The following is a 72,089-nucleotide window of genomic DNA, read 5'->3' as shown; positions in this document are numbered from 1 at the left end:
ATCTGGAGGACCCAATTGTCCGAGGTGATGAGGTGCCAACAGTGGGAAAAGAGTGCGAGACGACCCGCAGGGGGCAGGGGAGGAAGAAAAGAAGATAGTATTGGAGGACTTAACAGATCAAATCTTGTTCGTCCATGTCCGCCTCTGCCACAAACTCTCTGGAACCCTCTGGAAGCGGGAAACGGAGTCCGAAATATATCAGCAGGGGGGAGCATGTCACTAACGGTGGTTCAGGATGTGGATCCACGCTGCAGTACAAGGAAAGGCGCCCCAAAGCGGTGACGACGAGCAGTACAGGAATAACCAGATGGTACTAGGAGCTGGCAATCGGATAGTCGGGGTCACAAGCAGAGGTCAGGACAGGCAGCAAACAAAGGATAGCCGGGGTCACGAGCAGAGGTCGGGGCAGGCAGCAGACAACGGATAGTCGGGGTCACGAGCAGAGGTCAGGGCAGGCAGCAAACAACGGATGGTCAGGTTCAAGCAAAGTTCAGGCAACGAAAAGGCAAATAAGATTCTGGAACGCTAGTGAAGGCAATAAAGGCACTATCACAGGCAAGGGGTACATGCAGACTGAAGGTTTAAATAGTCCTCTAGCTCAGGATCCTCCTACCCCCTAAATTAGGGGGAGGAGGAAAAGAGATAAGTACCCCTTTAAGACGCGGCATAAATATTCATGAGATAGCTCTCATGTTGCTGAGACGCGCGTCCCGTCTAACCTTAGATCACCACACGGGGGCGTGCGTCTAACGGCCGGACGGACCACAACGCGTCTTCCAGCGAACAGAACGAGCAGGGGGCTGAACGCGCGGGCTGCGTCTCGGCTCCCCTGCTCGCAGCAACGCTGGAACCGCTGGAACTGCTCTGTGCATTAGAGCCAGAAGATGTATCAGCCATGATGGATTGTTCAAATGTAATATAGGGGCAAGAATAAATATTAATTAATAATTATAATTATAATTAATTATATAAATTCCCTAATCTGAAAGCAGAGGTTAAAAGTATGAGGCTCACTCACAGAGGAGAAGGATTTAAGGAAGTAATGGCACAGATTAATCTCGGGGCTCACCTGGAATTGAGATGTGTAGCTACCACAAACTCTAAAACACCAGAGTAAACGCGGGAAAGAAAACGTATTTATATAAAAGGCAACATGTCCCCATCAAGATGGCCGCCACAAGTTCCGAAAATGAGCAAAGGAACAAGCTAGGCAGCAAATACCAATTTGATGGGAAAGCTACTGCTCTCCCAACCCAAAACGCTAAGACAAAAAACGGAAAAACAACATTTAAAACCTGTAAAAAACTAAGGACATCCAAGATGGCCGCCGAAAAATTGTGAGATTAAAGATGGCCTTGAGATCCAAGATGGCGACCGGAGATGGAGAAAAATGTCTGTTAAAGAACACAGTGACAGAGGTGAGAGCCCTGGACAGAAGCAGGGAAGACAGAGGAATAAACTATGAATGTAAACTAAGGGGGAAAAATGCTATAGGGGAGGGAGAAAGCTCTAAACGAAAAACACATACTTAGGCAACAGATGTATATATAAATAATAATAATTTTAATAATAAAATACTAGTGGCATGAAAAAAAGTGTGTAGCAAATATCTCAGTAGTCAAAAGAGCACGAAAAAAAATCAAATCACCCAGTAGACAAATATGAGAAATCTGACTGACTTGCGTGAGGAGCAGCAAAGGAAGAGGAGGCAGTCTTGCTGAATGGGACTTACATATGCCAAGGCTGTCTCTGATTGGTTGTTAATTGTTTACATTGTTTTTTCGCCTTTGGTGCTGTGAGGTCTAAGTAAAGGAAGATATGCAAAATATTAGCCTCCTGTCATGCTATAAAATTTAGATTATCTCTGCACCAATGGCTAGAGTAATCCCCAATTTTATGGCAAGACAGGAGGCTTCATATTTGCAATTTTAAAGCTACCCCAACAGGACAGAAGCAACATGGGCCTAAGAATGGTAATAAAACGTGCAAAAGGTCGATTCCCTGGACTAATCCATAGTGGAAAGAAGATCCGAGAGGGAACCGCCCAAGTCAAGGGCCGCTGAGGCCGCATCGCCTTGAATCAGATGGGCCCCAAAAGACCCATCTACACCGGCCAAACGAAGGATCCATTTGATCCATCTAGCCACAGTAGGGAGTGAAACCAGCAGAAAATTAAACAAAAACATGGGTAACAAACAAAGGACCCGGCGACGATGAGCTCTCAGGAATGTAGGGGTAAGACACCAAAGAAGATATAGTTCTATGAGAAATAGAAACCACCATGCCGTCGAGCTAAAGCAAGAGAGTCAGCTTTGCTGAAAGCTGACAAAGAGACAAGGAGTCATTATCCGTCCGTGACTCCACGAAACAAAAAATGAAGGAGACATCCCAGAAAAATGAACGCCTCGAAGAATTCCTAGAGATCCAAATGCCCGCATTAGGCTGCAGATGGTCGGATCCTTCCCGATACCTGAAACAGGGACATGAGCAGCGGAAATGGCCGAACGGGCCATGTTAATAGTGGCCCTCGCCAAAAAAAAAAATAAAAAAAAAATCTCCAGCCCTGAAATCCTTCCACATTGAGGTCTGAGCCTTGTTCAAGGATGTGAAGATATTTACGTGCTGGTTCAGTTCTTATCCCCAAACAAGAGGCCTTTGGCATCTGGCCCCAACCCTTTTGGCGCCGGTTCTGACAGTTTGACAATGGCCCGGTAGGGATCGGTCTGGGTAGCTTGTGCCATAGCCTCATCAGGTCCAGCACTTTGTCCTGTGCAGAGCACAGATCCTGCTCCAAGCCTGTTTGAGGATCTTTTCCGGACCTGTTCATGTAGGATCGAACTCCGGGGTATTTGCCACCTTGTCGGCACTCAGCACCTCAGAACCGCCCTCTCTAGAGGCCCCTTTTTTCAAAGGCCCCTTTCCCTTAGCTGAAACATCTGCCTCCGTCCACTGACATTTCCGCAGGCGTGATGTGACTCTTCAGAGTGCGAAGACTCAAGCCACGGTGACCCCACGCGGGGTGGAGCCGTCTGGACAAGGGCCAAGCGGACCAGGGCCGCAGGGAGAGACTCCAGTAGTGCAGACTTCAGCCATGCCTGGAGGGCAGCGGGCATAGGTAGGGAGGTGTCAGACATGTGAAAGTGACCTAGGATAGAAAACTCCCAAAGCAGTTTAAATAAATCTACAGCTGAGACAGGCTGTGTAAAAACGTATAGTTTAAAATTATTTTTTGTGTAACTTAAACCTGCTAAGAGGACTCATAACTCCAGCAGACAGCCAGAGAAAAAAAAAGGGGGGGGGGGGAAATCACACTGAGGACAGGCAGAGGGGGTCACCCTCAAGGATCAGGCACAGTGAAACGGAGACAAACCGCTTTTCAATAAGATAAATAAAATAAAATACTAGCGATTTAAAAGAAGGGGACAAAAGAACTTTTAAACCGCTAGTATTTTATTTTATTTATCTTATTGAAAATTAGATTTCTAATAAATGTATGCTCTACTAACACAGTATTAGAGTATTTGTTTTAGAGCATATATTCCTCCTACATTTTACATCATCGCTTTTTTGCATGGATTGAAGTCCTGGAGCACGCAGACATCACCTGGAAACGCTTGGGTGTTGCTCCCCTCCCGCATGCTCGGTTGCACATTGTGAATGTGCATGGGATCCTGTGAGTTTAACCATTTATAACCAGGGCCGGCCCAAGACAAAATGCCGTCTGGGGCGAAGTTTAAAATGCCGCCCCCCCTCCATTATCTACCCTTCCTCTCCCTCCGTCCCTGCCGCCCCCCCCCATTATCTACCCTTCCTCCCTATTATCTACCCTTACTCTCCCTCCCTATTATCTACCCTACACCCCCCTTGTACTTACCTTTCAGCAGTCCTGCGGCGAGTCTCCCTGTTCGATCTCGGTGCCAGCTTGTAATGCTGAGCACCGGAAATGAAATCATCTTCCGACGCTCAGCATTACAAGCTGGCACCGAGATCGAACAGGGAGACTCGCCGCAGAGGAGGGAGAGAGGTGCGCCGAGTGGGTACTGACAACTTGGTAAGCGAAAACCACTCGGCGTCCCTCTCTCTCTTCAGCTTTAATAATAAAAAAAAGGGCTTCAGCAGTTGCCCCACTCGTCGGCTCCATTGTCGGGCCGGCCCTGTTTATAACATTTATACACAATACATGATTTACTACACTATTTGTACTTTTTCATTGCATTTTTAGACACGGCAAGAAAAAGAACTTGAGAAACGCACAAAACACTTTGTGAGTGCACTAAACATTGATTTTTTAGCATGATTATAGTGACATTCTACACTATGTTTTTTTTCCGTTTTTTCCCTATTTTTTGTCTTACACGAGCGCCCCCTAGTGGCCGTATATTTGTTTCTTACAACATTTGGAGAGTGTTGATTTCGGGGTGCAGCTGTAAGCAAAATATACAGGGAACGTATTTAAATTAATCTTATTTAATCTGTCTCCAATTTCACTTATTTGATACGCTACCCTTAGGCTAGGTTTCCACTTGTTTTTTTTTGCTAAAAACGCCCATAATAACGCCAATAGCGCCTCCTGGAGTTTTTTTAGTGAAAAAACGCTGCAGCCAGATGTTAGCTGTTCTTCAATAGGAAATCGCAGAATGCCATATCCACTTGGCGTTTTTCTGTTTGGCGTTTTTTCAGTCCTCTTTGGCGTTTTTCTGCTTTTTTGGGCTCTGTGGCAGTTTTTCAAAATCGCAGCATGTTGACACTCTGGCGTTTTTTGCAAGGAAATCTTGGCGTTTTTCTCCAATTTCCACAGAAAGGCTAAAACGCCAGAAAAAACTCCAGAAAAAAACGCCAAAACGCAGGAAAATGCAGTGGCAGTTTTCTTGGCGTTTTTCATCAAGAAAAAAAACACAGGACAAAAACCCAAGTGGAAACCTAGCCTTACGAAAAAATTACTGCAGTTTTTCTGAAGTAATACTGCAGTTTTGGACATGAAAAAACTGCAATACTGCACTTTTAGGCTAGGTTTCCACTTGTTTTTTTTTTTGCTAAAAACGCCCATAAAAACGCCAATAGCGCCACCTGGCCTTTTTTTAGTGAAAAAACGCTGCAGCCAGATGTTAGCTGTTCTTCAATAGGAAATTGCACAATGCCATATCCACTTGGCGTTTTTCTGTTTGGCGTTTTTTCAGTCCTCTTTGGCGTTTTTCTGCTTTTTTGGGCTCTGTGGCAGTTTTTCAAAATCGCAGCATGTTGACACTCTGGCGTTTTTTGCAAGGAAATCTTGGCGTTTTTCTCCAATAGTAGTCTATGGGAGAGAAAAAACGCCATGAAAAAGCCATGTGGGTTTATTGCCTTGGCGTTTTTTTATGGTGTTTTTTCCACAGTTACAATGCAGAGGATGGACCCAGTATCTGTGTGTCCTACGAGAAATAGGCTGGAAACAAACAGTTTCACACAAAACAAAGTTCATATTGAATTCTACACCATTTGGAACAAACATGCCATTACAAACAAACATACGCGACGCATCAACTGGATCCTGCGTGCCAAAAGCAACAGCAAACAATTTGCACCATCATTTGGGGCCAATCTTCCTAGAGGAGCAGACATTCGGAATAAAGCATGCCTTACAAACCACAGAAAAGTGACAAAAGGGTCCGCCGGGGCGTTTAAGTAGAACTCTACCAAGTAAATGACTTCAGGGGAGCAGATACTTGCCATTTATCCTAATCCCTTTTTTAGCTGGGTGAAACTTCTAACTTGTAAAGGCTGGAAAAACTGCCTAAGGTCAAAAAAAGCAATTTCCACAGAAAGGCTAAAACGCCAGAAAAAACTCCAGAAAAAAACCGCCAAAACGCAGGAAAATGCAGTGGCAGTTTTCTTGGCGTTTTTCATCAAGAAAAAAAACGCAGGACAAAAACCCAAGTGGAAACCTAGCCTTACTGCAGTATTACTGCACATTTAGGAAGAACGGTGGTTACTGATGGTGCTGCAAACATGGTGAAAGCGGCTAGAGATGGGGACTTTGTGGGTTTGTGTTGCGCAGCACATATACTGCACCTGGTGGTAAGTGCAGCTATTTTAATTGACTGGTATTGTAGGCTTTCAAAACTGATTGAAAAGTGCTGTAAGATCAATGGCCACTGTCACTGCAGCGAGGAGCAGGAGAAGGCAGGCCTAGCTCACCACTGTCTTTGTGAGGATGTAGTCACCCACTGTAACTCCAGCCAGAGGACTGCCACTTTGAGCCAGATCATCTACTTATTTACCTACCACAAAAAGAGGTCTTTTCACATTTGGACCAGAAAGGTGTAGTCTGGCTAGGCCACTCTTTAGTGACCCAGCAGTTGCTTTCATGCCCACCCACCAGTGTTCAAAGCTAGATGGTTTTCTCTGTGACAGGCAACACACTTAACCCCCAGGGAACACAGCTTTCCCCACACCTTGTTAAAAGTCAATTTTCCAAATGAGGCTACCCAGCACTCAATATTGAAACTAGAGAGTGAGGTCTAGCGCTGCTGCTCTGTCTCCTTCCTTTCTCTGAGTTTTCATTTTTTGTGTATGCACCTATCATCTGCAAGTACCTGCCTGCCCACCCAGGCCCAGTGCTCTACTACTGCTGCTTCTCCTCCTCTTTGACAGTCCTTACTCTGGGGGAACCTTTTGTCCGGGCCGAATGGCCGGGAAACGAAACAAATGTGACAACTAAACCTTTTAATATAAAGTGATTTTGCTTGCCGTGCGCAAGCCTAGTCTATACCATGTAGCTGGATTTGTCTATACTCTGAGGGATCAATTTAGAAAAATTCAATCCCATATGCCATGTGGCTGGATGTGTCTCTTTGCCAATGCCTGCCTATTACCCTACTGCTGCTTGTCCTTCCCTTGGTTCGAGGGATCAATTCAGAAAAATGGTCCAATTTGGGGGGAAATTCAGTGGCATACTATATGGCTGGATGAGTCTTTCCCATCTTTGCCCTACTGCTGTTTCTATTGTCCTATCAAATTCTTTACTCTGATGGATACATTTCAATAATTGGTGTAAATCAGTCCCATAGCATACTGCTGGATTTGTGTGCCCACTGCAGCTGGTGGCTCTGCAATGCAAAATCTAATCTTTATCTCATGCTATGTCCTAACATACTGCTGCTTGAAGTAGTAAACTGTCAGCCAGCTCAAGCTCCCTTTTATTTCCAGTGCGTCAAAAAAGGTATGTTCACAATTCTGTGCTATTCTGGCACAATAAATATATATATATATATAACCCTTCCTCTGGACTTTGTACATATGCTGGGTGCTTATTTTACATTTTAATGGTGCCGTAACTAAGCTTAGACTCAACAAACACCTGCCTTCAAGTTTCTCAACATGTTTCAACCATCTAATTAATCTCACTAAACGTATCTATCTTGAATCATTTAAGTTTCCATTAGCGTTCTTTGTAGTATTTTTAACAGTCATAGTATACATACTACAACTGAAAACCTTTAAGTGATTAAATCGCTAACCATGCATCTTTCTCACTGGTCCAATTAACATTTAGACTGGTCAAATTTGAGCCCAATGTTTTGTTTTGTTTTTTAAAAGGAAACTCTAGCCATCGTAGACAATTTAATGCATATGGTAGCTTAGCGTTCTCTTTAAATTACTGTTTTTTTGCAAATTTATGGAAGGATACATCAGAATACCCCTATACACTTACACTATTTCACCAATCCCCGGAAATTTAGTCCAAAAAACATCTCCTGTTTGTTATCATACACATGCGCTATACTCACCACCAGCCATCTCCAGATTGGGCTCATGTGAGAGTTCAAGGGGGTCGAATGAGATCATTGCAATTAAAGGTAGTGTTTACTTCAGGCAGCCAAAATTTGCAATGCATACGAACCACATACATTGCGGTACATTGCAGAGCAGCTTTTCCTAAAGGCTTTTTCTGCAGGTAAAAAAATAAAAATGAATGTGCTTACAAAGTACTTTAATATGCATCTTTGTTGGTGATCATGCATGGCACTGCAATCTATCCCTTTAACTATTTTGCTAATTGCAAATAAGTCAATTGATTACAAGCATTTCTAGGTGTGAAATAAGTTACAAGCTGTTGTATACATTTTACATAATATAACAGGTCCATGCCATTTTATTTTTATTTAGCTGAAACATGCTGTTAATATGTAATATTTTATCCTTTTGCTTTATTTGCTATTGCCAGTGATAAGATTTCACAAGCCTACCTTCAAACCTACTAGTTAAACTAGTTACACATAAAACATGTAAGTCAAAGTTCAAAGTTCTATACATGACGGCTAAAATTTTTCTCTTTTCGTAAGGTAATATCTGTACCTTTCTAGAGGTGTAGCAATGCCTGCTGTTGAATTTATTGCCGGCTGGATTTCAGGTGAGCTTACACTGCCCATTAAAGCTAAAAAAAAAGTAAAATCAACTATTTGAATTGTGCCTGGGCTTTAACAACTGGCTTTGTTGATCCAAAAACCTAGACATTATTTAACAGAGCATGAAACACAGTCTTTGTGTTACATAAATGTTAAAAGATATTTGTAATTTCATGAAACATACATGTTTTAATGATGTTTGTAATTGCAATTTATATATCCTATCTTTTGAGGAAATTATGTTTCTCTGCATAAAATTAAACACCTTCCTAGCTGGCTGCACATTTCACAGCTTATTAAATATTGGCATCATATTTTACTAGTAAAAATGTTTAATAAATGATATCATTAAAAAAATACACAAAATACCGTATTTGCTCGATTATAAGACGACCCTGATTATAAGACGACCCCCCAAAATCTGAATATTAATTTATGAAAAAAAGAAAAAGCCTGAATATACGACAACCCTATAGGAAAAAAGTTTTACCAGTAAATGTTAATTCATGTAAACTATGTGAAAAATAGTTTGTTAATAAAAGCTATGATTGAGAAAAATATTTTGTTTTTGTTTTTATTTCCTTTTTTCAACCTGCCCCCCCCAGTTATGCACATCTGCCCCCAGGCTTGCCACTCTGCCCCAGAAATGCCTTATACCCTCTAAATGCCACTGTGCCCCAGTTAAAAGGGGGGTTAAAAGGCATTTCACAGAGCACTCTGCCTCCAGAAATGCCTTATGCCCCCCCCCATTTAACACTCCCTCCCCCTCCCTCCTCCAAACTTACCGGTGCTTCTGAGTCCCTGGTGCTTAGTCCGAGCAGCGTGTAGAGCTCTACGCGCTTGAGCGGAGGTTGTCTACGTGAATCGCGTAGAGCTCCACACACTACCCGGACTAAGCACCGGGGACTCAGAAGCACTCTATGCGCTTGAGCGGTATGTTGGGGGGGGGTAACACAGGAGGATCCAGGTCCCCTGCATCTGAGTCCCCGGTGCTTAGTCCGGGCAGCGAATCGCGTAGAGCTCTACACGCTGCCCGGACTAAGCACCGGGGACTCAGAAGCACCGGTAAATTGCGGGGGGGCATAACACAGGAGGAAGATCCAGGTCCCCTGCATCGCTGCGGGGGATCTGGATCTTAGTCTCATAGTCTGACTTATTTGAGGTCTGATTATAAGACGACCCCGATTTTTGCTCTGGAAAAAACCTTGTCTTATAATCGGGCAAATACGGTATATAATTTATAATCACTATGGTTACCCAGTCCAATGTTATATAAATAATAAATCATCAACCAGTGAACCAAAAAAAGGCGAAGCCTAAAAGTAGACAAAGTTATTATAGCGCACAACATATTGGGTCAATAAACTCTCAACACCTAGGGGATGAATTAAGGTTTTAATCGGTGCTGCCCAGGTGCAGCGAAAAAATAGGACTGGAGCTCTCCCGGTTTGGCAGGACTATTAAGTACCTCTCAACATTAAAACGAGTGAGGATGCTGGCTTTATTAAGCCCAAATAATAACTGATGAATTTGATGTGCTGTTAAATGTTGCAATCTTGCCAAACCCAGGAGAGCTCCAGTCTTTTTTTTCCTGCTGTTGAAGCATGGAGGTTTATGGACAGTGATGCTCCCTGGGGAAGTATAAAGTGTGTGCATAAAAGGATTATTGTATGACGTAGAGCCCTGCGCAGGACTGCTTTTTTAATCCGCCCACTCCTGCAACATTTGTGGCCAATCCCGCTTGCTCCCGCCACATTTGTGGCCAATCAAGCCCACCTCCTTACCTGAACTGCAGGTTCTCGCGCAGTCCCACAAGGCTGCCCTCGAGTTGCTCCCTCACAGCGTCTCTTCTCTTGCTCTGCCCAGGAACAAGGCGGAGTCACGGGAAGTGACGTCACATCACATGACTCCATTTTGTTCCGGGGCGGAGCAAGAGAAGAGACGCTGTGAGGGAGCAGCGAGAAGGCAGCCTTGCGGAACTGCGCGGGATTACCGGGACCCGCAGGTACAGTGACCCGCCTCCCAATGCAGTCCTCTAGTATGACGCTTGTCTACTTGTGATTCCTTTTCTTCTCCAAGTTGTCCGGAGGCCTCGTGTTCTAGGGGCCCTGCCACGGCTGGTGCTACCTATAGGCTAGGTAGGCACTGGCCTACAGCGCAGATCTACTGGGGGCGCGCTATCCCAAAAGAAGCCTCCCTATCGTCTCCCTGTGCCTTCTTCCTTCATCCAGTGTGAACCAGGCCTCCTGGTGGACAGCCACGCTTTTGGCATGAAAAATAAATTTAGCAGTTACTTCTAATACAGGCATTGTTTAAAAAATAGATAAATTTTTATCACTTACAGTGGCCTTCCTCAAACTGTTCCCATAAGGTTGGAAGCATAGCACTGTTCAAAATGACTTGATATGTTCCCTTCAGCATACTAAAACAATTTGGACAATGCTATGCATCCTGCTTTGTGGGAACAGTTTGAGGAGTTCTATTCTAGCATGACTGTGCCCCTGTGCTGTTTATCAGTAAATATGGTGAAGAAATTATTTTGAACTAGCCGGCTATGGGGGCTCTACAAGCCCGGAAATGATCAGTGCGCCTGAGAGGGAGCTTGTTGAGGAACCCTGGTTTTATTACTAATTTTTAGGACTGAGATTTATCCAGCCGTGGCTATGGAACTCAGGCCCGTCCACCGCATGGACTAATCCAGGGAAAGTTTCCGACACTGGGGCTCATTGTTCCAGAAGTTGGATCACGACGCTTTTTGTAGCATAACATCCTCGGTGTCGCGCTTATCTGTTCAGCCGGGCTCCCGCGACGTCCCGTCTCTTCTCTCCCTCGAAGTGCAGCTCGCACGTCCTCTCCGTGCACTTTTGTGCGCTCGGCATGTACACGGAGGGGCGTGCCGGCGAAGGGGCACGCCACCTCCCAGTGATGGCTCTGATCGAGCCGCCGTGGTATGTCTGCGGCGATCGGGTGGTTTTCACCACACCACCGCAACACGCTCGTGGCACTTGACCATTACCACTTCTGCCCGTGTGGTGCCCCTCTGCGTAATGGAGGTAGCACAGGCAGAGCATGTTTTGTTGTTGGCGCTGTTGCCATCGCTGTGGTCACCCAAGCTTTCATAGACTCTGGAGCATCTGGTGTGTTTCTTGACAAACGCTGGGCCCTACAACACGGCTTGCCACTCCATCCCAAAGGGACTCCTTCTGTTGTGACCACTGTTGACGGCAACTTATTGGGTCCGGAAGTGGTCACCCAAGAGACTAAACCCCTCACGATGTTCATTGGGGCATCACTTCACGCTCCCTTGATACTGGGTTACACCTGGCTGCAGTTACACAACCCACGAATCGATTGGGACAAGGGCGAGATACTAGCATGGAGTACCACTTGTCACCGCTCATGTTCGATACCCTGTAAATAAGTGAATCTCGTTTTGGAGATTACACCAACCGACCCCAGGCTCCTGGTGCCTAAACACTACTGGGAGTTCTTAGACGTGTCCTCCAAAAAACAAGCGGAACGCCTGCCTTCACTGCCTCTCAATGTCCACCTCCTGGACGCCTATACGTGTCACAACGTCTCCGTTCCCCTGTCCTCCACTGGGGTCACAATACTCCGATGGCAGGTCACCCCGGTTCTCGCAAAACAGTCTTATACAGAAAACGTTGTGGTGGCCATACTTATCAAGTGACGTCAAAGCCTACGTAGCCGCCTGTCCTCGCCTGTTTAGCGGCCGATAAAGGTTGTGCTCCGTCACCTTGATACAGGGTCGGTGACCTGGTTTGGATATCCTCAAGACACATTGCGCTTCTCCTACCCTGTAGGTCCCTGGGTCCCCGATTCCTTGTTCCCTTCCGCATTCTCAAACGGGTCAATTAGGTCACTGTGTCCCTGGCATGTGTCCCTCCTAAAGCCCTATGTCACTAACCGATGTGCCGTGTCCCTTCGGCCTCCGGCTCCTGTCCTTGTCCATTGCCCTGTTATCTAGTGCTCGTGCAATGAGTCATTATTGTACTCTGGGTGTGTGTGTTCTTCGTTAGTGGTTCCTGTACCTACGCTGCTTAATTTTCTGTTTACCAGACCTCGGCTATTGTTCCTGACTTTGCTGCCTACCCCGACCTTTGCTTTGTTTCCTGATTCTGACCCTACGCTGCCCGCCCCGACCTCGGCTTGTTTAGTTCTCGTGCCTCTGCCTCAGGTCCTGATTTGTCCTATTGCTTCGGATTACGTGCTGTCCATCTGCTTGTACGCCACCGCTCTTGCTTAGTGGGTCCATCATCCTGTGGTGCCTAGGCTTGCATAACACTCAGACCCTGAGCTCTCTACTGGTATCCCGGAATTGATGTTGCTCCCTCGGGATCACCACTAAATAGGGACTCTTTGTTGGGTGGGCATTGCTGGCCATAGAACTGTATGGAGGCGCCGGGTAATTGATGGGATTATACTCCTAATCCCATTATGTTTTGTGTATAAATATCTGTGCTGTCTAGAACTGAGTTCTGTTTGTACCCTACACTAAATCTCCACTAGTGCTTGGGTGAAGATGAAGGGTTAATCCCTTGAGCAATTGAGCTTTCAGCGGCAAGGAAGATCTCTACGGCGGAGCTACTCAGTTAGAGTACGGGTCTTCGCCACATTCTCTAACCTATCTATATTGTTCTGGAGATACAGTCTCCAAGACTGTACACAATTGAGGTCTCAGCAGTGCTCTGTACAAAGTCGTGAGCACTTCCCTCTTTCTACTGCCAATACTTCTCCCTATACAACCAAGCATTCTGCTAGTATTTCCTGCTGCACTATTGCATTCTATGAATATTCACCCGTTCCTGAGTTTGTTTTGAGCAAATATTTGTGTACGTTATTTGTGTTCTCCTGGTTTTCTAGCAGGGGTTAATACGAGGTTAACAAACACATTGCAGCAGCAGCAGCTTTGGCGCCATGATTTAAAGGTCCAAGTGTGCAACTCTATTGGTCGCCGGCAGGGGGCTCATCTGGCATCAACTAATGAAGTGCATCCTATTCAGTTGAGATGTAATCCCAATATTGTGCTCTGAGGCAAGATTATGGATTGCCCTCTGCTGCTCCAAAATCCTCTCCAGCATATCTAAAGTGGAGTTCCACCGCATACTCACATCTTGTTGTAGTGTAAAGGAAGACCTGCCCTCTCTTGCTCTTCCCTATGGTGGAAGTGCCCAGCGATCTTTCTGCAGCATGACACAACTACTGCTGCTAAATTACTTCCTCCTTCTGATATTGCTGCCTTGACTATAAAATGGATGATGTGCACAGCGCACACCAACAATATGACCATCTCGCAGCGCTTTCACCATGTTTGCACCTCCGTCAGTTACCACAAACCCAACTTCAACATTGCCATCCAAAGGCAAAACATTTTCCTTATTGTATGCAGAATATTTTTGGAAGTGTGCTTTTGGACAGTGCACTTTTGGTTGCTGCTTCTACTGCTCTGGGTGGATGAGGACTAGTTCTGCGAACACTGGGAGATGACCCACTCTCCATCTCTAGACTCTCTACGCTGCTACTAACAGTGGTTGTTCTTCTTATTGGCACTGTTACAGTACTGGTGGTGGTGGCACTGGTAACTGTGCCAGTGCAAACAGGAGTACTGACCATAGAAATGCTAGTGGGACCGCTTATTTTTTGGCAGGTTTTGCTGTAGGTGGTGATAATGATAGTAGCGGAGAAGGTGGAGGCTCAGGGGAAAATTGTGCACTAGTCATTCGTACACTGCTCCCTGAGGAATCTGATTCCTGACCACTCATCTCCTCTATTCTCTCCTCCACTTTCTCTGGCTCAAGTTCTTCATTAGCCAGATCAAATGGAATCCCTGCTAGGCTGGAGCTAAGACTGATTTCATGACTACTACTAGTAGTAGTACTAGCAGGAAGAACAGAGCCTAACTCTGTACTTGGCCTCTCAGTCTCACGCTCCTCTGGTACCTTGCTAGATGGAGTAGCTATATGTGTAGCCCTCTCTCTAACTGTCCTTACAAAAATATTGTAAGGACTTGGTGGCTTGCTAGAGGTAGTACTAGGAGGAAATAGTGTGGCGGTACCGGTGGGAACAGCAGGCGCAGCACTAGTGGTGGTAGAGGTGGTGGTTTTGGGAGGCGGATTTTCTACAAAAAGCCTCTGTGAGAAACAACGAGTTTGCTTTGGATTGGGAACACCACTCTCTTGTTGATAAATTTGCTCTGCTTCGTACCTTGCATGCTGCTCGTGGATGAGGAAAATGCTGCTGGGGGCAAAAGGCACTTCTTTTTACACACTGGGCTAGTAGTAGTACTAGTTGTGCTACCCTTAAACTTTGAACGTGCTTCTGGTGCTTTAGGCTTTCTGTAAAAAAACATAGAGCTGGTGGGCCTAGCAGCACTACTACTGCCTGCTATTGGTGCCTTTCCTTTACTTGATGACATAGATCCTTCAAGCACTGATTCCCCAAATGATAACCGAGAGCTTGGCCTACTTGTCCGACTAGACTTACGCAAAGGCTGCATCGTAGAAGAACTGGTGGTGGTGGTGGTGGCGGTGGTAGATGGAGCCTGCCCCTCCTTTTCTTAGACACAAAAGGAAGATCCATTTGAAATTTTACGTTGTGTGTGTAGTGTTGTGTATAAAACTAGGGGGACAGGGAAAATAGCTTTATAAAGAAAAATAGGATTAAAAAAAAAAAGGAAAAAATGGAAACAAAAATTAGAGGAAGTATCTCTTCAGTGCTACTGCTGAAAAACTATGCACAGCTGCACTGTGTTGTTGTGTACAGTCTGCCAAAGTGCTCAAGTTATTTAAAAATTGGTTAACTAAAGCCACAAAATGGTGTTATTAAAGTTTAACTATAATACACCAACTAGTAAAAGTACTAGCAGTATTTACAGTTTAAATGCGCCTACTACTATGCTAAAGCTATATTTCCTTCCTATTCTAAGTCTACCTCTAGGCAAGGGCAGACGCTCTCAAGCCCACTAAGCTAAAGGGAGGTTATATCAGTATATTATATAAATTATTAATTAATATTATTAATTTATATAATATTAATAGATTATAAATTATAATTAATTATTATATTATGGGGTTAAACAACTTTTACTTTAAATCAGATACAGAAGCAGACAGATATAGTTGTACTGCTTCTGCTAAATCTACAAAAATTTGCTAAATTATTTTCTTTTTTACTAGTACTACAGCTACCTTGAAGCTTTGCTTACTACAGTTGTCGTCACACAGTCAATCTTTCTTGAAGAGAAATTAGAAAATAAAATTTAACAGCAAAACAGCTTCACTGCTTGCTGAACAAAAAACACACAGCACTTATGCGGCTGGACTCACTAGCCCAACAAGTTCACTTCACTAATAGACTGAGGTGACCAAAACACTTAGGGGTTTTTAATAAAATTAAAAATGAGAAAATAATATTTAGCAAAACAGTTACCGTCACTGCTGAACAAAAAAACACACAGAACTTATGTGGCTGCACTCACTAGCCCAACACGTTCACTTCACTGATGGACTGAGGTAAGCAAAACAAATTACATTAAAAATAATTAAAATTAATAGTTATAAAATTAAGAAGAAAAATGTAATTTGTCTTTTGCTGTTGCTAACACAAAGCACTAAGCATCTAAAGCACTGCAGCACCAGTACTAGTAAGATTAGCTTAACTTTAAAATTAAAATGTATTAACTAAATTATTGACTAAGTAAGTAATTAATTATTAGGGATTTCTTATATTAATATAATTATGAATACAATTAATTATCAACTTCTATCTTAAGCTTAAGGGTAGCAGTGGACTGGTTAATCTACCTGACAGAATGTCTCAAGCAAAATAAGCTAATATAGCTAATTTAGCTAGCTAAAATGATATTATTATAATAATATTATTATTATTATTAAATATTAATGATTTTATTTTACACACTAGTAGTCGTCTACACTAGTATACTATATGACAATATTATTATATATTATAGCAGTAGTACTATTAAATATATAAATTAGATTATTTAATTAATAATTCAAACAATTTATTTTAAATAACTAAATTATTTTAAAAACTAAGTGAAGACAGGGCAGGCAGTAGGCACGGCCAGCCCAGGGCAAGGGCACCCCAGTGCCAGTGAGGCACTGTGGTGTGCAGCAAACTGTCAACTCAACAGCACTACACAATTGACCCAGAAGCACTGGGAAAAAACCTACTTCAGTAAGAGCACACTGAGGATTACCAGTCTCACACAGAACAATCTCTTTCTGTAACGCTCGGATGCAGCACAGTAGTGCTGCAAAAGCAGTCACAGCGAAAATGAGTAAGTTCAAATGCAAGCTGTGTGTGCTCTTATATAGACTGTTTCCTATTTAAGAAAAAGCAGCACAGACATTGGACGAGCCCTCAGAATGATGTCACAAGAGTGAGCTGATTGGATAAATGAAGATCAGCTCACTCAATCTGTGTCCTCCTCTTCTTTGAAAAATTGGTGGGCGGGCCACGAAGACGAACACGAAGAAATGAAGATTCTCTGCGTTTTGTGCGTCTACGTTTTGCCGCCGCCACCGTCGTTTCTTCGTTTTTTGGTTTGAACGACGAAAACGCACTGTTCATGTTTGTTTTCATGTTTGCCCCAAAACTAATGGACAAGTCTAGTGAATACCACTATGTAAAGTGCAATTGGTTGGCATTCTGAACCCATTCTAATTTAAACATGAAACTGTATTTACAAAGTCATTGAATTGAACCATTATTTTTGGATACAAATAAATTATTTGTTTTGTATATATTTGTTATATGTTGACTGTTGAAATTTACTAATTTGACCAAATATTATGTTGGCCTGCCCCTACTTTGCATATAAATGTTAACAGGGGATACATAAATGTTCTTTTGTCTCAATATGAACATGTGGACTATTATTCTAACCTCCTTTTTTCTTTTATTTATCAGGAGCTCTTGGTCTTGTGATTGGACACCCTATAGACACGGTTAAGGTGCAGTCTGAGATTCATTAGATGAGTAAATACGCCATGAAAATTATTAATTCTTTCTGAATATAAAATAGAAGAAATGTAATTTAATTGTGCAACAACAGTTATTCACCCCAATGCACTGATAACCAAATACTATCACATGATAGACATTGTTTATGACATTGAGTTTTGAGTAGAATCTGTTGGGGAATCGCTATTAATGTACTGAAGTTTTTAACTTGTTCAAGTGCAAAACATTTTGCCGAAGCAAATGACAGTGTTCTATGTGGTGATATGTGCATTTTAAAGGACTGTGTTGCTTTAATAGGCAGGGGATTCCCTGAGTAGGAGGGGTTTTATGTGAGCACATGTTGATGTTAGTTGAGCAAAGCTGTTCATCTGAAGTGAGTGTCAGCATTAATTATTCTGCAAGAACCATAGAAAACACAACACTCTATAAATTCATTACTTTAAGATGATTACATTTGCCCAAAACCCAGACACTGATTCTGTCACAACTTTTAGAATAGCACAAGGTATTTTATTTAAACTGATATAAGCCTCTGTGTAAGACTCTACTCCTTCTTATTGGATCGTTGTTCCATTTATCTACCTCTGGATAAAGTAAAACATTGCAAAAATTTCACTAACCCCTTGATGACAGTTGATGTGCCAGGCATGTCATGGAAATGCACCACATTAATGACAATTAGTGACATCATGGGGTTAAACAACCTTAGAAAGTGATCAATGATGCCAAAAAAATGTTGTGGTCCACTGAGATCGCTCTCTGTAGCAATCACATTCGCCATATTGAATATGGTGGCACCCATCTGCAGTAATGAGTAATCACTAATGACCCCTAAGCTCAGCTGGTGTGCTGAAATGCCTCGATATTGAATGAAAAAGTAAAGAGTAAGTAAAGCGTTCCTAGAGCATCTGCAATCAACCAATCCAGGTCAATGGAGCCCAGCTTTCTAATCACTACGTGATTGTAAAATATAAAAAAAATATAAAAATAAAATATGAAAAAATAATGCTCCAGTGATACCACCATGACAGCATATTTGGAACTATCCAGTTTCAAGGGTGTGTGCGTTTGCTTACTCTCATTGCATTCACCCATAGCAGAAGGTTGCAAGATCACACCTTTCCATGGCTTTAATGCAAGATCATGGAAGGGGATGGGCAGGTCTAGAAAGGGGGCAGGGCACCAATTGCACCATGGCTGCCTCGATTAGAAGATTTTGGGTCAATGCCTGTAGTATCTTTGTATGTTTTATTGGTAATTGTACATATAGCCCCGTTGTACATGACTACAGAATATGATGGTGCTATGTAGATGTGCCATCTACAGGGCTGTGGTAGGAACTGGCAGATGGAAGAATTCAGATGAAATCAGGCTGCTCAAGGTCATGCACGGAGTGAGACAAGTGCACAGTATAGTAGGATAACCCAAAAGAATAGTCAACGTTCAGCCTGAAGGTCGAATTCTAGAATTCAGTACCAAAGGGGGCAAGACAGAATCATAATCTGGTTGCAATGTCAGAGGTTGCAGCACTCTTTTCTTTCTCAATCAACATATAAGCTTTGCAAACTAGTCTATTGTCTAGATGTAAGGTGGATTGATAGTAACTATGGCTTGTTTTATTTTTGCTTCTGCTTAATATTTCAGGAAATGTAACATAAATGCAACACCAATTCACTCTATTTTGTCCTTCTTTGATTAAAGCCATTATGTTATCTCATGCTTCTGTTTTTTGCATTTTGAATAAGAATCTTATGCACTGAAACATAGAAACATAAAAAGTGACTGCAGATAAGAACCATTCAGCCCATCCATTCTGCCCAACCACTGAATATTTTCCCTAGTCCCTGACCTTATCTTATATCTTTCTTAACCTTATCCTTATCCCATGCTTGCTTAAATGCCTTCACTGTATTAACATCTACCACTTCTGCTGAAGGCTACTCCATGCATCCACTACCCTTTCAGTAAAGTACTATTTCCTGATTTTACTTTTAAACATTTGCCCCTCTAGCTTAAGACTATGTCATTTTGTTGTGGTAGTATTTCACTGGCCACTGAGAGACTTAAGTAAAGTTGCATTAGCCCACAGGGCCCCAGAGGCAGGGGGCAATTGTCTTCATACAGGGGCGGTTGATGTATGAGTTAGAGTGTATCTGTAAATATGTGTTTGAGCACGAATGTCTATGCGTAAGTGTGTATGTGAGCATGAATATGTATGTGTCAGTGTGTGTTAGCATGAATGTATAAGTGTGTATTAGTGTAACTATGTGTCCCATTGACTGTGCATATGTTAGCCTGAGTGTACAAGTGTGAATATTTGTGTACCAGTGTTACTGGGGGGTGACGAGGCCAATTGGCATTACCTGTCCCCCAGCTTAGAAGGTACCAGGCCTCCCCTGCTTAGGTATACATACCTATTTATTGTAAAAAAAAATAAATATATATATATATATATATTTACTGTTTAGTTTATTATGCATCCATGTTAGATATGTCAGATAAACAAAGCTTCTGTCCCTTGTGTTAGGTAGATCCTGTCTGTAAACCTGGCAGTACAGGTTAATAGTTATGTTACTATAATGATGTTTTTACAAAAGAGACAATAACAATTAACTTTTTTTGCAGGTACGTCTGCAGACACAGTCCAGATACCATGGAATTCTGGACTGTATCCTTAAAACATACAGGAAGGAAACGGTTAGGACATTTTTCTCTCAATATTGTTTGAAATTCAGTTATTGCAGATATAACTTTTACAAATGATGTGAGCTAGTACACCCCATAGAAATATAGTTATAGTTAGTATATTTTATAATATTTAACTACATGATATAGGTGCACCAATGAGATTAAAAGGCAAGTATTAACTGGATATCTACATTTTGGTGGAATATATGAACATTTTAGGGTAGCTGAAGTATTTATAGACTTTAAATAGTGTAAGAGAATAGCAACCCGCTACTAGACGTGTCCATTCGTATTCTTACAAATTGGGGATTACTCTAGCCTTGGTGTAGAGATAATCTAATTTTTTTTAAAGACACGGGGTTAATATTTGCATAACTTCTTTACTCCAAACCTCCAGCAGCAAAGAAACAGTTAACATGTAATAAGAAAACAACCAATCAGGAAACAGGAAAAAGTCCATAAATAGCACTCCAAACATTCCCTCTTCCTTCTTCTTGACTGCTTAGACCCAAGCCACCACAACCAAGCATGCCTCAAGACCACATCCCCACCCAAAGATAAAACGACACAGCTTTTGTGGGTAAGGGCATTGGCCACAGCTTTATTAAAGCATCATGAACCAGCACATTGTAACCATAAACATAACCATCCTGCCAGCTGTCGTGTTACCGACAGGCAGATACCCCAAATATTACCAAGAGCTCTCGTTCTGGGTACCATCAGCCTCTGCAGAACTTGTCTCCTCAAGTCTTCTCTATACACCAGATATTCCAAGGAAAGGTGCTGGCCATGACTTCCCGCCTACTCAGGCTTGCCTGAGCTATGGCTGCGCCCCCACCAAAACCAGCGCCTTTTCAATTCCAGACTGCAAACCCAGATTTAAATGCACCCCGTCGGCTCGAACCAGATCCCTGTTATCACCCTCCAGGTCGCGATGCCGTATAACCACGCCACCCATGGAGGTAACAAAGCGAGACACAGCAGCATTCAATTTCCTGCGACACTTCTCCAAGGCTCTAGCGCCCAACCCCTGAGCCCACACAGGTCGAGGAATAACTTCCGACCAGACTACAATGACATTGTGAAAAAGGGCAAAACAACGAGAAAGATCCCCCTTAATTCGGTAAATTAGATCGATGGTACTAACAGTACCCAAATCGTTGCCACCCGCATGTATGATTAAGATAATAGAAGACAGAACAAACCTACACAACTCCGGAAACATCTGAGCCCAACGAAGGCCACGAATACCCCGCCAACGAATTCTGGCCTTGACGTACGGAAAACCCAAGTTCCTGCCATATACCCGCTCCTCAACCCGATGAGCCACCCAGTAGATAAAGGAGTGACCGATTATCCAGGCGAGCCTAGGAGACAAACCTGAAAAACAATCAAAGTAACTGCGGGCAAATATATAAACGAAACCTCCTGGATCCCCAACGACCCAAGCGCTGAATGTCAGACGCCGGTAGCCCGGCCCAAGCAGCTTCAGTGGCGGCTCCAATCCGGAACGAATGAGGAGAGAAATAACGGGGACACACTCCACACCGAATTAAGCAGGAACGAAAAACCGTGGAAAACTGAAACTTAGTCAAGGATGAACCAGACAAATGAATTAGAAAGGAGACCCATCCCACCGGATGTGAAACAGAAAAAGAATGAATGAGACGAACAGGGCACCAGTCCAAGCCCGTAGCACGAATACTGACCATAGCACCTCTGCCCACCTGATCTTGGAACGCCTAATAAATACCGGAACTAACCTAGGCTGTAAAACAACATCCTGAACCGCGAGAGGGGAAACGGAGCCAGCCCTATGAAGCCACAACCTCACCAACCCGCAATGCTCCGTAAAAAGATAAAGAAAAAGCCACCCGGAACAACAACGTTTCATAACCATTACAACAGATGTGAGGAGGAACAGCCAAAATCCGATGCAACAGGGCAAAGGAAACCGGATGCCTCTTATCAAGAAACACATGTCTTTTCCAACCTCGTAAAATCTTAGAAATAACAAACTTGGAACCCAGTTCCTGCCAGCCCAACAATCTGAACAGAAATTACAAGGCTGACATGTTCCTCTCAGCTGTTGAACCAGAGGTCCCACAAGCCCTTAAGCCCGATAAATACAACAACGTTACCCGAGTCCAGCAATCCTCCGACTCAACAGCCACGCTGTCCAAACCTGAATGTAGGCTCTCCACGTATTCGATGCGGAAAGGGGAGACCCGTGACTGCAGCTTCCGGCGCGGCCTCCCTGAAGCACTGAAACTGAAGGCGAGACAATGCATCAGCAATGACATTTGCCTCAACAGGCACATGACGAGCTCTGATCCAGATATTGAACTCCAAGCATCGCAGAACCAAGTGCCTCAACAAGGCCAAAACAGGAGGGGAACGATTAATCACATGAACAACACCCATATTGTCCGTTCCAAAGACAACCTGTTTAGCCGACCAAAAGGGGACCCCACAACTCCAATGACACCACTATCGGGAAGAGCTCCAAGAAAAGGAGGTTATGACACAAATCCGACCCTAACCAAGAATCAGGCCAAGCCTAAGAACACCATTCCCCCCGAGTTTAAGCTGAACCTTTTTAGAACACCGAACCCTGGCTACCTGCTGAGACAGAGACAGCAACTTCGCCTGAGGAAGCCGGAATACCATAGAAGAGGAATCAATTTCAATCCCTAAAAAGGACAAACATGTAACCGGGCCAACCGTTTTGTCCTCAGACAGAGGAACACAAAATTCACCAGAAATTCTATGAAACACGTTCAACAAAAGAGGGCAGCAGTCAGAATTTGCAGGGCCAACAAACAAAAAATCATCAAGATAATGAAGTAAGGAGGAAAAAACGGAATCTTGAACTACCTTCCACTCCAGAAAGGAAGCAAAAGCTTCAAAGTAACTACAGGAAATTACGCAGCCCATAGGCAAGCACATGTCAACGTAATAGAAACCCCGAAAGAAGCAGCCGAGCAAATGAAAGCATTCTGGATGAATGGGAAGGAGTCGAAAAGCCGACTCGATGTCCGCTTTGGCCAACAGACAGCCAGACCCCGCCACCCTAACCAACTCCAATGCCCTATCAAAGGAAGTATAATGAACCCGAATCGCCTCAGGAGAAATACCATCATTAACTGAAGAACCAACAGGATATGAGAGATGGTGAATCATCCTGAAACTGCCAGGCTCCTTCTTAGGGACCAAACCTAGTGGGGAGACTCAAATTATGAAAAGGGGGGGAAACAAAGGGGCCTGCCATACGGCCACAATCAACCTCCTTCTGCAATTTATCAGCCACCAAATCCTCATTCAATATCACAGATTTAAGGTTATTAGCCATGGAAGGAGTATCAGAGTATTCAAATGGAATCCAAAAGCCTCTACTAAAACCATCCATAAGCAGCAAGGCTTCCCCCCTATTGTTATACCGTTCTAACCAGGGAAGCATCTTTAGGACGCTCACCGGGGTCCTCACCCCAGCTGGCATCCTCCTTCCCTCCAGACTTGCTTCCACCCGCTCTGGTCTTCCTAAAACATTTAACCGCCGGGTGCGGTCCTCCACAATGTGAGCACTTGTGGCGGAAACGGCAGGAGCTGTACCACCTGCAATGACTCTCATTATAGAGCCAGCAAACACCCTTCTTGGCACCTGCCATTAACAACAACCACAGATTGCCATCTTGCACATCAAAACGCATGCCGGGACGAACAGCCATCTTCTGACGAAACTGCTGATCGTATTTAAACCAACACTGACCGCTATAGACTTTATAGGCACCCCAGATAAGATCAAGATACGCAAACAACGATGGACCTTTGTCAAGAAAGTGCTCGCACAAAATACTAGAAAAAAACGAAAAACCTTGAAGCCAATTACCAAAAGTACGTGGAATTTGTTTGCCTTTTTCAGCCTCACTGCTCTATCCTTTGTGGCCTGTCCACGGTCTCTCTGTCCACAGGCACCAATGACAGCAAATCAACAAACTTTAGTCTACAAATGTTTTCCCTAACATCCAAAGGGACAGCAGTCATGTTCCCCCTTCCTGACTGTCCAGGGGGCCCCTTTGATGGTGTGCCGAAACGTGAAGCACAGGAATTCCATCAGGACTCAAAACATAAAGAACATGGACAACGTCAGCAGTAGAGTTAAGCTGCAATAAACAGAGAAAACATCGTGAACAGCCCATAAATAAACTGCAATAGATCCAAAGACAGCCAGCAGAAACATAATAATGCCGACACATAGATAAAGCCCTGACAAAATATAAAGAGCAAAAAAATAAAATCTCAGGGAGGGAGAAACATGATAGGTGGGAAATATTCGCCTCCTGTCTTTAATAAAATTTAGATTATCTCTACACCAAGGCTACAGTAATCCCCAATTTTATGGCAAGACAGGAGGCTTCATATTTGCAATTTTAAAGCGATTCCAACAATCTAGAAGAAATGTGAGGACGAGGGCGATAATAAAAACAATGAAAAGTATTTTCCCGAGACCAATCTGCCGGCGAAAGAATATTGGAAAGGGAACCACCTAAATCAAAGGCAGCGGAAGCGGCAGCGCCCCGAACCGAGTGTGCGCCGAAGGAACCATCGACAGATGGAGAATCCATTTAATCCATCTGGCCAGTGTAGGGGAACAAACTGGCTTAAAGGGAGAGACATACGAAATAAACAACAGCCCTGTCCCCGATGACCTAAAAGATACAGTAGCCGTGAGATAAGCACGAACACATGCCGCCACACACAGATTGGGGCAATCAGAAAAATAGGGGTAAACCACCGAAGAAGAAGAAGATTTCGTTCTATGAGAGATAGAAACCAAAACACCTTCCGGATAAAAAAAAAAGGAATTAGCATCAAAAGCTCTAATATCTGAGACCCTGCGAAAAGAAATCAGACAAAGAAGGACAGCCAATTTAGCCGAAAGTTGACACAAGGACAGAACGTCGTTAACCGGCCAAGATTCCAAAAATCCCAGAACAAGCGAAACATCCCAAAAGGCCGAATACCTGGAGGAAGGGGGTCTAGCAAGATGGATCCCTTGAAGCAGACGGCAAACGGTTGGATCCTTACCTACACTTCTACAGGAACATGGGCAGCGGAGATGGCCGACCGAACCACGTTGAGGTGACGATATGACTTACCCAAAGAGAAAAGGTGAGCCAGGAAATTCAGGATCATCGCCACAGGTGCCGTAAAGGGATCCACCACACACCAGCGCTGCCAGGATCCCCACGCCTGTAGATAGGATCGTCTAGTTCCCGCTGCCCATGAATCCCAGAGAAGGTTTCTAGCTTCTTGTGATAAGCCTTGGAAACCCCATGAACCCCGGAAATTGTCTAGGCCACTAAGGACAACTAGCGGAGGATCAGCGGGTGAGGGTTGTCGTCCGGATCCAGTAGAAGATTCTGCAACGGAGGGTGCAAAAGCGGGTCTGCACATGACATCTCCAGCAACAGAGGGAACCACGGCTGCATTTTCCAGAAGGGGGTGACCAGCGGCACGTGACCTGTTGCCTGCTCGCCTGGTGGAGGGTCCGGAGAATCATCGAGAAGGGCAGAAATGGGAACCCCCCGAAGCAAACTTGAAGGAAAGCATCCCCTGCCTGCGAGAGAGGATCCGGGTGCCAGGTGAAGAAATCCTGCAACTGATGATTGGTCCTAGACGCAAAAAGACCCAGAGTTAGTGGACCCCAAACACGATCCAGAGATCTGAAGACTTCGGGAGGAAGATGCCAGTCGCTGACGTCCCTCCAATGTCTGGAGAAACATATCATATTCTCCTTTCCCGAAATATACACCGCCCTGATGGAAAAATGATTGTCCAGACAATACTGATACATATCCCTGATGAGATCCGACAGAAGCTTGGACCTGGAGCCCCCGAGATGATTGATGTAGCGGACGGCCGACACGCTGTCCATCCTGAGGCCCAAATAACAATGTGTTATGTTCTTGGTGAAACTTCGGATGGCAAAGGAACCGGGAATCAGCTCCAGGCAGTTTATATGGAAACCCCGTTCCTCCTCTGTCCAGAGCCTGCCGGTGGCCGAATCCCCGCAAGCTGCCTCCCAACCAAGGAGGCTGGCATCCGACTCCAGGTAAAAGTCTGGAGCGTGGCCGAAGATAGCTCGACCTTTCCAGGCGTCCATGTGACGGAGCCACCACTGCAGTTCCACACGAAATTCGTCCGTCAGTCGAATCGGTTGATCGTAGGAATCCGACCGACGCAGGTAAGATATTTTGAGACAGAGGACCCGGAAATATAGCTTGAATGGAGGCCGAAAGTAACCCCAGGATGCGCGCAAGGTCCCTCAGGGAGACACAATGGGAGCGAAGATGCGACGTATATTCTTCCTTATGGCAACCAGTTTTTCTGACGGAAGCTTCACAAGGAATCGGAGGAACTGGACTGACTGGGAAGGAGAAAGTTCCGACTTCTTGTCGATGATGAATCCGAGGGACTGGAACAGTCCTGGGCCATAAGGAGGACGTCGTCCAGGTAAATGATGGACCTTCACCGCGTTCCCGCAAAAACTCCATGACCGGCTTCAGCAATTTTGTGAAGCACCATGGAGCCAAACTGAGGCAAAAGGGAAGGTAAGTGAATTGCCAGAGAGTGTCCTGCCACCAAAACTGGAGAAACCGTCTGTCTTCTGTGTGAACTGGCACAGTAAGGTAGGCGTCCTTTAGGTCCAGCCGAGTGAGCAGCAGATGGATCCCTTCCATCTTGAAATGCTGGTAGGCTACGTAGGCCTTCAGGGCTCACAGATTGATCACAGGCCGGAACTCCCTGTTCTTTTTCTTCACCAGAAAAATGTTGCTGACAAAAACCGGCTCCCCTCGAGCGCGTTCGATCGCGCCCTTCTCTCGAAGGGAAGAGAGATCCGCGTGAACTAACCTCTGCGAGTCCCGTGACATACGAATAGGGAGAGGGGCGCGCGCCTCACAGGGATGGGAAAGGAAATCTATGAGAAAACCTCTGACACATTGAAAGACCCAAGGATCCCGCGTAAGACCTTCCCAACTGTGAATAAAATGCACAAGTCTGCCCGCCACAGGGATATGTGGAAGAAAAATAGAGGTCCTTACCTGACGCGGATCTCCCTCTGAAAGATGAGGACACGCCTCTGCCTCTAGTCAAACCTCTGGTGAGCGGGTTCTTGTATTGGAAGTGATGTGCCGTACCATTCTGAAATCTGGGCCTGTTGCCTTGGAAGGCAGCTCTGCTGGTGACCCGGCCCCTCTGTCGACCAGCCCTGGACAAAAAACGGTCCCCACCTCTGAACACCTTACGAAGAGACGTCTGCGCCTTATTTAAGGAGGTAAAGATGTTTACATGGTGATTTAATTCTTTTAAGAATTTGTCTCCGAATAGAAGGCCCTTGGCCTCAGGCACCAATTTTGACAGTTTAGTGTCTAGCTTGAACAAGGCCGCCTTCCTGCGCTCGTCTGAAATAGCTGCGTTGGCATTGCCCAAAAGACATACCGCTCGTTGGGCCCATTCTCTAACCGAACAGGGATCTAGTTGGGAGCTTTCGTTCAGGGCGTCATCAGCCATGGACAGCACTTGGGTCAGGGGACCCGTCACGTCTAGCAACTTGTTTTGCGCCATCCGAAGACCTTGCTCAATGCCGTTGCGAGGATCATGGCCACACCTAGTCATGAAGGAGACAAAGGTGTTATCGAATTCAGGCGTCTGAGCCACCTTGTCCGGGATCGTGGGCCTCGGGCACTCCGAGTGAAGTCTCTGGCGTGCCTTCTTTTCCAGCGGGTCCTGCAGCCAGAACCACAGGAATTCAGCAACATGTGCTGAGGGAGACCATTCGGATGATCTTGGGTGATTTAGGACACGTGGGTCAAACATGGGGAGGCCCGCAGCGTCCAATATATTGGTCCCCGCAGCGGCAGAAGATGTAGAAGGTTGCTGGTCTGCCGTCATCTCCCGAGACTGGGGCAGAGCGGGGGGAGAAACCGGCCTTGAGGCTGTAACCAGACATTCGTCCACAGTATCGTAAACCTCATCCAGGGAGACTTCCCCTTCAGTCCACAGTCTTTTGCGTGGACGGTCCACCTCGATGGCGGTGAGATTAGACTCATCAGATTTTTTTTTGTTATTTATTTAGTTTGTGCGTGTGTGTCTCTTTAATTTATTACACACTAGCCTGGGTAATGGACAGGGCACAGCAGTACTGACCATACATTAACAGCCGACACAGAGGCTGCAACACCAACAGAAGACACACCGAGTAGGTAGGTGTAAACGGGGATGGAGAGCGGGGTTAATTGTTTTAAAAAGAAACCCCCCACTCCGGCAATACAACCGAAGGCGGAGGAACGCTCCCCCGGAGAAGGAGAAGTAACGGATTGCGCGCTGCAAAAGCACGTGGTCCACGCGAAGCAGTGAGGAGAAAAAAAGGTTGCGAATCCCAGAGAGACTGCCCACTACAGAAACGCGCAGTAGAGCTGTAACGGGAGGAGTACAGGTAGGACAAACGAGTGGCTAGAAGACAAATGGAATCTAAATGAAACAGAAAAAGGGGAAGAGAAACCAGTATTTAAAGAAAAAAAGGGGGAAAGCTATGCACAAGGGAAAAAACGGGAATTAACCCCTAATAACCCAAACAATAGTCCCCAATGCAAATAATAACACAGAAAAAATAAACAATTTAATCAGTAAAAAAGGCGAATAATAACCAAATATAAATCCAACTAGCCCCACAGAGTAGCACGCTAGAATGGAGGGTGCTCACCTGGAGGCCAGCAGCAAAGAAGAAGGAAGTGGGAATGTTTGGAGTGCTGGTTATGGACTTTTTCCTGTTTCCTGATTGGTTGTTTTCTTATTACATGTTAACTGTTTCTTTGCTGCTGGAGGTTTGGAGTAAAGAAGTTATGCAAATATGAAGCCTCTTGTCTTGCCATAAAATTGGAAATTTACCACATTTTAGCAAATTCCGCAATTCAAACTAAACCATGAAAACAAGGCCAGACTGTATGAAATGGATGAAAATTAAGCAAAAAGCTCCAAAATACATGGGCCCACATTCATTCACTCACACACGTTCGCTCACTCTCTAAATGTTTACCTATCTTCTCTGTTGACCACTTCCTCTTCTGCCTGCCACCACCAACCCAGGGCAATATGACAGCATTGCCTGTGACGTCCCCTCCCCGATCCTCCATTCGAGGAAGAGTATGTCACAGAAAGTTTAAATTAGGGCAAAATGACTGCACTTTTTTGCCGTCCTGTCACCCAATAGCAGATTGAAGACAGAAGTGGTCAGCAGAGAAGGTAGGGAAACGTTAAGAGAGCGTGTGAGTGAGAGTAAATGTGAGCACTGGTCACCGAATTTTATTAAAAATGTTCCCAAATTTTTAGCCAAACAGAAAGGGCAGCAAAAGTTATTTGTCGCCAGAAAACAAATGGGCCAAAAACAATCCAAAACATTTGTCTGAATGGTTTTTGGCCAATTTGCATGTCTACAAGCTACTTATTGAGAAAGTTGCAAGGCAATGCATTGATATTATCTTCTCACTATAGAGGCACCTATGAACAATGAACAACATTTAGATTGCGTTGTAGAACAGTACACTTATGGATAGTTTTATTTTTATTTTTTGATTATGTGTCATCTAGGTGTGTCGCCGAATAAAACTGGCGTTTGTCATGTGAATTTTCTACTCTACACAGAAAAGATAAAATTTATTGATAATGTATCTAGTGTCACATGAAATAAAATATAACATGCAAGTTACACTTGTAAACCTGCTTGAATTGCATGTTTTGTATATTGTCTTTAATTGTACTATTCTGTATTACAGATTTTTGGCTTTTTTAAAGGTATGAGTTTCCCTGTGGTCACTGTGGCAGTTAGCAATTCTTTAATGTTTGGATCATATAGCAATGCATTGCTCTATATAAGTGGCACAAATTATAAAGATTGGAAAAATCCACCTGAGAATCTCCATATTACCGTTGCTGGATGTTTTGCAGGGATTGTGCAAGTAAGTATTTCCATGAAAATAATAATTAATGTTTAATTTTATATACTTTATGTATTCAGAGCAATGTGGGAAATTATATATTCAAAGCAACATGTGGCGCAGTGAATTTCAATTACAAAATCAAAATTAAATAGATGAAAAAAGTGTCCCAACTGCTTTTACCTCAGACACCATAAATATAAAAGAAAACATTTCACTGAAAACAGATTGGGAGATCACTTGACTGTACCTGTTGACTTGATAGACCTATTTGTGCTGAAAAAGAACAATATAAGCATTACTTGCTGATAGAATCTAGAACTGTGGGCTTGTTCTGTCAGTAACATCAGAAGACAGGGATTTGAGAGTAATTATTTCTGAGAACTTAAAGGCTGTCTTATAAACCATTGGAAAAAAGAAAGCAGGGTGTACTGGGTTGTATAGCTAGAAACATTAGTAGCTAAAGGAAGGCCTTCATCAGAAATCTTGATGCCCCTCCCATCAGCCTGCCCCATATCCATCCCACTGTCCCACTTATCACATTGCCTAAAGATCATCTCATAATCACATTTTATGGGATCAGGGGTAAGCCTAGGGTAAGTGGAACCTGGGTACGGTATATCTTTAAGGCCACCTATAACTAACACGCATACATACTAACACGCAAAGTCACTTTAACACCCAGTACACTTACACTCACACATTCTTTCTCTTGCTAACCCTTTCCGCAGCCAGGTGCCACTTACCCTATGCATTCAGGCAACACAGGTAAGCAGCATTTAAGATTACTCCTATCAAATACATTTCATAAACATTGCTGTGATGATAATGGTCTTCTCTATTAAATGTGCATCATAAAAAAGACAGTAGCAGACATGCTTAACGTGTTTCACACTGGGTGCTTATTCATAAGCATTAAGATTTAAATCCATTTCCAATTAAATCATTTATGAGTGTATGCATTGGTAAAGAGGAATTACACAACCGTAGAGTCTCCGTATAGATATCTAAGAACAGGACTGAATGTAGCTAAAAGGACACCAGTGGCATACACAAAGGTGTGATGGGAATGGGAAACCCTATTGGGGGAGGTAGGGAATGCTGTTTTATTGGACAATAAGCATTTACGTTGTGGAAATAAGGTATGGATTTTGAGAAAGTGAGATCAGTTGTCTACATTGAAAAGTGTATGGCTGATTTGGCTTTCTTTTTTATACTAAAATATGTGCAAGGTTTAACTAAGCATTTTTTGGTATCACAAGCATTAGAAGGTCACATGAGAGTCGATTCAAGAAGCCCAGTCACTTTTGGGTTGTTGGAACAGATTTGTAAGCAGTAACCAGTCACATGTTTGTTCAAATAATGTCAGTTGGAGGATATTGTTTTGTGTTGTCAATCTGTTAAGCTGTTGGGAAGAAATGCTAAAACAAAGGGACAGGGTATTTGAAGTGGAACTTTTTGCCATGGGCAATACTCAGTTATGCTCTGTTGTTTGAGGAAGTGTCTGGTATTATGCTGCATTTAAAGAATCTGGTATTAGTGCACAATAATGGCAGTTCACTCTCACTGGTTCAGTTCACAGCAGTTTTTTTAGAAAGCTGTGTGAGAATCCTTATGATTTGGGGATTCAAATCACTCAAGCAGCTAAATGGTAGATGGGAGTCAAGGCGTTTCAAAGGTTATGTAATTGGACAAGGTTCTCTTGTATTAGGTTTTACAGGAAGTCTGGTTTGGATCCTGGGGCATTCTTACATTTTTTGGGGGGGGGGTTGTCTGCAAGAAGAGCAGGTATTCCACCACAAGGGTGTCAATTAGATTTGGATGCCACCGAAGCTCAAGTAGGAAGTTGAGATCTTCGTCGGGAAGGTATTTATTTAGAAGCATATATGCAGCTGGTGTGACAGAATGAACCACAGATTTTTTTAATTTTTTTTGGCAAAATCTCTGGAAATACTGTTAGAAATGTAATTTTTATTGTAATACCAATGCCACGCTATTCATCCACGGAGACTACACTTTATCGTTTATGTTCATTAACGTAGGTCATCCTCTCTAAAATCCTGTGTTGGTCTACTTGATGTAACACATGGGCAATAGAAGGAATGTCAGAGGATTTCCACATTCGAGCTAACAAAAGCTTAGTAGCCCAAAAAAATCAGAACATCAGCGTGTGTCATAAGAGCCTCAGAGGAAAGAAAGATGACCCACGATTGGATGGACTCCGCTTCACGTTGCTGTATGGTGGTGAGGAAATCCCTCGTACTGTTTACATGTATAATTCAAATGTGTCTGACGAAGCTATCACAGCCTGGCTATATCGCTATTGTAGCAAAGTGTCTAACCCACAGAAGGTACGGAATGAAATGGGGATTTGGAACAGTGCAGATAAAAGAACACAAGGAAGGGGTCGGTGGAATAGTGCATGCCCCCCAGAGTTTCTCCATCGGTAGCAACAGGGGATACTGTTTCTACCCTGGAATGCCATTCCTGTGCAGGAGGCGCGGGGGCTATAGGCACACTCAGGCGACATGCACAGCTGACCCTAGGCCCCTATGCAGGAACTGTGGAGAATGGGACCACCTCACCGCTAGCTGTGATAAGTCCAAGTTATGCAACGGATGTGGCAAGCAAGACCATGTATATAAGGACTGTCCCAGCAAGCCCCAGCAGTCCTGGGCAGATATGGCTGCTGGCCGGCCTGGCAAACTAGATGCAGGTCCAAGTAAGCCCTCCTCTACAGCTGACCCGAAGGAGCCTGTAATGGTGATGCCACCACTGGATGATCCTGCTGTGTTGGTTGCAGTGGCATCAGTAATTTCAAGTAATCAGATGAAGGAACAGGCTGTTTCGGGTCCAATGGATCCCTCCCCAGTGGTGGGTCCTGTGGATCCCAATGTGTTTTTAAATCCCTGTGCAGGTCCTTCTACCAGCCAAGAAAGTCGCATTCCTGTGGGAGACCTTGAGAGCAGTCCAGACGGCAGAGGTGAAAAGTCCAGCAGTGAGATCTTACTATCAAGTCCGGAACAAGCGTTAACTACAGCTGTTGTAGAGAAGACTTCCAATCCCTAATATCAATTAACCCTGTGCATACGATTGCTCTGATGGAAGCGGATGTGGAGTATCCAGCTGGTCCTATGCCTAAGAGGGGGAGGTCTGACAGTGAATGCTGTTTGGCACCCCTTCTGGGGGCTGAAGTGGAGGTCCTGGGAGACAACGCGGAGGAGGAATCCAAAGTAGAGTTTTCCGGGAGCCCTGGAGATGACGCAGTCGAATCATCAAAGCGGAAGTCAGAGCAAGGAGACCTTCCGGAGTCATCTGTCTGGATGGTGGCTCGGAACATACAGAGCTATGCAGGTGTTGCTGGGATGGGACTATTTCTGTCTGATCCTTTTTTCATCATGGATTACTGCAGCGTATCAGACGTTTTGGAGTCTGAAGGTGAGAGGGACGTTGATAAAATACACTAGACCTCTCACTGGATATGACTGTTGCCTCACTTAATGTGAGAAGTCTGAGGAGCTCTGTCAGAAGGGCTGCTTTGTTCGCATATTTACTGACTCTAAATGCAGACATAATTTTCTTACAGGAGTGTGCAATAGATCATGGACTGCTTTATGGACTGGACCGCGGAGCCCTCTTACTGGTCCGGGTCAAATGATAATAAAGCCGCTCGGGTTGGGATAATTTTTCCTTTTTAAAAACAAACATGTGGTTTTAAATTCTATTATTGAAATTGCTCCCAGGAGAGCAATTTTAATTGATGTTTTTAAAGGTTTTAATGTGTGTCTTATGAATGTATATGCTTAACCAGTTAAGAATGAAAGAATATAAATTTTAGAGCATATCTCCTTCTTTGCCACAGGTTCTTCCCCTCTAATACTTGGAGATGATTTTAATTGTATAGTACAGGGCGAGAAGAGAAGTGGAGGGGGTGAGAACCAGAAGGTAGATAAAACTTCTCGCCAGCTTAGAAATGTTATCATTGATTTTAAATTGAAAGATGCGTGGAGGCATTTAAAACCCTCTGACCCTGGATAAACATGGTCTAGTGGGCAGGTCAACTCCCGCACATTCGTCTTCGTGCTCGTCTTCGGCAAAAACAAAAATGTTCCTGTCTTCTCTTCGGGCGAATATTTGTGGACATTCTTCATGTTCATTTTTCTTTGTTAAGGGGTTAATATGGGGTTAACACGTACTACAGCAGCTCTGGTGCCAGGAGTTTAAATGTCTGTATGAGCAACTCTATTGGTCGCCAGCACGGGCTCGTCTGCCATCAACCAATGGTGCCGTAACTTGGCCGGGAGAGACTACTGCTCTCCCTGCTGCAACAGTTAAAAGTCCGTACGAACGACCAATAAAGTTGCTTGTACGGACATTTAACTGATAGAACAGGGAGACCAGTGGGATCTGCCGGACAAGTTGCTGCATTAGGATTTTAAAAGTCTGTACGAGCGACGGAAGGGGTTGACGGAAGCGGAAATCCGCAGGTTCGCTGTCAGGAGTTAAAAAGGCAGTGCGATTGAGCCTATTGGTTGATGCCAGAGGAGGTCCCTGCAGGCGACCAATAGACTCACTCGCACTGCCCTGTAACCCCTGACGGTGAACCTCGCACTCGTTTTCATGTTCGCCCGAGGACGAATGCACAAGTCTAGTTTAATCTCCAGGACATGTTTTTAGTAGATAATGTATTCTCAGACCATATGCTTTGTAAAAACTAGCTTTTTAATTCCTAATGAATCAAAAACTAGGAATGGTCTGTGGAAACTCAATTTATTATTACTAGAGGACGAACGAATCAGGAATAATTTTAAAGTCTCATATGGGCAATGTCCCAAGTCAAAATTTTGTGGACTGGTGGGAAACCATTAAATCCTAGATTAAGAAATTTTTTTATTGTTGCTGGCAAGAAGAAGAAAAAAGAGAGCAAACACGTTTTTAAAGATCTTAATGTGCGTTTGCAAATGCTTTTTAAGTTGAAAGAGCAATTAACTGAATTTTTATTTAAAGAAAGAGATTAAAAAGGTTTTAGATTTTAAAGGTAAAAAACTATTTTTAATGCCTGGGAATTGCATGATGCAATTAAAAGCTTTTCTGTTGGTAAGTCCCCAGGAGCAGATGGAATCCCTATTGAATTTTATACATGTTTTTGGGAACTATTACAGGACGATCTTTTTAATATTTTTATAGAAGCTTTTAATGCCCAGGAGTTACCCTCTTCCTGGAGAAGAGGCATTATTACACTAATTTTTAAGAAGAGTGATAGATCAAAATTAGAGACCTGGAGGCCTATTACCCTATTGAATGTGGACTATAAAATTATGGCCAAGATTTGGTGCCATAATTTCTATAGCTAATGGAACAAATGCTGTCATAGATAAGGTTATTCACCCAGATCAGATCTGTGGTATCCCAGGACGTGCTATCTGGGAACACCTCAATGTAATACGTGATCTGATATGGTATCAGAAAGACCGTAAACAAAAACTGGCCATCTTATCTCTTGATTTTAAAAAAGCTTTTCATCATGTATCCCATGAATATCTCTTTATGGTTTTAAAGAAAATGGCATTCCCAGATGATTTTATTCAGCGTATTAATGTTTTATATAAGTTGTTTTTTAGCGAAATTTTAATCAATGGCTTTTTAACTCAGAAAGTCTCTCTTAAATCTGGGGTGAAGCAGGGATGTCTGCTTTCACCCCTTCTTTTTGCCTGTGCCATTGAACCCCTTTTAGCCCTTCTACGAAAGGATAAGTTTATCCGTTAGTGTATATTGCACAACCCCAGAGTCCTTGAAAAGAGCTATTAGAATGAGTATTTCACATGTGCCTCTGGTTTTAAACTGAATCTTAACAAATGTGACTGTTTTACTATTGGTGATTGGTGAGATGGGATGGTTTTTGATTATGCAAATAATGGAGAGAGATCATGGGATATTGTTTTAGACAATTGAAGCCGCAAAATAGAATTTTGCAAACCTGAAAGCTGACAATCGAAGGGAGAATTTTAATCATCAAGGCAATACTCTTGCCAATAATGATGTATTTAGGAGCGGTATTCCCCCCTTCTGACTTGTACGCAAAGAAACGTATGCATGTTTGTTTTATGTTTTTTCTGGAACTCCAGAAGTGAGAAACTAAAAAGAGAGAAAGCGTGCAAATAAAACGTGAATGGTGGTAAGGGGATGCCTGATGTGAAGCTTATTTTATATATAAAGTTCTTTAACATGTGTTTTAAAAACGTTTACAAAGAATGTACCTTTGCTTCTTTTTTACGCTACGCAGCTGGTCATATTTTTAGGAAATATAACTTTTACTCGCCGTCTCTTAACTATCCTGTGCTTTTAAATCCGCCGAAGCAGTATGCCGTTTTAAGGAAAGCAATACAATTTTATCACCTCCAAGATTTTAGCCTGGTTAGTTTATCAAATCCAAAGAAGTTAACTGCTGCTCATCAGGGGGGTGCCACCACCCCTCCAGAGATGAACAGTAATGTCCGCCGCTAGAAGGTTCGGTTGGGGAGATCAAGGATCTCCCTCTAACCGGCTTAAAGACAATCAAGGGAGCGGGAGGTCTGTTAATGCAGACCTCCGATCCTGCTCCCTTGCAATGTGCACGGCAACTGATGCTGTGCGTCGGGATTTGATGTCATATCCTGGCGCACAACACTCAAGTCACGCCCACCGCCTTCCGTGCTCACTGCACTGGAAGGACACAGAAGAAGGAGAGTCAATATTGTTGTTGATTTTTTTGTCCAATTTTGGTGTGTTAACCACACTTTTATTAAAAGTAAGTAACACACCAAACTTGGACAGAACAATTCAACAACAATATTAAGACCGTATTGGCTCGATTATAGGCCGCACACTAAAAGTTAGGTGCTTTTTTAAAGAAAAATTTAGATTTTTAGAAAAAATACACATTTGTGGAATAGTAAAACAGTATTCTAACACACTGTATTTTAACATTTTTGGTATCTATTATGCAGTTAGTCAACATATGTTACATACAAACAGAAAACCAATAGCCATTTTAATGCACCTTACTTATAGATATGCCCCTTTGCCCCTAGATATGTCACTCTGCTCCCCTAGATATGCTGCCTGTCAGGACCCGGGCGAGCAGGTCTGGTAGGAGTCCATGTGCAGGGGATACGGGGAACTCTGTCTGTACCCCTTTATGCATGGTGACAGAGAGATAGGTACAGGACTGGAAAGGCAGAGAGACGGGAGCTGAGGCAGGTACAGGCTCGGGAGCTGAGGCAGAGAGACGGGAGCTGAGGCAGGTACAGGCTCGGGAGCTGAGGCAGAGAGACGGGAGCTGAGGCAGGTACAGGCTCCGGAGCTGAAGCAGGTACAGGTACAGGCTCGGGTGCAGGTACAGGTAGGTACAGGTACAGGTTCAGGCACAGACGAGGCCCACTGGCAGGGCGGACGGGAACGGAGGCCCACTGGCAAGAACAGGCACAGTCTCAGGCAAGAACGGGCCCAGGGCACGGATTCAGTCATAGGCACGGGTTCAGGCACAGGCACGGGTTGGCAGGAACAGGCCCGGGGCACGGATTCAGGCACAGGCACGGGTTCGGGAATGGGTACAAGCTCAGGTACAGGAAGCGGCTCTGTCATGACCCTGGTAAGCAGGTCGGGTAGGAGCCCAGTCGCAGGGGATACAAGGGGTTCTGTCTGTACCCCACGATGCATGACGGCTGGTGGGATGGTAAAGACAGGCGCAATGAAACACAGCACAGGCAGAATACTTTGAAAGGTACTGTATTAATGAAGGTAACAGGAACAGCAAGTACAGGCAGTAAGTCTTTAGAGAGGATGCCCACTGGCAAGGCAGACGGCAGGATGCCCACTGGCAGGGCAGATGGCAGGATGCCCACTGGCAGGGCAGATGGCAGGATGCCCACTGGCAGGGCAGATGGCAGGAAGCCCACTGGCAGGGCAGACGGCAGGAAGCCCACTGGCAGGGCAGACGGCAGGATCAACACAGGGTCAGGTACAGGGCCAAAGCAGAGCAATCCAAACACTTTAATGCAAAGGCCCTGACTGAAGGGCAGGGCAGGTCTTTTAAAGGCAGGGCTTCAATCAGGTAATGGGTGCAGCTGTACCTGATAATCTGCTTCTGAGCTCTCCAGAGGGAGGAGGGTGGCCACTAGTGGTAGCTAGTAATAATAATTATGCATGGTCCAGGCTAGCAGGGTGGAATCATGACAGGCTCAGAGCAAAGCAGTCCTTCAACGTCAATGCCAAGGCCCTGACTGAAGGGCAGGACAGGGCAGGTCTTATAAAGGCAGGGCTTCACTCAGGCAAATGAGGCGCAGCTGTACCTGATGATGAGCTCCAGAGCACTCCAGAGGGAGGAGGGTGGCCACTAGAGGTAGAGGATAGAACAACCACCTGTATGATGTAGCCAGGGTTCAGGCAGCAGAGAGTGGACCCCCCCTCAAGATATGCTGTCACTCTGCCCCCCCCCCGAGATATGCTGCCACTCTGCTCCCTCGATATGCCCCCCCCCCAGACATACCAATGCAATCTGCCTGGTGTCTAGCGGGGCCGGCGCGATACGCGATGTACAACTTCCGGTGCCGACAATTCTGCCATGGAAAGTGCCAGCAAGGAAGACTGTTAACGTACATCGCGTAGACGTTCACCGGCTGCGGCGATGCGAGCATAAATAACCTCCGCTGCCGGCACGTCTGCACGATGTGGGAAGTGCTGGCAGGAGAGGCTGTCTCAGCGTATCGGAGAGTAGGCTGCAGGTCCCCTGCAGCTCTGCGGGGGATCTGTATCCTAATCCTGCTGCCTCCCCGGCGCCCGGAACAGCATGTCCCAGGCATCAGGCGTTACGAATTGCGCATTCCTGCGCTAAACCCTGAATATAGGCCGCATTCATTTCGGTGCATCCCTACTATACACTAAGCCAGACACTGAAGTGGTAGGCCTACACCACATCATTGTTTGGCTTAGTATATAGTGATAGGGGTTATGCTGCATTATTGTCAATGTCTGTGTCAGGACCCAGGTAAGCAGGTCGGGTAGGAGCCCAGTAGCAGGGGATACAAGGGGTTCTGTTGGTACCCCACGATGCATGACGGTAAGTGGGATGGTACGGACAGGCGCAATGAAACACAGCACAAACAGAATACTTGGAAAGGTACTGTATTGATGAAGGTGATAGGACCTGCAAGTAAAGGTAGTAAGTCTCTAGGCAGGATGCCCACTGGCAGGGCTGACGGATACGGAGGCCCACCGGATGGGCTGACGGCAGGAAGCCCACTGGCAGGGCAGACGGGTACGGAGGCCCACCGGCAGGGCTGACGGGTACGGAGGCGCACCGGCAGGGCAGGCGGCAGGAATGCAGGTACAGGCAGGTAGTGCAGGTACAGGCAGGTAGTGCAGGTACAGGCAGGTAGTCCAGGTACAGGCAGGTAGTCCAGGTACAGGCAGGTAGTCCAGGTACAGGCACTGGTTCAAGGCCAAAACAGAGTGGTCTAAACACTCCAATGCACAGGCCCTGACTAAAGGGCAGGTTAATAAAGGCAGGTTACTCAGGTGATCAGACTCAGCTGACCTGGTAATCTGATCCTGAGCACTCCAGAGGGAGGGGGAGGGTGGCCACTAGTGGTAGCAGCAGGACATTACAGCAAAATAAATCATCCATGGTCCGGGCTAGTAGGGTGGAATCCTGACAGTCTGGCTCAATGTTTAGTGATAGTTGTTATGCTGTACCACCGTCAATATGTGCCTTAGTATAAAGTGATAGGTGTTATGCTGTACCACCGTCAATGTGTGCCTCTGTAAATAGTGATAGGTGTTATGCTGTACCCCCGTCAATGTCTGCCTCAGTGAATAGTGATAGGTGTTATGCTGTACCACCGTCAGCCTCAGTATATAATAACAGTAATCCTATACCACTGTCAATGTTTGCCTCAGTATATAATGAGTTATGCTGTATCACCGTCAATGTTTGCCTCAGTATATAATGATAGCAGTTATGCTGTATCACCGTCAATGTTTACCTCAGTATATAATAGCAGTTATGCTGTACCACTGTAAATGTCTGCCTCAGTATATAGTGATAGGTGTTATGCTGTACCCCAATCAATGTGTGCCTCAGTATATAATGATAGCAGTTATGCTGTACCACCGTCAATTCCTGCCTTAGTATATAATGATAATCGTTATGCTGTACCCCTGTCAATGCTTGCCTAACAATAGAAGCTATGCAGTTTTAAAGTGTGTGTGTGTAGGGGGGTGCCACATACAGGTTCCGCCCCAGGTGCCAAATACTCTAGGTACGCCCCTGATAAGAATAATCATTCTTCAAGGTTGCCTAAGTTGTTCTCTACCTAATTTAATAAACCACGATTGTGCCTTATTTTCCTTTGTATCCGGTTATCATTGTGGATAAAGATCTTCATTCTGAGGTAACTGTTAACACCAAGCTGAGACTCTATCCAGACCTGGTAAGGTTCATGACAGAGCATTTGTAATATTTTATCAGGTAACCCCACTGTCTCATTCCTAGAGAAATAATCCTAATTTTTAGGTATTTTGAATATGGATGAGGCTCAATTTTTGTGTCCACGGGAGCCAAAAGTCCACAAGTCCTGAAAGTACCACTAGAGACAACCTATTGTTTCTGGCAGTGGACTTTTACTTACAGCCACTAGTAGTGGGCCATAGTTGTTAACTAAAAGATACTACTTTATATATGGCTAACACTTGATGTTCAAGCACTCTGCTCTTCCATTCCTCATTAGTAGAGTCTTTTAACTCGAGTATGTCTTGAAAACGAAAGGGAAATATTCAGATTCTGTAATTTGTAATAAGGTTTTCTTTTTTGATCAGAGGTATTATTTACAATGCCGGCGCACTGCAATGGGGCAAATTTGAACGCTAACATTTATATGAATTATTGTAATAAATTAATTCTTGGTGAGGAGCTGCCATTTGGGGACAATATTATTTATTATGGTCTTTATATTGATGACAGATTTGTATTTTGGGAAAAAAGTAGTTATGTTTCTTACTTTCTGTGTGATGTTAATTATAACGTATATGTTGAGGTTCACACAGAGATGGAAAGCGAATAATATTGTACATAATTTTGATATCCTGCCTATAGTCGAGAGTTTATGGCTATCAAAAATATTATTAATATACATATACATTTGTATACAGATCCTAAGCTCAACCAAGTGATGTCTAAATGTCAGGAACCACAAAACCAGATAGAGACTATAGTGCAGTTTAATCGCACCTTTTATTAACCCCTTCGTTAAATGTTTTACCATTTCTGCGGTGCTCATGTTTAGCTGTAATTTTCTTTCCCATTTACTGAACCCACACAAGTTATATATTGTTTTTTTCAGGACAAGAAGGGCCTTTTTTAGATGTCATTATTTTGATTGCATCATATCATTTACTATAAAAAAAAAAGTATAAAATATGGTGAAAAATGAGTTTTTCTGACTTTTACTTGAAAAATCTTTTACTCATCTAAAAAAGCTAATTAAAAAAACCTAAATAGATTCTACTGTTTGTCCTGAGTTTGGAAATACCCAATGTTTTTATGTTTTTGGTTTTTTTTTTGCTTTTTTCTGCACGTTATGGGGCAATAAGTACAGGTAGCGTTTTGCTATTTCAAAACCTTTTTTCCAAATTTGGTAATTCTTCCCCATATATTTTTGAAAACTTTCCCCCCACACATATTTTACTTCATGTATGAATTAACAGGGTCTGGTATATGTCACTGCCACACAACACCCCTATATGTGTTCATTTCCCAAGTACAGTGATACCACCCATGCATGGGTTTGCCTAGCTGTTTTGGGGCAAAAGGGCCGCATTTGGGGCATGTGGATTTTTCAATGTTGAACGTTGACATTTGCTGATCCACTGCCCATGCCCTAGTTGGTACATCTTTGAGCCTGGCCAATTCATTTTTCCTGCACACGTAGTACTTTAGGTATGAATTTACAGGTCCTGGTATATGTCACTGTCACACCAATATGTGTTCAGCAACATCTCGTGATACCCCACATGCATGTGTTTGTCGGGTTGTTTGGGGGCTAAAAAGCCAAATTTGACGTGCATTTTTCAATTTGGAAATTAGACATGTGGTCATCCTTCTCCGTGTGTTAATTGGGACATTGTTGAACCCGGCCAATTCAATTTACCCCATTAAATAATATACTGTATTGGCTCAGATATAGGCCGCACCCGAATATAGGCTGCACCCTAAAAGTTAGGTGCTTTTTTAAAGAAAAAAGTTTCTGTCCCCCCGAGATATGCTGCCACTCTGTCCCGAAGATGTACCCCCCCGAGATATGCTGCCACTCTGTCCCCCCTCCGAGATATTCTGCAACTCTATCCTCCCCGAGATATGCTGCCACTTTACCCCCCCCCCCCGAGATATGCTGCCACTCTGTTCCCAAGATGTCCACCCCCACCAGACTTACCGGTGCAGACTCCACGGGGTCTTGCGGGGCCGGCGGGGGACATCTACGCATAACGCGTATTCAACTTCCGGTTGAAGTTTAGGAGGGGGAGTGGGAGCCAGAAGGCTTAACTCATCCGAAACCAAAAAACATACGTACAATGAAACCAAAGAAAATGAAAGGTGCAGCATGTGCAGGTGTTATCCACATGCCCCAGCCAGATGGCTGTTAAGTGAAAAAAAGTAATGTGCCCCCGCACAACTTTCGAAGTGCCGAGTGCCCCAGCACTATAACAAACTCATGCTCTATGATGCAACTTGATCTTAGCCAAAAGGCTGGTCAGCAGGAAACCCAGAAAAAGGAAGTATCAGCTGAGGTGGGCCGGTTTGCTGCAATTTAAAAAACAAAAGTTATGGTCGGACAAGGGGGATGGAAAGCCCTTCCTTCCACTTAAAATTAAGGGGGTAGCAGAAGCGTTATTGAACAGTTTGCTGAACAGAAAGCAAGTAATGGATCGAGTGAACGATGAGAACTTTGACACTAAAGAGGTAGAGGTAAAACTATAGGCAAGAAACTTTCTGGTACATAACCATAAAGATAGCAAGCTGTCCTGGTTACACAGTAATGACATGTATTGTTCTGGCCACAAAGTTTGCAAGTGTTGCCAAGCTATTAGAAGGAAGAAGGATTTCACTGTAGTGTGGAAGAAAATGTTTCCTATTTTGTCCAGATGAAAATGAGAGCAGATAGGTTTAGGTGACTGTCAAACTGAAGTTATCTGTATATTTAAATTATGCACACAGCAGCCAGAGGTTGTAAATTCACAATTTGATGTTTCACACTTTTTCTAGGTGCATATAACTTTGTATTTTTTATTAAGGTATAATATCACCAGGTTTTTTTAGACCTTCAGGTTCCTACTAGGTAGCACTTGAATTTATATACTGATTTCTTTCTTTTTTACCTTTATTAAATTGAAGTTGGTTAATACCACGGTTTTTGCCATAATCAATTGTTCTACTGAGTGTTTTTTCTGTGGTTTTATTTATTTATGCATAATTTTTCACAGTATTTATCCATTTATGGATTTATGTGTTTTTGCTATTATAAAATTGTCTTATAGCGTGTTTATTAGTTTATTGATCCATTTGGTGTTCGGCTTCTTTATTCATCTGTTTTATTATGAATTGTAATTTGCCATCATTATGGAAATCGATTATGGTGTATTGGTTTATTGATTTTTTAGGATTATTGTCATCATGGAGTATTAATGTATTCATTATTTATTCTAATTGATCAGTATATATTGGTACCATGTTAGAGAAGGATTCATTATCTGTATTATCATATGTATTTTTGTTTTTTTGTACTAACACAGCTGTCATCTTATTGGGACTCATATCTTCACTTTATCACTTTTTTATTATCTCCCTATCTATGCATTTTATTTACAAACTTTATATAGGAATATTGTTTTTTTGTATTCACACCTTATTTTCATTATTTTGTCTTACATTTATTATAGTGAGTTTATTATACTTAGTTTGTAGTAGCTTCATTTATTTTAGCCTTTCTTTCTTTAGTTTTGTATTTTATAGTATAGTTCACTTTATTTATCCATATTTTTCATACACAATTCTTGTTTTTTTTTTTTAATATGGGGGGATGTCAGTCTTGTACTGTATAGTTGAGTGTGCCTGTGTAAGTGCTCTGTCCCCTGCCTCACCTCTCCTGTTGTGCCTCAATCTCCAGCCTTACTTTGAGAGGAAGATTCTTTAAATATTTTTTTAGTTCGGAAGGAAATTTATTCTTCAGTAGTGTGGGGCTGGATGTGTCTCCCCGCCAGTACTGCTGCTTTATCTTTACTCTGAGGGATCAATTCCACCACACGGCATACTGCTCGGTGTGTCTATCGAATTGTGTAGAGCTGCTGGTGGTGGTAGTTCTGCAATGCAAAATCACCTGGATCTCTTGCTAAACATTGAGATGCTGCTACTGTAAGGACCTCCCCAAATTGATTTTGCTTGCCGTGCACAGGTCTACTATACAACAGTATCGTAAGCTTGCTATATATTCCTTTTAACTTAACCCTATGGTTTCTGCTTTTACAGTTTTCCTTACTCATTCACTTCCCTATATCTCCACCACAGAGTGTGCACTGTGGCTCCACGTAACATTATGTACATCATCACCATCTACTCATCATATTGTTTCATTTTCAATATACTGTACAGATATAATCCAAAGCTATAGTAATGCAGACAATGAACATCAAATATACCAATATACTGACTTTATAATAATTAGTAATATATTATGTTCCAATTGCTATAGGTTTTTTTCGCAGCTCCGGTTGACCTAATCAAGGTTAGACTGCAGAATCAGACTGAATCATTTAAAAGCAACGTGAAACCAGCCTATGTGAATACTCTGTACAAAGGGCCAGCTCATTGTGCCGCAAGAATCTTTAATGAAGAAGGCGTTTGCGGTCTCTATAGAGGATCAGTTGCTTTGGCTTTAAGGGATGTGCCAAGTGTTGGCCTGTATTTCCTCACCTATGAAGTTCTTTGTAAGTGGATGACCAATGATGAGGAAGTTCCAGGTAAGAGTTTTGTAACCTTCTGTCATATACAATAGAGTCCAAAGGTCTGCGTTCATCATTATCAATTGGTTTTATTTGATAATTAATTAAAATAATGTAAAATATTGTAATCAGTTTATATGTCTTATTAGGGAATACATTATTTAAGGCTGAAACAAATCAATGTTATCTCTTATCTGAATATCATCTTTACACACTATTTTCTGATAAATGTTCAACCTCTTGTGACACCGTATATATTACACTCATAGGGTAATATCCCAGCACACATATGGTTCATAATTTTACTTTTTACAATTAACACCTGATATTAACTTTATTTAGCATGGTCCTGGTAGTACTTCTACTAGTTTGTTAGAACCAGTTTGGTGATCCGTGATAGATGTCCAGGGCAGGAGTGATCGAGCAGGGTAAAGGTGAGACCCTTAAAGTAGTGACAAGAAAAGTCCAGGTACAATCCAGGGGTCAAGGCAGACAGCGGTCAAAAGGTAAATAAGGCAAAAAGCACAGAGGTGGGGACGCACTGTATCAGGGAGGTAATATCAGAATATCTGAGTATAGGTAACAGGGACACCTGGGATTTTACAGGGCTTGTGGCTGTGTCATTCTAGCACCCCCCTTAACCACTCCACAAACAGAGGACACATGGGGGCTGTGTTGGAGCCTATTGGCACCATATTTCTCTGATCTTGCAAGGATGTGGGGAGCAATGGACTAGATAAGGAGGGTCACTGCCTCCAGGACTCCAGGGTCCCCCACCAGAAGATGAGTGAACCGGTGCAGTCGTGGGACCTGCGCCCAATATACTGTCCTGGCAAATCCTCTAGCAGACTCATTTAAGCAGCCACTAATGGCTGAAGTTGTTCAAGAGGACTGGAAGTTGGCAACTGTAGTACCACTGCACAAAAAAAGGTAGTATAGAAGACTCGGTCAGCCACAGACCAGTAAGCCTTACATCAGTAGTTGGCAAATTGATGGAAACCATGCTAAAAAATAGCGTTGTTAAATATCTGTACATAATGGTTTGTATGATAAGAAACAGCACAGGGTTACTACAGCAAGATACTGTCAAAGTAACTTGATTTCTTTTTCGACTGGGATAATAGACCAGGGAGGAGCTGTTGATATAGCCTACCTATATTCCAGTAAGGCATTCAACACTGCCCCCCCTTATAAATAAATAGCAGTCTTAGGGTTTGGATGTAAAAATAGCTGAATGTGTCACGCGAGCCGCCGCGGCACATACCTCGGATGCTCGCGACGGCTCACTCCTTCGTGCCGCTGACGCTGCGCGGCCACGTTGGGGTCGCGGTCCCGCCCCCGCCGCGACCCGACATCGGCTGAGCGTCACATACGCCGCTGCGGCACACACACCAGGGGATCGCGGCGGCGCGCCCGTCAATGCAGCCGACGCCGTACGGTCTCGGCAGTGTCTCGGCTCCACCGCCGCCGCGACCGGACGCCAGCAGGGTAGCCCTGCCTCCACATCCTCGCTCGGGCTTGCGCCTTCACGCCGGGGACGTGCAGGCGCGTCACCACCTCTGACCGCCGGGATCGCGGATCGGAAGCCTGCCGCGATGACATCACGCCGCGCACGCCGCGCACGCCGCGCACGCCACGCCGCGGCTTAATTGTGAGTAGTGTTCCCCTATTTAAAGGCCATTTGTTTTCTTTTCTTCACCCGTTCAAAGTGTATTACTTTTTGGGGTGTGCTGTTCCTTGTGATTCATATCTTGCCTTGTGTACCGACCCTTGCCTGTTTTTTGGACTACGATTCTGATCTGCCTGCCTCGACCTCGGACCTGTTATACCGTTTTGCCTCTTATCTGCCTGCCTCGACCTCGGATACGTTTTGACCTCGCTGTTTGCCGTTGCCCTTTTGACCGGACTGTTTACTGGACTACGCTACGTCCATATACCGTATTTGCTCGATTATAAGACGAGGTTTTTTTCAGAGCAAATGCTCTGAAAAATACCCCTCGTCTTCTAATCGGGGTCGTCTTCTAATCAGACCTCAAATAGAGGTCTGATTAGGAGACTAAGATCCAGATCCCCCGCACCGCTGCAGGGGACCTGGATCCTCCTGTCTCACCCGACTCCCCCCCCCCCATCATACACACACTTACCGGTGCTTCCTGCTGTGTTGCCGGGGCAGCGGGTTGACGTCTACGCGATCCGCGTAGACAACGTCCGCTGCAGCCGGAAGGAGGTGTGGCTAGCAGCGGGGGTTGTCTGCGTCCGTCGCATAGACCTTCCCCGACTGTCAGAGATCAGAGTTCCCCGCACCGGTGCGGGGAACTCTGATCTCTGACAGCCGGGGAAAGTATACGCGACGGACGCATACAAACCCCCGCTGCTAGCCACACCTCCTTCTGGCTGCAGCAGAAGGCGACGTCAACCCGCTGCCCCGGCTGGAAGCACCGGTAAGAGAGGGGGGAGAGCGGGGGAAGGGGGGGGAGAGTGTGTGTGTGTGTGTGTGTGTGTTAGTTAGTTAGTTAAATGGGGGTATAGGGTGTGTGTGTTAAATGGGGGCATAGGGCATTTCTGGAGTGGCGTTAAGGGGGCATTTAATAGAGCACTCTGCCTCCTGAAATGCCTTATACCTCCCTATATGCCACTCTGCCCCATAATATGCCTTTTAACCCCCTAAATGGCAGAGTGGCATATAGTGGTATAAGGCATTTCTGGAGGCAGAGTGCTCTATACAATGCCTTTTAACTCCCTTAATGCCACTCTGCCTCCTGAAATGCCTTATACCTCCCTATATGCCACTCTGCCCCATAATATGCATTTTAACCCCCTAAATGCCAGAATGGGATATAGGGGTATAAGGCATTTCTGCAGGCAGAGTGGCACATAGGGGGTCAAAAGGCATACCATGGGGCACAGTGGCATATAGAGGGTTAAAAGGCATATCATGGGCCACAGTGCCATATTGGAGTGGCAAGCCTGGGGGCAGATGTGCGTAACTGGGGGACAGGTTGGAAAATACAAGAAATAAAACCAAAAAAAATCTTTTTCTCAATCATAGCTTTTATTAAAAAAAATAGTTTACATGAATTAACATTTACTGGTAAAACTTTTTTCCTTTGGGGTCGTCTTATATTCGGGCTTTTTCTTTTTTTTCCTAAGTTAATATTCAGATTTTGGGGGGTCGTCTTATAATCAGGGTCGTCTTATAATCGAGCAAATACGGTATCTGCATAGTTGGATCCTCCTTCGCTACCTGACCCCGTGACAATAAGGCAATAGTTGAGTGATAGGAGGCAGAAGGTTGTAGTTAATGGTGTATATTCAGGACTTGTTACTAGTGATATAGACAAAACACATTTGCTTACTTGTTACTAGTGAGGAACCTCAGGGAGCGGTATTGGGACCCAAGTAAATTAGAAGAACGGTAGATAATATGGCAGCTGCAGTTTAATGTTGATAATGCACTTGGGACACCAAAATCCCAAGGCAGAACATAGCATTAGGGTCACTGTCCTGGCCCGTCAATACAGTGTATGTGTATATATATATATATATATATATATATATATATATATACACGTTAGGCATGCATTTTAAACTACATAATATGTACTTATCTCTTTGAAGTAAAGACCAAAATCACAGCTGAACTGGCATTTATTTTTAATTCTTTAATATTTGCCCCTGCTGCCAATATATATTAATATTAGCCCCTGCTGACAATATATATATAAATATTAGACCCTGCTGACAATATATATATATATATATATATAGATATATATATATTATTTATTATTATTTTATTATTATTTTTCTTTATTTATATAGCGCCAACAGTTTACGCAGCGCTTAATACAATACATAAATTCAAGGGATATGACAAGACAAGAATTGACAGACTAAGACAAACCGATACATTTGGTGGAGAGAGCCCTGCTCGCAAGCTTACAATCTAGAGGGAAATGGGGTGACAAACATAAGGCATAGAGAAAGGGTGAGAGGTATTGTGGTGGTTGTATCGATGACAAGGAAGTTCTAGCAGCTAAGATGGTATGCTTCTCTGAAGAAGTGGGTTTTTGGATTTTTCTTGAATGTTGGGAGGGAGGAAGGATGCTGAAGGTTCCTTGGGAGTAGATTCCAGAGATATGGGGCAGCTCGAGTGAAATATTGTAGACGGGAAAAGGAAGAGGTGATGAGTGAGGAGGAGAGCCTTAGCCCATCGGAGGAACGTAGGGATCAAGTAGGAGAGTATTTGCTAATGAGGTCAGAAATGTACGGAGGAGCAGTATTATGGATGACCTTATATGTCAGTACCAGGATCTTAAATTTAATTCTAAAGGTAATTGGGAGCCAGTGGAGGGTTTCACAGAGGAGGGAAGCAGAAGAGGAGCGACGTGGAAGGAAGATGAGCCTAGCAGCGGTATTTAGGATAGACTGTAGAGGAGAGAGTCGGGACAGTGGAGTGCCAACCAGAAGAGTGTTGCAGTAGTCAAGACGGGAAATGATAAGGGAATGAACCAGGGTTTTTGTGGATTCTTGGGTGAGGAATGGGCAGATACGAGAGATGTTTTTTAGATGCAAGCGACAGGATCTGGCGAGGGACTGAATGTGAGGGATGAAGGAGAGGTTTGAGTCAAGGATGACCCCAAGGCATCGGGCCTGGTTAGTAGGAGAGATAGTCGTGTTGTTAATAGTGATAGAGAATTCAGGTAGTGGAGTGGAGATGGATGGAGGGAGGGAAGATAATGAGTTCAGTTTTAGAAAGATTAAGTTTCAGGTAGTGTTGTGACATCCATGAAGAAATAGCAGACAAGCAATTGGTAATACGGGACAGGAGAGATGGAGAGAGATCAGGAGAAGACAGGTAGATTTGGGTATCATCTGCATATAGGTGATACTGGAGGCCAAATGAGTTGATTAGTTTGCCAAGAGAGGAAGTATAAAGAGAGAACAGCAGAGGGCCAAGGACTGAACCTTGGGGGACACCAACCGAAAGTGGAAGGGGTGATGATGTCTTGCCAGAGAAGTTGACAGAGAAGGAACGGTTAGACAGATATGAGGAGATCCAGGAGAGAGCTGTATCTCGAATGCCTATAGAAGCAAGTGAGTCTAGAAGAAGGTGGTGATCAACAGTATCGAAAGCAGCAGAGTATATATATGTATATACTCTGTAAATATATGTATAAATATTATACCCTACTGCCAATACAATTTATATAAAAAAAAAAATTGGACTCTACGCAAGCATTTCCTTGGGCCCCACTCCGCGCTCCCTAGCATGCAATCACTCCCTCCGCTCCGCACCAAAAGAAATATTTTCCACGCTGTCCGCAGATTAGGGAGAGACGGTGAGAGTCAGTGCAGTCTTCCCTTTGTCCCCCCCATTCACTAAACCACACCTCTCTTTTACTTACTCCCTCTAGTTCAGGTATATACTGCCCCCCAGGTTGCCCTGAATCTAAGTTAAATGGCCGTGCGGCCGCCCACTGAAGGGGCCAATTCGACTGTGCCAGGGCCGTCTGTAATGCGGGGCAAAGGCCTGCTCACCCGCGATGGGCCGGCCAGTCTGTCACCGATGCGGCTGTGAGTTTTAAAGTGGCCGGCGTGCCTGCACCGTGTCGCTCAGTGTCTTAGTGAGACTCTTCGCCCCGCTGAGCTGATTTTGTGAGCCTTTGTTACAGCTGAGAGTCAGGATATGACATAATTTTAATGGCACTCAGCGACGGACGGAAGTGAACTATGAATTCTGTGTCGACTCAGCACAGGCCTCCCTAGTTTTAGTGGGCCAGTTGGGGAAATTAATTATATCTCTTTTAACTGTCCTGCTAAACAATGGTGCTACAGGGATCCTGATTGCCCAAGAGAGTGATAGGCTTCCTGTCCTGTGGCAAAGGACTGCCAACCCCTGGACTAGGCCAGAATCCACCACTGACTTTGCTGCCATATAGTAGTATACACTCACTCTAACACCATACACAATATCTCTAAAAATGTATGTACAAAATATAAAAGCTGGACCCTTTTGTTGCTTAGCATGAATGTTCTCCATATAGTTATATAGTTTACTTTTTAATTGTAATTATTAAGCTTAATTTGTTAATACATTATAATAATTGTTTTGTTATGTGAATTTACAAGTAATCACAAGTAATTGATATAAATAACCTTTACTTATTTAACTCCTAGGTGTATGGGGCATGCTTGTTGCTGGTGGCTGCGCTGGGACTGTGGGATGGGCTGCTGCAAACCCAATGGATGTAATTAAATCACGTCTACAGATGGATGGGATCCAAGGTGTTAAATATCGAGGACTATTGGACTGTTTCATAAAGAGTTTTCAACAAGAAGGAGCAGGAGTCCTATTTAAAGGGTTGACAATTAACAGCATCAGAGCATTCCCTGTGAATGCAGTGACTTTTGTAAGTTATGAAATGTTGCTACAGGCCTTCAAATGAATATCCAGCTTTCACTGCACAGTTAAGAAGACATAGCAATCTTAAGGTATATCCAGTGGCGTAACTATAGGGGTCGCAACTGGGAAGGAGACTGCCTCTCTAGGGGCCCAGTTGACCCCACTTGTTCCTGTCTCTTTGTGCTGGATCAAAATTGCTCAGAAAGGGCCCTTCTGATCTGGAACAATTTTGAAACGGCTCAAGGAGACAGGAACACAGCTGGGTTATATTACATTAAGTCATGTGAAACAAAGGCTGCAGGAGAGGTAAAGGGGTGCAGGCAGAAGGGAGGGTTCATGTGACCTTGAATGTCTGTATAAGTATATGAGAGCATGAATGTCTATGTATAAGTGTATGTGAGAATTAATGCCTTATGTGTTAAAATAAATCTGTTTGTGAAAGCATTTGTGAAAGCATTTGTATGTTCCTGTCTCTTTGTGCTGTCTCTTTGTGCTGGATCAAAATTGCTCAGAAAGGGCCCTTCTGATCTGGAACAATTTTGAAACGGCTCAAGGAGACAGGAACACAGCTGGGTTATATTACATTAAGTCATGTGAAACAAAGGCTGCAGGAGAGGTAAAGGGGTGCAGGCGGAAGGGAGGGTTCATGTGATCTTGAATGTCTGTATAAGTATATGAGAGCATGAATGTCTATGTATAAGTGTATGTGAGAATTAATGCCTTATGAGTTAAAATAAATCTGTTTGTGAAAGCATTTGTATGTATGAGCATGAATGTGTAAGTGTTTGTGTGTGACCATGTATGTGTAAGTTGTGTGAGATGGAGTTTATGTTAGCATGAGTGTGTAAGTGTTTTAAGACTGGCACTGATATGCCACTTGGGGGTAAGGTGGCACTCACAAGATTTGAAGGGATAGCAATTGCAGAAAGCGTGTGGTGGTTACACAATGTTGTTGCCAATAGGGAGCCCTGAAAAAATGTATTTTCCATGGGAACTGCATACCACTAGTAATGGCCCTGGGTCGGGTGATTGTGATGGAAAACCTGTACAAATTAGAACTCCTTTAGACCTTTATAGATTCTTGGTACATCTCCCATACAACTACATTTGTTGACTCAGGATAGGGGTTACCTATAGGGTGACCACATATCCCGTATTGACTGGGGCAGTCCCGCAATGGGACTTTTTACCCGGACAACTCATTGTCTTAAATAAGAATTCTGTGAAGGTCAGAAGCCTCTCCCGACAGGCTGAATCCCTCCTTCACACCAAGCTCAGAGTCAGCTGCAGCCAGCATCAGGTATGTGTGTTTGTCTGTTTGCGTGACTGAGTTTCTGTTTTTGTGTTTGTGTGCAAGTGTGTGTAATGGCAATAGAGGGGTTAATTCTCTGAATCTGCACATGTCTGGTAATAGAGGAATCAATTAATATTGGTAATTAATATAAAATGCTATTTTATTGGTATGTGATTTTTTGTGAATCAGATGGGTATATGTGAATCAGTGTGTATGTGAGATTATACATATGATTAGAATTAAACATCAATGTGAGGCAACAGTACTCAGCAGCAGTGAGACTGAGAACCAGGGACCCTAACTCACACACCACCATTCTGTGGTGATGTAACATGATCATTTTTCAGTGTAAACATGTATAGCAAATTGTCAGTACTTCTCCAATAGATGTTTGACACATTGACTTCAGTAAAATGTTAAAATCAGTAACTCACAAATTCTGCGAATGAGTTATTAAAAAAAAAAAAGTTTTGACCCCGACGTGATTTGAACACGCAGCCTTCTGATCTGGAGTCAGACGCGCTACCGTTGCGCCACGAGGTCTTGGTGTTGTAGTCGTTGCTGTTAAAGCTTATCAGGACGTATGTAGCACGGTCATTATTATAAGCACACTTATCGGTAGTAAAAAAAAAGTATAATGTGAGTGGTCCTGCAGCATAGTGGTTATCATGCCCGTTTCACACGGCAGTTTCTCGTTTTTAAATCGTGCACAACCGTTTATTCATGTCTCACTGAAATCACATCTATGGTGTTTTTCCCTACCAAAGATATCTGCTTAGTTTTTGAACACAACTTCAATATCAAACTTCTTTGCTGTGCATCGTTTGTCTGAAAGATTTAATCTAGTTCACAATTAATCTTGTTGTAACAGTAATTGCGCCACCTGCTGTTACGTCTGAGCCAAAACGTAGTGTGTTGGATTAAAAAAAGAGGAAACAAAGAAAACGATACCAAAGAGATCTGCTTAGTTTTTGAACTCACAACTTCAATATCAAACTTCTTTGCTGTGCATCGTTTGTTTGAAAGATTTAATCTAGTTCACAATTAATCTTGTTGTAACAGTAATTGCGCCGCTTGCTGTTACGTCTGAGCCAACACGTACTATGTTGGATTAAAAAAAGAGGAAACAGAGAAAACGATACCAAAGAGATCTGCTTAGTTTTTGAACTCACAACTTCAATATCAAACTTCTTTGCTGTGCATCGTTTGTTTGAAAGATTTAATCTAGTTCACAATTAATCTTGTTGTAACAGTAATTGCGCCGCTTGCTGTTACGTCTGAGCCAACACGTACTATGTTGGATTAAAAAAGGAGGAAACAGAAAACGGGGGTCGAAAAAAATGAGGCCCCAGCGAGATTTGAACTCGCGACCCCTGGTTTACAAGACCAGTGCTCTAACCCCTGAGCTATGGAGCCAGCTAGCTAGGGATAGGCAGGTAAACTTGTTAATTGTGAAAGATGCGCGAATAATGCCTTTTAATTCCAAATAGATTACTGATGGTATACCTAATAATATTAATCACTCAGAATTTGGTGTGAGTTAATTTGCGGTATTGCTTGACACATTTATCTACTGACATACAACAGTGGTTATTTAAGAAGTATTCTACAGTAAAGGTGGCTGAGGTAAGTGTCTTCTTGAAATTCATTGATAGTTCTAAAGTCCTAATATCTGTATTTTTCAGCAACGTCCATGCACGTTAGTTACTTTATCACTGAGTATTAATTCAATCATATGTGTAGTCGTGGCCGAGTGGTTAAGGCGATGGACTTGAAATCCATTGGGGTTTCCCCGCGCAGGTTCGAATCCTGCCGACTACGTCTTCTTTACCTTTTCCCCTCTAAATTCAAATATATCTATCAAATAAATGTATTCCAATTATTATAATGGGTAGCTTATGTAATGGTAATTTTTACAATACAATATTGAATAACGATCGTTGAAAAGAGAAAGAAGAAAAATAATAATAATAGAACAAAAAGGCACTGCTGAGATTCGAACTCAGGATCTCCTGTTTACTAGACAGGCGCTTTAACCAACTAAGCCACAGCGCCTCTGTGCATTGCTCTCTTTTTTTCAAATAGAAGTACGTGCAGATAAAAACATACAGATGTTACAGAAGAATATATTTATTTTTACTAGTCTTACTTGGCATGAGGTGGAATTCTGGTTTCACAGTATACAGGGAATAATTTTAATAAATTTTCAGAAAACTAATCCATTCCATTAAATAAAAAGAAATGCCTTTTAACCCCCTATATGCCACTCTGCCTCCAGAAATGCCTTATACCCCCTAAATGCCACTCTGCCTCGAGAAATGCCTTATACCCCCTATATGCCACTCTGCCTCCAGAAATGCCTTATATCAAAAGCATATCATGGGACAGAATGGCATATGGGGGGGGTATAAGGCATTTCTGGAGGCAGAGTGTGATCGGTGCAGGGGGATTTACTGGTGTGTCCACATCTGTTTCTTAAGAAACGTTTTATGGACGTAGCAGTACGTCTATAGGAGACTGAATGGGTTAAAGAGGTCTCTAGTCATCTCCTAAGTACTGTATTTGCTCAATTATAAGACGATCCTGATTATAAGACGATTATTTGCTCGATTATAAGACAAGGTTTTTTTCAGAGCAAATGCTCTGAAAAATAACCCTTGTTTTATAATCAGGGTCGTCTTATAATCAGACCTCAAATAGAGGTCTGACTATGAGATTAAGATCCCGATCCCCCGCAGAGCTGCAGGGAACCTGGATCCTCCTGTCTGGCACTTACCGGTGCTTCTGACTTCCAACTCCCCAGCATCCATGTGTACTGGATAAAGATGACATCAATGTGAGGCAGATAACACAAGATGGAATCTTACGTGATGGGACTGGGAGTAATCAGTACACTAAAAAGGTAATCATACACGGGATGCCTGAAGCCACAATTTAGCCACTAATACTTTTTAATAAAATATGCAGATTGAAATACCGTATTTGCTCGATTATAAGACAACCCTGATTATAAGACGACCCCCCAAAAGCTGAATATCTGAAACAGCCTGAATATAAGACGACCCTATAGGAAAAAAGTTTTACCAGTAAATGTTAATTCATGTTAACTATTTTTTTAAATAAAAGCTATGATTGAGAAAAATAAAAGGCTTGCCACACCAATATGGCACTGTGGCCCATAATATGCCTTTTGACCCCCTATTTGCCACTCTGCCTCCAGAAATGCCTTATACCCCTATATCCCATTCTGGCATTTAGGGGGTTAAAATGCATATTATGGGGCAGAGTGGCATATAGGGAGGTATAAGGCATTGCAGGAGGCAGAGTGGCATTAAGGGAGTTAGAAGGCACTGTATAGACCACTCTGCCTCCAGAAATGCCTTATACCCCTATATGCCACTCTGGCATTTAGGGGGTTAAAAGGCATATTATGGGGCAGAGTGGCATATAGGGAGGTATAAGGCATTTCAGGAGGCAGAGTGCTCTATTAAATGCCCCCTTAACGCCACTCTGCCTCCTGAAATGCCTTATACCTCCCTATATGCCACTCTGCCTCATAATATGCCTTTTAACCCTTTCCAGAAATGCCCTATGCCCCCATTTAACACACACACACTTACCGGTGCTTCCAATTTCCTGCTGTATTGCCGGGGCAGCGGGTTGACGTCTCCTTCCGCTGCAGCGGCAGTTGGCATCTGGGTTTTTTCTGCATCCGTCGCGGATACCTTCCCCGGCTGTCAGAGATCAGAGTTCCCCGCACCGGCACCGGTGCGGGGAACTCTGATCTCTGACAGTCGGGGAAGGTATCCGCGACGGACGCAGACAACCCCCGCTGCTAGCCACACCTCCTTCCGGCTGCAGCGGACGTCAACCCGCTGCCCCGGCAATACAGCAGGAAGCACCGGTAAGTGTGTGTGTGTGTGGGGGGGGAGACAGGAGGATCTCTATTTGAGGTCTGATTAGAAGACGACCCCGATTAGAAGACGAGGGGTATTTTTCAGAGCATTTGCTCTGAAAAAAACCTTGTCTTATAATCGAGCAAATACGGTAGAGTAAATAACACAAAATCTTTACTTTTCCTCTCACTGATTTCTGGACCAAGAAAGTTTTGTCCTCTGAAGTGACTACAAATTAAGAAGGATGTTTTATATCTGCATAAGTAAATATTAAATAGTTCTATTTATTTCTGCAGTAAGCAAAGTGCAAGGAAACAGATAACCAAATACACACCAGGACAGGCTCTGCCACACCGACACCCAAACACACAGAGACCAGAAGAGGCTCTGCCCCACCAACACCCAAATACACACATCAGGACAGGCTCTGCCACACTGACACCCAAACACACACCAGGACAGGCTCTGCCACACTGACACCCAAACACATACACCAGGACAGGCTCTGTCACACTGACACCCAAACACATACACCAAGACAGGCTCTGCCACATCGACACCCAGACACACACACACCAGGACAGGCTCTGCAAATGTATAAGGCAAATGTATTTTTTACACCGCTTCGTCATGAACTGCGCCTTTTACATTTTTGCCCCCTTGTGTATTGATTCCTCAGCCCGGCCCCCTTTAGTATTGATTAATGTGTCCTCCCCACAACCTTGTGTATTGCCCCCCTTTGTGCATTTATGCCCCACACCCTTGTATATTGATTTATGTGATGCCCCATCCAATCCCCTCCCTTGTGTACTGATGCCTCCCCCACACTTTTTGTATTGGCTGTGATGCCCAACCAACCTCTTGTCTATTGATGCCCCCTGCCACAGAAGCCTCCGTGCCATGGGCTCCTGGAGGGGACTGAGTGCCAGCCTCCTTCCTACAGACTATGGGCCCTGGTAAGGAGTGCCACGTTATCCAAATCATAAGAGACTCTACAGACTGTGGAGCTCGGAAACAGATTTGGGGTTCCTGCATTTTGGGACTGTGACGGTTCCTAGAGTCACCCTACCCCTCAGTTAATGTTATCCTTTTGTGTGTTATTAATAAAAATTTATTTTACTATTTCCTAACCGTTTACACACAGCACACTAAGGTCTGGGAGATAATTTAATCAAGACAATGTGTATTCCTTATCTTAGTGGTGTCTGTGTCCTTTTGTATTGTTAATCCCTTTACTGCCCCTGTTGTCTCTGGGATGCAGATTAAGGGAGCAGTTTGTATCCCAGTATCTTGTTTTATGTTAATGCATGTTTTGCTGGATATGTAATCAGTTCTCCTCTTGTTGTACCTAAAGACTAGTCTTGCCTGGTTATTTGGGTACTGGATAGCGATATCCCTTTACTTTGCTTGGTGATATTGCAGACAGATTGTGGTGGTTTGTCATCCTAGCGGGAGAAGTCGTCTCTTGGCGGAGAGGGACAACCTTACAGCTTTGTGGGTTTTTTTACCCCTGCTGTCCTCCGACGTGACGATACCTTCCCTGTCAGAAGAAACTCTTCTGTGAGCCTGCGGGACGAAGCACTGCTTCCACTGGGTGACACGATGTGTGCACGCCAGCCACATTAACTTGTTAGGTGGCCGGTGGAGGTGGTCTTACAGAAGTTACAGCCATACCACGGCTGCTTTGAAAGCGGCTGCCCAGACGCTTTGAATGATGAACCGGCCGGCCCACCGGGAAATCTCACACGGGTCGCACCTCGAAGTCCAGCACCCCTACTATATTAGTTTGCTTGCATATAGGGGACAAAAGGCATATCATGGGACAGAGGGGCATATAGGGGGTTAAAATGCATTTCTAGAGGCAGAGTGGCATGAAGGGGGTTAAAAGGCATATCATGGGGCACTCTGCCTCCAGAAAAGCCTTAAGCCCCCATATAACACCCCCCTCCCCCGACTTACCACTGCTTCTGGCGTCCTGTGAGGGCAACGTGGGGAGGCGAGCATTCATGAAGTTAAAGGGGCCGGTGTTCACGCACCGCGCCGCCCAATGGTCGTGCCTCAGCTCTTCGTCTCACCTCTTTTAAGACGTGGGACGAATTGCTGAGACACTGCCATTGGGTGGCGCGGTGTGCGCACCGGCCCCCTTAACTTCATTAGGCACCAGGGGCCGAAGAAGGCGGCCCGGCTGCACGCACAATTGAAAGCTTAGCGGCTGTTTTGAGTGTTGGTCCACGGACCGACCGCCCCACCAGGAAATTTACCGGTATCCCGATGGGCCATAATATAATGTGTGTGTGTGAGTATGGATGTGTACGTGTGTGTGCACGTGTGAGCATGGATGTGTGCATGTGAAAATGGATGTGTAATTGTGTAAGTGGGATGAGATAAAGTGTGTGTGTGTTAGGTGAGTTTGTGTAATTTGTATAAGTGTGTTTACATATGTTTTACGTTGGAAGGGGGGCAAGGAGCAAAGAAGGCACATACCGGTTGTGTGGGGGCAATGATGGCATAGACTACCTGTTGAAGTTGGGGGGGGCTGGGAGAATTTTTCACACCAGGGCCCCAACAACATGTGGGGGGTTTGCTTACTTTGTTTTACTCTGGTCAATCCACACATAGGGAAGCCATGAATTTGTGTGTCATTGATGCTCATTTACCTCCTTCTATGCAAGGGGAGGGGGCATTTATGAGCAGTCTGGCTCTTCTAATGAGGAGGCTGTTAACCCCATAATGTCTGTGGTGGCTTTTCTTCTTTACTCCATCTGCCCTGTATAATTTCTGGGTCCGAGCAGAAGGAGGGGTTTGATGTCCCATTCCTCTTCTCATTCCAGGTTTCCCCACCACCTCTCCATGCTGAGACATAAGCAGTTTCTCACCTAGAGGCTCAGTTTCTGGTGGCTGACCATTCGAATCTTCTTCACACAAACAGTGAGTATTCTTTGTTCCTATGGGTCCTTAAGGGGAAGTTAGTGGCCATGGGCATTCTCTTGGTCCTGCCATAGGGGTTTTCTTATTTGGTTTAAAGGCTTTCGTAGATAAGTGGGAGTGCGGGGTGCAACAAGATGCTCCTTTGTAGATCTGGACACTTACTTGCGTTCACTGTGGGCGACAACAAGCCAGGCTTCAAGATCGCCCTTAGCTGGGTTGCCAGCACAGATGCTTGGCAACCCGTGTTGTGGACATGGATTGCGTCGTCCATTATTAGTGATTCACATCACAGACGCAATATCTGTATCTCCCTTTGGATAAACCACTCCCCTAACTGTGGCATATATTACAATATCAATTAGTTCTATTGTTTATACTTCTATTGTTTAAGAAGTGCATTACCTCTACCACCAGGTAGCACTATAGAGTGAGTGATGTGTACATCTATTGTTTATCTAAGACCATAGATAATGGCTACCTACATGAAAAGCCATGTGGGCTATACCAAGAACAATGGAATATCAGGAACTCCAGGAAGAAGGGGGAGGAGCAGAGGAGACTGGAAGGACAGGAAGGAAGCAGCATGGCAGAAGCTAGGGGAGCTGTGAAAGTTTGCCAGAGAAAAAGTATGAAATAGAAAGCTGCTCTTCCATCTTGGGCTAGTTAAGTGCCAAGAAGCTAGGACTAGTTAAGTGCCTAGTATTGTAACTAAGAATTAGAAAACAACTACTGAAAGAATCCTTTAAAGTCTTCTATATGATCCTGGTATCTAGAGCCATTTTGGAAACTGAACACCAAAGGAGTCATTTGATATGCTGATACTCTCTGAAGTTAAGTACATATGATATTACAATGTTATTAGAATATAATTGTTGACTGTCTGTAACTTTGTTATGGTAACCTTTTTCGATATATTGTTTTTACCGCTAGAGGTATTAATAAAGTATATCATTATATATCATAACATCTGTTGGTATTCGTCTTTACATAATTTAACTGTATTCCTGAATCAAATTTATTGTTGTATTGTTAGATGTGTTTTGTCTAAATTGTGTATTTAAATATTAGCATAATTTTGCATAAAACAGGCCACGACCACAACAACCCGGTTCCGGTAGCAGCTTCCCCATTGACCACTATGGAGGATGTACCATCTGTCTGCACCTCCCGAGTGGCTCCTATGACTATGGAGGCATCTTCAGGGGTGCCGGGTATGGGAAAAAATATGGAAGGGATCGTAGAAATCTTCTCCCTCCTGCCCCTGGAGGAGACCCCTCCTCCCGAGAAGGAGAGCTTGGATAAGGAAAAAGCTTGATCCTGAAGAAAGAGTCTGGAAAATTCCATAAATGACATCTTTGCGGAACTATGTAGGGTGTCATATGCATCTTTTGGTGCAGTGGTTCAGTTGCTTAAGGTAGCTGGAGCCGGCTCTCTCATGGCAAAAGTGGACCTGGAATCGACTTTCCGCCTTCTGCTGGTGCGGAATGCCATCACCTCCTGGGATTTCAGTTTAACAGGCAGTTTTACATGGATCTGAGCCTCCCTATTGGATGTTTAAACTCCATGTTTTTATTTTGAAAGTTTTAGCAACCTCCTGGAGTGGGTGGTGTGGATGGAGTCTGAGCTTTGCTCCATCCTGCATTACCTCGATGACTTGACCCTCAATTGGGCCACATAACTAACCGACATGTGCCCGGTTGCTGTCTTTGGTGCAGGAAATTATACAGCATTTTGGTGTTTGGTGCTTAGCTCAGGATAAAACAAAGGGCCCAACCACGTGTCTGAGTTTTCTGGGAATTGAGATTGATTCCATGGCCATGGAGTGTCGCCTTCCGTGGCGTGGAAGCAATTACCGTATTTGCTCGATTATAAGACGAGGTTTTTTTCAGAGCAAATGCTCTGAAAAATACCCCTCGTCTTCTAATCGGAGTCGTCTTCTAATCAGACCTCAAATAGAGGTCTGATTATGAGACTAAGATCCAGATCCCCCGCACCGCTGCAGGGGACCTGGATCCTCCTGTCTCCCCCCCACACACACACTTACCGGTGCTTCCTGCTGTATTGCCGGGGCAGCGGGTTTCCTAAGTTAATATTCAGATTTTGGGGGGTCGTCTTATAATCAGGGTCGTCTTATAATCGAGCAAATACGGTAATAGACTTGAAGGCTGAGGTAACAAGGTTTTGGAGTGCTCAGGCGAATCGCCTGGGGGAGTTGCAGTCACTGTTGGTAAATGTAACTTTGCCTGTTGAATTATGCAGATAAATATGGTTGTTAGTAGGCACTTAGTAGAAGCCACGTCTGGGGCGAAGTGGCCTGGCCATTTCATACGGCCCACTGATTTAGCAGTATAGAGCACCTTTTTGAACTCCTATAATAGGATGTGTCATTGGCAGGCCCTGGAAGTATGCAATTCTCAACTACATCTCTATACAGAAGCTACAGGGTCAGATGGCTTCAGTGCCATATAGGGTTTGAGCTGGTGCGTGGAGAGCTGGTCAGAATCTTGGCACGAGTCTGAACACACTAGGAACCTTGCGTTCCTGGAGCAGTTCCCTATAGTGGTTGTAATGGTCCTCTGGGGTGAATCTATCCGTGATCAGAAGGTGGTGTTCCATTGTGACAACCTGGGGGTTGTGCAGGCCATTAACAATCTGACAATCTCATCACCTCCTGTTGTCTGATTGCTTTTGCTTTATTGCCTTTGCCTAAATTTGTCATGTAGGGCAGGGCACATCCCGGGACGCCACGTCCAATGGAGCTAAGTGGGCTTAGGCTGGACGACTGGATAAAGGATTTGGTTTCCAAGGCGATCTGGGTTATTATGGTAAAGTATGGGATGATTGGGTGTTGCTGTTTAAGGAGTCGTAGGGACCGTTTTGTGATCAGTGTGACCAAACTCATGGGGTACTTCGGTGATACTGCTATAGTACAATATAATACAAAAGAGGCAGGCAGATGAAATAAAAGGGCGATTTAATTCAATAACAAATATCCAAGGCAGTGTTAAAATATAATGTATATTATATAAAACGCTATAAACCAAGACAAGAGAGGGGCATAGTTTAATAATAACAACAAAAATGATAGAGGGAGGCATAAAGGAGGGGAATAATTAAGGAGGACAAAATTGAGTAGTAAAAAAAAGTTTACGAAATAAATGGGGGGGGTAAATTGGGAGGGGTAAAAAAAAGACAAGTTAAAGTCAAGGAGAGTACAAAATAAGGGGGGTAAAGATACATATGGGAGAAATTTAGGAAAATCTCCAATTTAGCTGTTATTGCAACTTTGCTATATTGGCCTCAATTTTGCAATTCTCTTGCATGTCTAATTATATGCTTAGTGAATACATTAAAATGTTTTATGTTTTTAAATTTACTGTCAAAATGTAATAAAAACATTTTTATTGGGAGGGGGCAGGGCTACAATTGTGTGCTATGTATCCCTTACTGTTGAAAAGCAGTATGACTTCGTATCTAAGCATTGAAAAGCAGGCAGTATGCAGGAAGTATTAGTGGACAGGTCTGAGCTGGTCAGGCTCTGAGTACTGGGGTTCCCATGGGGCAAGGTTGACCTGGGCCCCTTTATGTCTTAAAATAGCTTGGGTTATAGATACGTACTAAAACAATACCTTACTCAAACCTCCTTCTAGAAGGTCTAAAATCTTATAGTGCTTTACAACTAGAAAAGCAAATAAATTGCAAGTCTAACTTTTAGTTCCAAGGGTTAAGAATACTCATGTTTGCTTTAATTCAGAAAAGCAGGTTGAACTTGTTATTCAGGTGCTGTGTGCCAGAAACTACTGCTCATATGAAAGATGCAGCTGAGCTGAGAACATACCCCAGGCTGATTATACAATGCCAAATGCAAAGGTACTGTATATTTTACAGCTTTATATAGTTTGATATATCTCTTTACCACTTTCAGAAGTTAATGCATTGTTTCTTCCACTCTATTGACTGTGAACATTTTAGTTCTGTGTGGGCCATTAAATACTTTTCTACACCATTTGTAAGTCTAATTTTATTTTAACGTGCTACGTGGGGCTAAAATGTTTACAACTGAGCTCAGCATGAAGTTAGAGTAGGGGAGCATATTAAAATGTGGCAGAAAACCCCCCCAAAATGTTATGTATTTGCGCAAGACTGACTGCTGTAAAATGTTTAGTAAGGGGTATTAACATTTTCTGTTTTTAAAACTTCACTACTTATATATATTTGTTGAGTAGTTGCTTTAGTAATGGTGTGATGGCGTAGTCTGGTGTTTCACTGTTATGTGAAACATGTATTTTTATAGTCATCTAAATTTTTGTCTTTGCTATTAGTAGTATTTATTATTAATTATTGCACTACAAGTTGAGCCTGCAATAAGGTTGGGAAAATGTATGTCATGGTCAGTCAAAATCTTTTAATACTCAAACCTTACATTTTAACCTTTTAGCGGCTGATGGATTTCGGCTGACCATGGCCATTTTGATCTGAGAGATCATAACACTTGTCAGATTAAACAAAAAAGTTATTATAAGCAAGCTAACATATCACTAGACAGGTCATAAAATAACAAGTGAGTCTATTAATTAGGAAAATCGTGGTCGCATTCCTATGGCCTGTTATCATTTGCAAAACTGGTATATTCACTAATATATTATCAACATGAGTTAATTGCAAGTGCATGTAACTTTAAATTCTGTGAGTTTTCGTTGAGGGCAGAATGTAGTAAACAATCCCTCCCACAATAAAAAATAAATATTTTAATAGAAAAAAAAAAATGAAAACCATGTTAACTGAGGGGAAGGGTGAGTGGATACTAAAATAAGCCTTGTGGGATGTTTGAGCATGTGCCCTGCCCTGGCTCCCATCCCATGCTCCGCACTGGTAGCATTCATTACTAAATTACTACATGCATCTTTCTTCTAGCTATTTTTAAATCTTTCATGGAAAATATAAGTTATCATATGCAATTTTGATAGTTTTATAATTTTGGTCAGAACACTTATTAGTCATGTGACACAAATTTAGGCATGGATAAAGTTGTCATCGAAGTTCATAATCCAGAGGATTCAGGTATAAGCATGTAAATGACTGGTCACTAAATGACCAGAACAGTTTTTGTGCTTTTGCTATGACTTTATTCAACTCTGACTAACCACTAACTCATTTAGTGTACCCACACACAATTTATATTGGGTTTTTTTCAGCACAAGTAGGGCTTTTCTTTTGAAATAATAATTATAAACCATCATTTAGTATGTGATCATCATAAAACATTGTAAATGGAAAATAAACTCCAAAAGGTTTTTGTCCTGTTTTTGGAAACATCACATATGCCTGGCATTTTCATTTATTTTGGCAATAACAGGGTTAAATATGCATTGCTGTTTCTATAAAAGATATTTAAAAATGTGGTATGCTGGGAGTAAAAAAAATGCTAAACAAAAGTATATATTTTTTGAAAGTTAACATCCCAAAGTAGTTTACCAGGGACATTTTAACACTTATTTAACCATGTTAGAGCCAGTCTGTCTTAAACAGTACAGTAAAATTTTCTTTTCATTTTTAACAAAACCATTCTATCCAAACACAGTACTTCAGTAATTTTCCCCCTAGGTACGTGAAATTACAGAAATAACTTGTGATTTGTATTTGATTTGAAACAGGAATACCCCATATGCATGTCTCTTCTGTACTGTGGGCTCAAAATTGGAACATGCGCATTAGAGTTTTAAAACGTGGAATTTTGACAGATCAGTTTGCTGGGTCCAGGTGGCCAGCGGCAGCCTAACACAGGCCCGCAGCCTTTTGCTTTGGCACTCACGCGTTGTGTGGGGAAACTCTTTCCCGCAGCCATCGGGCCGCATAGGCGTCTGCATGGCTCCGGTGAAAATAGGGGTTAGCTGATAGGGGTAACACTAGATTCCTGTTGGTGGAGCCAAGGTTCCAGGCAGACTATAAAACGGGTATTATCCCCTAAAATGCTGCTGCACTGTCTCTCTCATGTGTGGGGACCCAAGCAACAAACAGCCCCCTTCTCTTAGAACACAATCACCGGTTTACTGGCGATTGTATGTTAAGCCTGTAGAATCGCTCAGGGTTGCTGAGCTAGTCTGCCCAGACACCTGGGCAGACAGCAGCAGAAGTGCAACTTTTTGCATGACATACCAGGTATGTCAAAGAACCAATGAGCCCACTTGGGCCCAAGACGTACCTGGTATGCATACCTGGGAAGTTCTCGGCTCCGGTTCCCGCTGACGTCGGTGGGCGGTCCCATGTAAAGGAAAAAATGGGCGGGGAGCTGGGCGTGTCAAGACCCCGCTCCCGCGACACAGAGGATTCAGGTCTTGACCCGGAGAACCGGAGGAGCAGCGCTCACCCGGCAATCTCCGGGTCAAACCCGGAATTGAAGGGGTTAACCAGTCATGGATAGGAGTAGTTCCAGAAGACTGAAAATTGGCAATTGCAGTGCCTCTCCACAAAATTTTAGGGAAAATTAATCCAACTACAGACTAGTAAATCTTAAGTTAGTAATTGGGAAATGAATGTAAACTAAGCTTGTCCATTCGGATTTGTACAAACTATTGTACAAACTTCATCTGTTTGTACAAATCTCCGATAACGAGGAGACAAATGAAAGCAAATGGCAAAATCTCCTAAATTTCGATAACATTCTGTAATGTTTTATTAACTTTTGACCCCAGTACAACCCATTTTGGTGTCATTATGACCCGTTTTTCCACTCTTTGATGAGATAAAGTGTTTAGGAAGGTAGATATAAATGACTGACAGGTGGAAGTAGCCAAAAATAAAAAATGGGAACATGGTCTCATTGATGGCCTTGGCTGTACGTGATGGGTCCAACAACCCAACAATACAGGGTTGATTTGGCGATAATGAAAAAAGCAGTGGCCGAAAAGTTTTTTGATCAACTTTTATGTGTCATTCAATCAATACAAAATTACTTAAACAGTAAAACAAAGTCAGTCCACAAACCATTTAAAACAAGTTTAGCCAAATAAAACTGCACAAGGCTGGAGCACACTGGGTGCAAGATGGTTGACGCACACTGGAAGCAAGGCCAGATTAAGAGCATCATGGGCCTGGTGCTAAGGATTTTGATGGGCATTTTATGGAAATAAATAAAATAGACAGAATCTTAACTCCTCGATGTGTACTGGATAAAGATGATATCAGTGCTCAGCAGATAATACAAGATGGAATCAGTATGTGATGGCATTGGGAGTACATCAGTACACTAAAAAAGTCATCATACACGGGATGCCTGAAGTCACAGTTTAGTGCCACTAATCCTTTTTGATAAAATATGCAGATTGAAAATAGAGTAAATAACACAAAACCTTTACTTTTCCTCTCACTGATTTCTGAAGTTTTGTCCTCTAAAGTGACTACAAATTCAGGGGGGCGTTTTTTTTTCTCTGGATAAGTAAAAATGAAATAGTTTAATTTATTCCTACACTAAGTAAAGTACCAGGAAACAGACAACCAAACACACACACACACACCAGGACAGGCTCTGCCACACCGACGCCCAAACACACACACCAGGACAGGCTCTGCCACACTGATGCCCAAACACACACACCATGTCGGGCTCTGCCACACCAACACCCAAACACACACACACACACCAAGTCAGGCTCTGCCACACCGACACACACACACACACACACCAAGTCAGGCTCTGCCACACCGACACCCAAACACACACACCAGGACACACTCTGCCACACTGACACCCGCATCAGGATGGGTGAAGCTACACAAAGCATAAAAAATGCTTTCCACTGCTTTGTTGTTTGTGTGTTTGCCCCCTTGTATATTGATGCCCAACCAGGCCCCTTTTAGTATTAATGTACTCCCCCCACACCCTTGTGTATTGCCCCGTGTGTATTTGTGCCCCCAGCCAGCTCCCTTTGTGCATTTATGCCCCCACACCCTTGTGTATTGAAATTGTGTAGTGAACAGCCACCACCATTTGTATTGATTTATATGTGATGCCCCAACCACCCGGTTGTGTGCTTATAACCCTCAGCCGCCCCCTTTTTTTGTATTATTTAATTGTTGCCCCAATGCACTGGGGGACATGGTACCTGCACGCCGGCCGCTTCAAAATCATAAAGTGGTCGGCGGAGGAGGCTGGCCCAGACGTTGGAACGCCCTTGGCATAGCACATAAGTGCACTTGTCAGTTTCAGTCACGGACTGATGGGAGTTAAGAGTGTGAGACAGTCAGTGACAGTAACCGTGTTGAAGGTGAGACTGAGGCTCATCTACCATACTGCAGGTGTCGATAGTATAGTGCAGAAAATTCACTAGAGTGGGCTGGATTGTAGAAGCTGTACAGGGACTGCAGCAGGAGGTGTTTTATTATTTATTTGTGAGCTTTTTTCAATGTAAAATACATTTAGGAGCCAATTCTTTAAATATGTTCCAATTTTCCTGTTATGTTGTGCCTTAATTTTACACATTTCCTACCAGCAAAACCATTTTTTGGACAACTTTACATTACTGGAAGTAATGTTCCTAAATTGGGTTTAAGTTGCACATTTAAACTACAAGTAAAACCTCATAATTTTGGACAGCGCACATAATAAATCATAAACTATTGTTGACAAATTAGATAGGGCGCAGGACTGTGCATACGTGTAGTTTGTTTTAGTTAATGACGTACTGTTCCTGAAAGGGGTTTATGCATACATGCCAATTGTCTCGATTTTGCCAGCTCCTGGGATTTGAAAGCTTGTCCCAGTACTTTCATGTCATGGGAAATTGGCATTTGCAAGTGCTGGCCAATTGGGGAGATCATGGATCTCCCCCTACCTGGCCCAAAATTAAGGGAGACCAAGATGCGTTTATGCAGACCTCTGCTTGAGTGCTCCCTGTCGCTGTAGCTGAGGGGTTTATGCATACATGCCAATTGTCTCGATTTTGCCAGCTACTGGGATTGGAAAGTTTGTCCCAGTACTTTCGTGTCGTGGGAAATTGGCATTTGCAAGTGCTGGCCAATTGGGGAGCTCATGGATCTCCCGCTAACTGGCCCAAAATTAAGGGAGACAAAGATGCGTTTATGCAGACCTCTGCTTGAGTGCTCCCTGTCGCTGTGGCTGAGCTCCGGAATATGACATTATATGCTGGCGCTCAGCAAGTAAGCTGCACACACAATGTGAGGGATTGCAGAAATATACTTCCTAGTTCCACCAGGGAAGAAAACAAAGAGGAAAACAGAGGGAGCAAGGGAAGAGCAAGGAGGAGCCATTAATCCAGAGGTTACAGGCAACCCCCCATGTTCCAAATGTTTTCACTAGATATGATCAGGTGGACCACCACATGGACCAGTTTGCATAAGACCCTCCTTTTCCATACCGCCTGTCTGGCTCCTCCACTGCAACCCCCTATGACCCAGGCTGCTCTTCTTGCCGTTGCTGTTCCCACTCCAACTCCAGTAGTCTCCTGAGTCCCTGACTGCCAGAGTATGCCAGTCTCTAATCAGTGCAGATGGTTTTTCAACCAGTTTGGGATTTATATGGATATGGTTCCACAGGCATTTGCCACTGACAGAAGCAAGGTGTATCCTCATTCAAAAGGGTATTGGATATTCTCGCTGGGGCCAAGCAGCTTATGTCCGTTTGACATTAGACACTTACTGTCTCTGAATATGCCATCAAGTTTCATACGCTGGCAGCAGAGGTGAATTGGAACAATGAGGCTCTTCTGGCACCATTCTCGATTCCAGACTCAGAGATAGGCCTTCCTATAAGGAGCGCTTGCGTAGTTCTTCCATACGTTTGGCACCTACTTTTCCTCCCCACCCGTGCTCCTTCATCTCCCACGCCTCCTATTCTCGAGTGCTCGGGCAGTGTGGAACCCATGCAGCTTGGATTTACTCGTATATTGGTTGAGGAGGAGGAGGGAGAGTCTGTGCTTTTACTGCAGTAAGGAATCTATTGAGAATTTTCTGCACTCGCCCTGGGAAACGCCCGCACCTAAGGTCCTCTAGGGGACAGACCTTAGGTGGCATTTCTGCATTCCTAACTCCTCATGAAGAAAATCCATTAGTGCTTGTTGAGCTCTCCTGGGGCAAGGTTAAGATTCATACTTAGGCACATAGATTCACCGAAATGACTAAAAAGGGAGGTAACCCCACTCTGGTCCCTGGAAGCCAGTAAAGCCTTTGAGCCCCTCAGCTTTTGCAGTGGCACTCATCTTGGCACATCCTAAACCTGAGCGCTCTCCTGTCTCAATGTCCTACTACCAATAGACAGTTACATCCCTGTCACCCAACAGAATGCAATTATGAAATTGCTGACCGGGAACTCCTAGCGATTATACTGGCTTTCAAAGAATGGAGGCATTTGCTCGAGGGTACTTCAGTAGCAATTCTCATTCTCACAAAAACCTTACATACTTGGCGGAGGAGGCTGGCCCAGACGTTGGAACGCCCTTGGCATAGCACATAAGTGCCCCGCTGCCACTTGAACTTGTCAGTTTCAGTCACGGACTGATCGGAGTTAAGAGTGTGAGACAGTCAGTGACAGTAACCGTGTTGAAGGTGAGACTGAGGCTCATCTACCATACTGCAGGTGTCGATAGTATAGTGCAGAAAATTCACTAGAGTGGGCTGGATTGTAGAAGCTGTACAGGGACTGCAGCAGGAGGTGTTTTATGCAATTATTTATTTGTGAGCTTTTTTCAATGTAAAATACATTTAGGAGCCAATTCTTTAAATACGTTCCAATTTTCCTATTATGTTGTGCCTTAATTTTACACATTTCCTACCAGCAAAACCATTTTTTGGACAACTTTACATTACTGGAAGTAATGTTCCTAAATTGGGTTTAAGTTGCACATTTAAACTACAAGTAAAACCTCATAATTTTGGACAGCGCACATAATAAATCATAAACTATTGTTGACAAATTAGATAGGGCGCAGGACTGTGCATACGTGTAGTTTGTTTTAGTTAATGATGTACTGTTCCTGAAAGGGGTTTATGCATACATGCCAATTGTCTCGATTTTGCCAGCTACTGGGATTTGAAAGCTTGTCCCAGTACTTTCGTGTCGTGGGAAATTGGCATTTGCAAGTGCTGGCCAATTGGGGAGATCATGGATCTCCCGCTAACTGGCCCAAAATTAAGGGAGACCAAGATGCGTTTATGCAGACCTCTGCTTGAGTGCTCCCTGTCACTGTGGCTGAGGGGTTTATGCATACATGCCAATTGTCTCGATAGACAGTTACATCCCTGTCACCCAACAGAATGCAATTATGAAATTGGTGACCGGGAACTCCTAGCGATTATACTGGCTTTCAAAGAATGGAGGCATTTGCTCGAGGGTACTTCAGTAGCAATTCTCATTCTCACAAAAACCTTACATACTTGTCTGAGGCTAAACGCCTGACTCATATGAAAGCCAGATGGGCTTTGTTCCTCTCTTGGTTTTATTATATCATTTTTATATCTGCCAGCGACCAGAAACATATGCGCTGACGTCCTGTCAGGTCAATTCTTAGACCGTATTCTAGCCGCCATTCAGACCAGCATTATCTCCCCCTCCTGGAAGATAAAATTTGAGCTGCTAAAATTGGTGTTCACACTGAAACACATTGTTTCGTACCCAAAAACTTATGCACTAAGGTACTTTATGCCTACCATAATACCAAATCTCCGGGCCACCCAGGCAAAAACTGTGACGGAACCTTCCGCTTTTGGAGGGGGCTGATGGCTAGCGTCTTGCCTGCTGACAATGGGCCCTGAAGGGGTTCTGATCTTGGGGAAGTGGGTACAGGGACCCACTATCTACTGATTTCCCCTATTATATGTTTTATCACATTTTCCACACAGAGACTCAGAACTGTAAATGCCAGCTGGACATCCTGGTGTAAGAAGAAGGCTGATTATCTGGGTTGTGAAGAAATGTGTATTAATGTGTTAGGTGCTAGGTGTTAGTCTTTTGTGTACCCCCTACTGCTTTGTATATAACAACTAAATACACAGCCAGTAGTGGTTAATCCTGTTAGCTCTATGTCTTAGCCATTGTCTTTTTAAATTCAATTATATGTCTGTCATCACTCTATGTCTACCTCCCCAATTAATGTACTGGTAAATATTTATGTTTCATGTCATTCTGTCCTTCCCCGGATGTTGTGTTGCAGGTTGCGATCTAATTATTTCCTTCCTGACATGGTAATTAGATCCCTTGATATTTGTCTTGCCCTTTTCTTACTTGTATATATAGTTCTGTGTTTGGTTCAAATAAAGTAGTTCCTGTTTTACCTCAGTACAAGTTCCGTCTTGTTATTGGGGTAAGCCTCGGTGCTGTCCTTGTCAGGACAGTAAAGCACTGTATTGCTATGTTAAAGTGCCACCGATGTTCCTGAGAGGCTCTATTTCCTGCTGTCGTCAAAGCTATTTCCACTTGATGATCCAAGCCTTGTATTCCTGGTG

General features: G+C 43.7%; 1 protein-coding gene and 4 non-coding genes across 5 annotated transcripts; 2 read left to right on the top strand and 3 right to left on the bottom strand.

Moving 5' to 3' along the window:
• Positions 1–17,335: 17,335 nt before the first annotated feature.
• LOC149278277 (methylated amino-acid transporter SLC25A45-like) lies at positions 17,336–51,558 on the top strand (the record flags this gene model as incomplete). Its single annotated transcript, XM_089502166.1, has 5 exons — positions 17,336–17,383; positions 20,019–20,090; positions 29,918–30,100; positions 44,860–45,127; positions 51,290–51,558. Coding segments are annotated over 5 exons (840 nt in total), but the record flags the coding sequence as incomplete, so codon positions are not given.
• Positions 51,559–53,280: 1,722 nt separating this feature from the next.
• Positions 53,281–53,352, bottom strand: TRNAW-CCA (transfer RNA tryptophan (anticodon CCA)). The gene has a single exon. It is a non-coding gene; the product is annotated as a tRNA-Trp (tRNA).
• Positions 53,353–54,152: 800 nt separating this feature from the next.
• TRNAT-UGU (transfer RNA threonine (anticodon UGU)) lies at positions 54,153–54,225 on the bottom strand. The gene has a single exon. It is a non-coding gene; the product is annotated as a tRNA-Thr (tRNA).
• Positions 54,226–54,548: 323 nt separating this feature from the next.
• Positions 54,549–54,630, top strand: TRNAS-UGA (transfer RNA serine (anticodon UGA)). The gene has a single exon. It is a non-coding gene; the product is annotated as a tRNA-Ser (tRNA).
• Positions 54,631–54,790: 160 nt separating this feature from the next.
• On the bottom strand, positions 54,791–54,864 carry TRNAT-AGU (transfer RNA threonine (anticodon AGU)). Its single transcript has one exon. It is a non-coding gene; the product is annotated as a tRNA-Thr (tRNA).
• Between the last annotated feature and the right edge of the window lie 17,225 nt (positions 54,865–72,089).

This window comes from Sceloporus occidentalis, unplaced genomic scaffold (genome assembly GCF_023333645.1).
Source record: "Sceloporus occidentalis isolate IW3139 unplaced genomic scaffold, rSceOcc1.0.p SCAF_196, whole genome shotgun sequence".
In the NCBI taxonomy this organism is placed as follows: Eukaryota; Metazoa; Chordata; class Lepidosauria; order Squamata; family Phrynosomatidae; genus Sceloporus; species Sceloporus occidentalis.
The sequence above is the reverse complement of the archived record's forward strand: the minus strand, read 5'-3'. Positions and strand labels throughout refer to the sequence as shown.